Here is a 72089-nt window from a genome sequence, read left to right on the forward strand (position 1 = left end):
TAGCTCTAGCATGATCGATGAAGGCTCAGTATGGATATATATGTTCACCTTACGTAACAGGCAGCTTGTATGTGTGTGTGTGCGAGCGCGCGCGCGTGTATGACCAAACACTTAATTCAGTCCTAGTTCAATTGTCTGTGGAAAAGTTTGACACATATATAAGGGAAAGTGCGGGAGTTGGAGATGGCGAGACACTTCCATATTTCCTCATATATATATATATATAATTTAATCTTGAGAGTAAGGAGATGGAGATATCAGACCTTTCCTTATATAGCTTTATTTTGGGGGCGGGTTTCCAGGCCTTATCCATCAATTTTGGTGGACCGTTCCGTTGAGCCTAATTGGTGACCAAAGTTTAAGCCTTGTCAATGTACATTTGTGCGCGTATGCAAACATGGACATGGACATGGTTCGACCTTCAATCCGCAAGTTAATGACCGAATTTGACGATAAATATATCGAAGATCATGTAGAACCTAACACTAGCTACCTAAAAGAAAGGAATGTACATAAATTTATATGCACTAAAATAAACTAGCAGTAGTCACTAATTATCTGCACTAAAACAAACTAGCAGTAGTCACTAATATTAGTTGTACATAATAAGGTGGGTTAGAAGACGATCAGTAGCCATTGATATGTCTTTGAATTACTCGATTAGCTATTGATATGTCTTTTATACCCACCTCATTTTGTGAATTGTAGTGGTTATAATCTGTTTTTCTTGTAGTAATGGAAATTTATTTCAAACTAGCTAGAATAAATATATATATATATATATTGGAAGCTACCAGGTATTTTTGAAAGAGAATTTCGTTCTTGTTTGAATTTAGTTATATACATTTTGATGCCAAAGGAGAAGTAATAAATTAATTAGGAAAGGATATAGAATCTGAGCCAAGTTTGTAATATAACTACCAAAACAATTAAGACTGAAAAAGACTGCCGTACAGCTTAATGATATAGGATGGACATCCATCCATGCATGAAGTACACTGTATCCATCGATCCGCGACTTTGCGGGTTTGTAGAGCCCTAGCCGCCTTAGCTAGCTACTTGGAAAATTTTAAGAAGTCAGTTCCGCACCCAAGGTATTGAAATGGGAATCTCTGCTGCGTTGATGATGAAGTACCCACATGATCATGATCATGAGAGTTACTAAGTTGTTGAGTCGATGAAGAAGGGTTGCATTTGGTTTGCGACGTTGAGTGATTAATATCGAGGTTCTGATGAGATGCAAGGAGCTTGTCCAAGAATGACCAATCACCACCACTGATGAAGGACCTCTCCTGCTGTTGCACGAGTCCACAACTACCAGATGCTGCTGCAGCTGCCGCGGCGGCGGTGGATGTTAGCCTTAACAGGTTTTGGGAACACTCAATGTCCATCGTGTTCAAGTTGATATTGTGCGGTGATACAAAGGATGAAGCAGCGACAGCCGACTCTGGACTGAACAGCTGTGGGAGGTGCATGGATCCAGCGTGATCAAAGCTACTAGGATAATCATATAGTCCTTCCAGACGATGGTGATTTTGTTTTTGCTGATGATGATCGTGATGATCTAGTAGTATCGGGGCATGAGAACCACTTGCCTTCATGTTCGTGAAGTGTTCGTGCTCTTGATGATCTTGATGATGAGCAAATTCTGGTTGATAACCTTTGTTGTGATTCTTCTTCTTGAAAACCCTACATACCACCCATCCATCTTCCTGCTGAATCAAATTAAAGTATAACATATTAGTTATTTCGAACATCGACACGAGTAAACCGCATTATTTGATGTGACATGCAATCAGATCCACTTGTTGCATCAAATTAAAATGACATTCGATAAATTGACACATCATGTATCAATTAAGGGAAATGGATTTTCACACTTTTTTAGACGCACACCTTCTTCCTTTTCAACATTTGAACTGAAAAACTGTGCAGAAATTATTTTCCATCTCATATATAATGTGATTCAGTCAAGCAATCTAATAACAAATGTGGTGTTTAAACATTAATTGTACTTCAATATTTTACCTGAACTTGATCAGCAGTAATGTTATCATCTTCGAGGCGATACTCGTGCATGATCCAGTCGGTCTTTTGGCCATGGGGAGCGCGGCCAGTGTAAAAGACTAGGGTTTTCCTCATGCCAATTCTCTTGGAGCTGGTGAGGTGGATCGCTTTGTCTCTCCCAGTTGCCTTCCAAAACCCAGCTGTGGTTGCGCGGTTTGTACGAGTTCCTGTTGGATATTTCTTATCCTTGTGGCTGAAGAAGTACCACTCATTCTGAGGCCCTGACCCTATTCTGCATTTCTCTGCATGCACAAAATTAACAATTATTACCAAAATTTACAGTCATATATGTCTGTGTAATGAGCTCAGGATATGTAGAAATATAAGAAGGAAATTGCATTTGGACATATGAAGGAGTGCGCAACGACTTTTTTGAAGTGTTAAGAACAGCTTTTGTGAAAACCCTAAATATAATCTCACCTTTGAGGTCCCAGGGTTCGAGTTTGTTGAGATCCACCTCCCCAATAACATCAAGGTCGATGGCTTCATAAGACACTTTCTTCCTGAGGTAATAGTAGAGAAGCTCCTCATCTGTCGGATGGAATCGGAACCCTGGAGGAACCGTCAATTGTCCATTTCCTGCAGCCATCATCCTCCTCCTCCTCGTTTATATATGCAGATTTATATCTAAATTTGCACCCTGAAAAAGAAAGGCATGCATGACATTATTTGTAGAATTTAAAAGGAACTAATTAATTGCACTCGTTCAAACAAATTTGTTCAGATTCCATGGATTTTTATCCCCTAAAGTTAACAAAATCCCTAAAAACCTTTATAATTAACCCTTACATCATATTCTATGGAGTTTCATCCCCCGAAGTAAAGATGTTGAGAATTAAGCTGCATACTAAGCTTAAATCAACTTGCAGATGACAATCCTGCAGGTTGAAAGTGAAGAGAATGAAGAATTCGAAAAGATGAAGAACTGCTATTTTTAGAAATAGCCATTAGCTTTTTAAACTTGTAACGGCTAGTTTTAATTCTTGTTTTAGAAACCTTACAGCTGTTATTCTTATCTGTTTTGGGATGTACTGTGTTACCCGATCCTTCTCCAAGTGGAAGGATCGTGGCCTCCGATGGTATGTATGGCTGGAGATGAGTCCTTGCTACCTGAAAAATAGGATCTTAGCATTTGACTGATTAGTGGAATATAAGATTGTATTCTCTGCTTTTTTTTCTGAGATATAGAAAAATATACAGAAACATTCTCTTACTCTCTGTGCTCTTCCTTCTTAGATTTTCTGGTTTTTAAAGCTTCAATCTTTGTGTATTAATCAACCTAAAGTATAAAGCCCGATACCATTTCAACATGGTATCAGAGCACTAGGTCTGATTCCAGAGAGGGGCGTGAAACTGTGAGAGAGGTTCTTCCTGAAAAATTCCCAAAAGGGGATAAAGGTGGTTCCTTTATTGTTGGTTCACTGGTATTCACCAAGAAAATGGTGGGATCAGGTTCTTCAGGTGGAGATTTACGAACTCCACAGTTTGATGGTGCAAACTATGATTTTTGGGCAGTCAAGATGGAGACTATCCTCATAGCGCATGACCTATGGGATGTAGTAGAGATTGGAGTACAACCACAGCCGATTCTCGAGGAGGAAGAAGATTCTGGAGATGAAGGTAGTGAGGCTGAGCAAGTTCCAGTGGAAGCACCTACCATCTCCAGAGAAGACAGAATAAAGAATGCCAAGGCGCTGAGTCTTATACAAGGAGCCATAACCGATGAGCTTTTCCCTCGCATCAGAAATGAGAAGACTGCAAAAGGGGCATGGGACATTCTGAGAAGAGAGTTCAGAGGAGATAAAAAGGTAAGAGCTGTAAAACTTCAAGCAGTTAGGGCTGATTTTGAGTATATGAGAATGATAGATAGTGAAAACCTAGATGACTATTTGGGTAGGTTTTTTGGAATTGTGAACAATCTGAAATCCCTTGGTGAAGATGTGACTGAACAAAGAATTGTGCAGAAATTGTTAATGAGTCTAAGTAGGTGGTATAAATCCATTGTGTCCATTATCGAGGAAACTCGAGACCTTGATGCTATTAGAGTTGAAGAAGTCATTGCATCTGTCAAAGTTTATGATAAAAGGGAAGATCTGCATGATGAAAGGGATAAATTGATAGGAACTGAGAGAGCCTTTAGTAGCCTAAGAGTTGGAAATAACCAAGCTTCGGGTACCTACAAGGGGTCACAGAGTAGACCAAATCAAAAGTGGCAGGGACAATACAAAAAGGGATCAAATTGGTCTCAAAGTGGAAACTTGAGCAACAATAATGGCTCAAACTGGAACAACAATTCTGGAGGAAATTGGAACAATAGATTCAACTCTCAGAACAAGCAAGGAAGTAGTAGTCAAAGTTGTGTGAAACCACAGTGTCAAGTTTGTCAGAAATACCATTTCGGTGTGTGCAGATACAAAGGAAAAGCCAAGTGTGGAAAATGCAACCGATTTGGACATATTGCAAAAGACTGTGATAGTCACAAGCAAGTAGCTAACTGTGCAAAAGAAGAAGAGGTAACCATAGGAACCATGTTCTATGCTTGTCACTCTTCAATTATGCAAGATAGAAGTGTATGGTTTGTGGACAGTGCCTGCAGTAATCACATGACATCTCAAGAGTCTGTGTTAATCAACATTGACAGATCTGTATCTTGTAAAGTCAAAATGGGCACTGGAGACCTTGTACAAGCAACTGGAAAAGGCACTCTGGTGGTTGAAACACAGCATGGGAAAAGATACATAAATGAAGTATTGCTGGTTCCAGGTTTGGATGAGAATTTACTAAGTGTAGGCCAGATGATGGAGCATGGATACTATGTTCTATTTGGAGGTAATATGGCAGTTATCTTTGATGATAGGAGCCTCAACAATGTTGTAGCAAAGGTGATCATGACAGGAAATCGATGTTTCCCTCTGTCACTAGAATCTATGACACCTGCAGCAAGAAAAGCATCAGTAATTGAAGACTCTTGGACCTGGCACAGAAGGTTTGGACACTTGAACTTTGCTAGCATGAAGAAGATGCAACAGAAGGAAATGGTACTTGGATTACCTGCTTTGACAGAAATGGAAGATGTGTGTGAAGGTTGTGTTTCAGGGAAACATCACAAAGAGTCATTTGACAAAGGAAAAGTGTGGAGAGCAAGCTATCCACTTGAGTTGGTACACACAGATTTGTGTGGACCAATGCAAAATGAGTCCATTGGAGGGAATAGGTATTTCATCACATTCATTGATGATTTCTCAAGAATGTGTTGGGTTTACTTTCTCAGAAATAAATCTGATACCTTCAATGTGTTCAAAAAATTCAAAGCTTTTGTTGAACTGCAAAGTGGCTTTAGTTTGAAGAAATTAAGGAGTGATAGAGGTGGTGAATACACCTCACATGAGTTCCTGGATTACTGTACAAGCATGGGAATGGAGAGACAACTAACCATTGCCTATTCTCCTCAGCAAAATGGAGTTGCTGAGAGAAGGAACAGAACAATTTGTGAGATGGCAAGATCTATGATGACTGAGAAAGGAGTCCCTGTGATTTTCTGGGCAGAAGCTGTGAGTACAGCTGTATATCTCCAAAATAGATGCTTCACAACATCTGTGATAGATAAAACACCTTTCGAAGCTTTCACAGGTAGGAAGCCTGGAATTAAGCATCTGAAAGTATTTGGTTGTATCTGTTATACTCATGTCCCATCACCCTTGAGGCAGAAATTTGATGACAAAACCAGAAAGGGGATCTTCATGGGATATGGAAGCTGTGAAAAGGGATATAGAGTGTATGATCTGCAATCTAAGAAAATTGTACTCTCAAGGAGTGTGATTTTCAGTGAAGACAAATCATGGAAGTGGGAAAGTAACCAAGGGGAGTCTATCTCAATACCTTTCAATCTTGAAGGGAATTGAGCAGAAAATGAAGTTAGTGAAGAACAAACTGATGTAAATCAGTTTAATAATGCTGGAGATACTCATTCAAACACCACTGTTAATGAATCAGTTGAGGAGATGAGTGGAAGTCACAGCCAAGGCTCAACACCTAGCTCCACTCCAGTAAAGATCAGAACTCTGGAAGATATATATGCAAGATGTCACATGTGTATTATAGAACCAGAGAACTACCAAGAAGCAGTAGGTGATAAAGCCTGGCAAGAAGCTATGAATGCAGAGTTGGAGATGATTGAAAAGAACAATACTTGGGAACTTGTTGAGAGACCAGTTGATAAACCAGTTATAGGTGTGAAATGGGTGTTTAAAACTAAGCTTAACTTGGATGGAACGGTTCAAAAACACAAGGCTAGGCTTGTAGCAAAAGGGTATGCACAGAAACCTGGGATTGACTACAATGAAACCTTTGCACCAGTGGCAAGGCTAGACACAATTCGAACTCTCATTGCTCTTGCAGCACAAAAAGGTTGGAAGCTATTTCAGTTGGATGTTAAGTCAGCATTTTTAAATGGTGTACTTGAGGAAGAAGTGTATGTTGAGCAGCCTGAGGGCTTTGAGTTGGCAAATGCAGGTCACAAGGTCTATAAGTTAAGGAAGGCCCTATATGGACTTAAACAGGCACCTAGAGCCTGGTACAGTGAGATTGATGCATATCTCTCACTGTGCAAGTTCAAAAGGAGCACAAGTGAAGCCACACTATATACAAGATCTGATGATGAAGGAGGATTGATAATTGTGTCAATCTATGTTGATGACATTATATATACTGGAAGTAGTGACAAGATGCTCAGTGAATTCAAAAAGGAAATGATGGAAAGATATGAAATGTCTGATCTCGGCCTTCTACATCACTTCTTAGGCATGGGAATATTGCAAACTGATCAAGGTGTGTTCATACACCAAAGTAAGTATGCTAAGTCCTTACTTGTGAAATTTGGGCTCGAAGATTGCAAACCAGTGTCTATTCCTTTGCCTACTGGTGAAAAGCTAAAGAAAGTGGATGGGAGTGAATTAGCTGATGAAGGACTTTACAGGAAAATAGTGGGAAGTCTATTGTATTTGACAGCAACTAGACCTGACCTGATGTATGCTGCAAGTTTGTTATCAAGGTTCATGAATAGTCCCACCAAGAAGCATTTGGGAACTGCACGAAGAGTACTAAGATACGTGCAAGGAACCCTTAACTATGACATTGAGTATGTGAAGGACAAATCTGCAATTCTCATTGGATTTTGTGATGCAGATTGGGCAGGAAGTGAAGATGATAGCAGAAGCACCTCTGGTTATGCATTTAGTTTTGGCAGTGGAGTGTTTTCTTGGGCATCTGTAAAACAAAACACAGTTGCTCTATCAACTGCTGAAGCTGAGTATGTCTCAGCATCTGAGGCAACAACACAGTCCATTTGGTTAAGGTTTGTTCTTGATGATTTTGGAGAGATGCAAACTGAGGCAACACCTTTGTTCTGTGATAATATGTCGGCTATATCTATGGCAAAGAACCCTGTTTTTCATCAGAGGACTAGACATATCAACAGAAGGTATCACTTCATAAGAGAAACCCTGCAAGAAGGTGTGATTGATTTGAAATTCTGCAGAAGTGAAGAACAACTTGCAGATATTTTTACAAAGGCTTTGCCAAAAGACAGGTTTAATCATTTGAGATTGAGGCTTGGAGTTAAGCCAGTAAGCAGCTTAGGAGAGGCTGTTGAGAATTAAGCTGCATACTAAGCTTAAATCAACTTGCAGATGACAATCCTGCAGGTTGAAAGTGAAGAGAATGAAGAATTCGAAAAGATGAAGAACTGCTATTTTTAGAAATAGCCATTAGCTTTTTAAACTTGTAACGGCTAGTTTTAATTCTTGTTTTAGAAACCTTACAGCTGTTATTCTTATCTGTTTTGGGATGTACTGTGTTACCCGATCCTTCTCCAAGTGGAAGGATCGTGGCCTCCGATGGTATGTATGGCTGGAGATGAGTCCTTGCTACCTGAAAAATAGGATCTTAGCATTTGACTGATTAGTGGAATATAAGATTGTATTCTCTGCTTTTTTTTCTGAGATATAGAAAAATATACAGAAACATTCTCTTACTCTCTGTGCTCTTCCTTCTTAGATTTTCTGGTTTTTAAAGCTTCAATCTTTGTGTATTAATCAACCTAAAGTATAAAGCCTGATACCATTTCAACAAGATATAGGTCGAAATAAAGTTGGGAAAAAAGAAAGAAAAGATGAAGGGAAACATATAAAGTGTAAAGATGCATGAAGACAGAAAACAAAAGGCAGGTAGCATACCTTTTTGCGGTAGCTAGAAAGGCTTCCCAAATTCCCTCAGAAACAAAGAAATGAAGACAACCGGTAACGCAGGAAAAAGGCAGACAGCTGAGAGAGCAAGCAATACTGCTGATTTCTACGCTTCAAGGGCACGATGTCATAGCTAGGTTTAGAGAGAGAGAGAGAGAGAGAGAGAGAGAGAGAGAGAGAGAGAGAGAGAGAGAGAGAGAGAGAGAGAGAGAGAGAGAGAGAGAGATGGAGAAGGAGACAGAGAGAGAGAGAGAGAGATGAGTTTAAAGCCTTCCTTCTGACAGAAGAAGGCGGGCACAGAAATAAAGAAACAAACAATAAACAATATAAAAACAATTATGTCATAGCACTCTAAAAATCTTATTTTGCACTCTAAATTTTCAATAATTAAAAAGAAAAATACACTTGTTAGGAGTGCAAAATGAATTTTTAGAATGCTAATAACAGTTCCTTAAATTATTTGCATACACAAAATTGATATAGTTGTTGACACACTAGCAATACATGTGAGTCTTCCACCTGTATTAGAAGACGTGTTAGTAAATTTGTCAATTTTGTGTGTCAAAATGTGTTAGCCCGTCTATTTACAACTAGTGTTACTGTTATGAAATATGGAAAAGAAGAAAATGAAAGTAGAAAATAATTAAGTTAATGATTAGTAATGTCAAGGAGATAACTTTTTTATACTACATGATGGGATTAATGATGCACAACATCTAGTAAGATAAATATATCGATTAACATGATTTGTAGACATAACTTATCACAATGGAATATCTATGTGGTACCAAAACATGATCTCCATGTCATTTCCTTTAACTTAGGAAATACTAGGGAGGTTGCATTTTTGTATCACATTAGTGTATAAGCCAAGTGATGTATATATGTCATGTTAATTAATAAATTTATCTGATTGAATGTTAGTTGTATTAATTATTTGCCACATCATTTAGTACACTAGTGTGATATAGTTATGTGGTCTTTTCTAACGTTACTATTTAACTTGACGTATGAAATAAAAAAAGGGTGTAAATTTTAGTAGGTTAATAACGTAAGAGGGGGGCGGTGTCTTGTTTTCTCGTGAGGGTATGATGTGAAGGGGATTTGGTAAGTGTCCGTTGAACGGGAGACCTTAATCCTCAATATCGCCTCATTCAGATGAAGAAAATCTGCAAAACTGTCAATTTATTCCATTTAGTACAATCAATTTTTCCTTCTTTCTCAATTTTAAATAATATGTTTCGTCTTTTTCTATCCAGAGTTATCTATTTGTCTTCAGTTACGCATGCTCATGTACAGTACTTGGTCAGAGTCAAAGAGGAATTACAGAATTCTTTCTTTCATTCCTTTACATTCCAAACCTTGTTCATATCAGATCTTTTTTAAAACCATGTGACCCTTTTGCACAAATATTATTCATAAAAATACCTTATTTATAATTATATGGCTACATTGAACTAGTTCCTTTCACGCTTCATTTAATTATTAGTTTAACTTATAGAAGCTAGAATTTTTTTTTAAAAGCTGCGGTCAAACTCAATGGATGTACGTGGGTCATCGACTGAGTGCCCTGAAACGCGTTCATCAAGTGACAAAATTTGCATCAAATTCAGTGCAAGTGAGAAACTTGAGAGGTTCCTAATTTAGTTGTTCAAAACGTGCATACATGCCATATTACTTATTTATCCACCCCCATTGCCATATTGGCATTGTTTTAGGGTAATGGGATGCCGTGCTGCATGCAATCGACGACCGTGATCCAGGACTTCGAAGCATATAATGATTCCGGATCCTAGGTAGAACTATAAACTATTAAGTGTTGATCTGCAAAAGAAACCATAAAAACCACCCGAAATTGATGAAAACATATGGTGTGTCCTACCGATTGCAGCCAAAGCCAAGGCTAGCTACATTTATCTCCGGTGATCCACTTGACCTGATCGTGATAATGTACCACATCACCTAAATCCTAATAGTGCATGTAATCCATAGTTTAACGTCGGTTTTTTATTCTGTTACAACTTCCACGGAGAATGGAACTTCTCCTTAAAGAGTATGAACTCTATATATATACACTGCTTATATCTTCTATATCACATTGTGATCAACAATCTAACTATGTCGGTTTCTAATTTTGTTTAATATCTCAGTTTCTATTAATAACCTATTAGACTATTGACTCTTCCATTCATCTAACTATCAAGTTAACTGCTATATATATATATATATATAACACTCGTTGAGTTTATTCTTTGGTCATATTATTCTATTTAAAAGTCCTTGCATAATTGAATGAATAAATAAAGGCTCTATTACTAGCTAGACTCACTTTACGAGACAATATCTATATTGTTAGATTATAAATTTAAATCACACATTCAAATAAGAGAGGTGAAATTGATTAATAATTTAATCAATTACCAATTCATAATCTAACAACACAAGAATATGGGCAAGAAAATATTTATCTAGTACGTATTCAATAAGAATGGAAAAAGTTCCCCCAATGGACCTGGTTCCTGGCCTTGTGGGGTGAGGAGGTAATAAAGTTTCAAAAAACTATAACATATAGGGTTATTATACAAAATAGTCCATGAGATTTGTATGATCAATAGAAATGGTCATTGAGATTGAAAATTAATAGAAATAGTCACTGAGATTGTCCACCATCCATGATTTTGGTCATTCTGTTAAAAACTCTTTGGGCAATTTTCAAAACTTTAATAACTTAATCGATTTTTAACCAAATTCGACTCGTAATATATAAAAAATGAAGATAAGAAAGTGTAGAACAAGATTATACCTCTTTGGAAGCCCAATGATTGTCGGAGATGGCCGGAAAATAGCCTGAAAGGTGACTGGTACGCGTGAAAACTGGAAAACTCGCCAGAAACTGGGTAAATTTTAAACGTTCATAACTTCTTCAATACTCAACGAAATCGAGTGATTCAAAAATGAAAATCATACTTCTCGATGCAACAAAGAGAATGGCATCTTTTTTTATTACTAACTCGCCTTTGTTTGGCCTGAAAATTGCTCGAAAGTGGCTAACTCGAAAATAGTTAGCCACTTTCGAGCGTTGTCCGACCAAACCACGGTGATTTAGCCTTCGAAAAAGGTATCATTATCTTCGTCTCATTAAAAAGTATGATTTTCATTTTTGAATCACTCGATTTCATTGAGTATTGAAGAAGTTATGAACATTTAGAGTTTACCCAGTTTCCAGTGAGTTTTTAAGTTTTCCTGCGGACTAATCACCTTTCAAGCTATTTTCCGGCTATCTCCGGCAACCATTGGGCTTCCAAATAGGTATAATCTTATTCTAAACTTTCCTATCTTCATTTTGATATATTATGGATCGAATTTGGTTAAGAAACGATTGAGTTACAAAGCTTTGAAAATTACCCAAAGAGTTTTTAACAGAATGACCAAAATCATGGATGGTGGACAATGTTAGAGACTATTTTTATTGAATTTCAATCTTAGGAACCATTTCTATTGATCATGCAAATCTCAAAAATTATTTTGTATAATAACCAAACATATATAACAAAAAGAAATGAAGGAATACCATATTTAGTTATATATGAATACGGACGATAAGAAAGCAGAATCCTTAAAGTCCGTGGCATTTACACGTGCTTGTTCAACACATAATACACGATTCAAGGCCTCGATTAGCTTAATTTAATACCAAATGCAATACAGGGAGCCGGGATTCGGATGGCTTTGTTTCAATACCATTCAGACCCAAAGGGATTCCCACGCAATCTTCCATATGCATATATTTCCTGGTCAAACACGCTGAATGGACGGAGATATTTTTCAGTATTTTCAAAATACAATCATATACTCTATATGTTATTATATAAGTGAAAGAATACTTGGAAAAAAAAATGTCTCCACTTATATAATGACATATGCCGTACAATGTCGTATTTCAAGCACATTAAAAATCTCTTAAATGAGTGTTCCTCTATTATATACATACTCATATTACTTTATGCAGTAGAGGAGTACCACTGGTTTTGTGTATACCAATCTTGTATGTATGTATATGTGTGTATATATAATGTATAATTATATATTGTTTATGAGTAATGTTATTCATACCATGTTTTTGTACCACATTTTCATACCATCTTATGTGGCATTTCATGTGGACATCCACATCATTTGAATTAATTAGATTTTTAAATTTAGTTCACTATTTAATAAACTAATAATTAAGAAAAATTAGTTAATTAAATGATGATTGTAGTATACGAGGAGTCTTTCTCCTTCATCTCTTTGGATTTTGCAAATTTTTCAAATAATGTGACTGTCCACATCAGATGCCACCTAAGATGATATAAAAATATGGTATAAAAACATAATATGAATACCATTACTCATTGTTTACATGCAACAACACAGCTGGTGCCGTTGCCTTTACGAACACTTTTATAAACTTCACTCGCAGCATTAAATTCATCAAATATAGAATGGAATCCTATGGAGCATGGGAGCTTCTATTCTCCTCGCATCATGAACCCTAAACGCTCATTTCCATGATGCTTGTTGGACCTCCAACAATCATTAATTCATAACTCTGGAGATCTGGTCAGCACTCAATTAATTTCCATGGTCTAACCCTATATGCACGCAAGTATGCGTAATGTTAGGGAGTTTTAAATCAAATTGCAAAATAAATGATGTGTCACAACTAAGAAATAAGCATGTTAATCGACACTTAATTAATAATCCAATCATCTGTAACTACATCATTTAATTTACAAATTTAATTTAAAAAATTTGTTCTCTCTAATATTAATTTGCAAGCGTATATATTTTTGAGAAGTTCTGTGTTGGTCCAAATAAACCACAAAGTTATTCTCCACTCTCAACATGTACATTTGGATATGGCTTTTAGAAATTGGGTTAATTATGAAATTTCCTGCTGAACTTTAGGTGTTGTACCACTTTGGTCCTTGAAAACAAATTTTGGTTCCGAGTTGATCCCTTAAATTCTTTAAAGTGTTTCTAATGAGGACAACAATACAAAGCTAAGGAGACTCTCTCAACTATATGACTTTTCCTAGACTCTGTCATATTCAGTTTTTTACATAATATTTTAGAATGTTGGTACGACAATTAACGTTAAACTATTAGGTGAATGAGAGTTCATAAAGAGTCAGACTTTAAAAGACCATTCTTAGCATTTCTCTTGAAGAATTATTGTAATTACGATTTACATGCAACAACGTACTGGTGCCGTTGCCTTTACGAACACTACTACTGTTATTAGTGTTGCATTAATTTCATCAATAAACATGTTATAATATGGGAATCCTATGGAGTATGGGAGCTTCTATTCTTCCTCGCATCATTTCCATGATGCTTGTTGTAGCTCCAACTCCAATACTCATTAACCACTCCACTCTCTCTGCTCTGCTCTAAATTAATTTGCATGGCGACCTAGATGCATGCAAAGTGAACACTCTTATGGCGCGTTTTGTGCTCGTCCCATTAAACCACAAAATCAATCCTCCACTCTTTGACTTTTCTCTCTTTGGATATAACTTTTGAATTTAACATAATAAAATATACTCGTTATTAGCATTACAGTCTAATAATATATGTCGTATATATTTTTCTTCACTTATAAGTGATCAAAAATCTAAAATTTGACTAAATGAATAACGCATTTAGTATCTAATTATTAGGGGTGTGATATCCACACACCTCATTTTACTTCTCACACACCTTTTTAATTTTCGACCGTCGGATTGGATGAATTGAAGAAGATCAACGGACATAAATTATTAAGGGGTGTGTGAGAAGTAAAATGAGGTGTGTGGATAGCACACCCCAATTATTATTGCTTACTTTTGTTTGTCTTAGTCTTAATCTTCTTAAGTAAAAATATCGTTGTATAAACAAATTAATAAAAACTTAACTTCAAAAAACCAATAGGGTTACATGTCATGATACATTTGAGATTCCGAATGTCAGACATAGCTGTACTCCAATGACAAGCATGTAATCAAAATATGGTTTTGCATATGAAAACTTGGAAAGGGACAGGAGCAACATGATTTTCTCTTCGCCATGTGTAGCTACCGTATCTTTGGTTTCCAATCATACTGAAGAATCTTAATATTGTGCAAAATTCAGGGGAAAAAAAAGAAGGTGTAACACTAACACTTTATCTCATCTTATATATTTGGGATGCATGCAGCAAAAACTGATACACTGGAGCAAATCTTCAATTGACCAAGTTACTACAATCAAACAAGTTGTAAGCATAAGATACAGATAATGTATACATCTTAGTATAGGCTGTTTCAACCCTTGCTTGTCGGATCAAACCTCAGCGGATGCAACGTTCTTTGTGATCGTGCAATTTTTGGGGATGCACCGTGGTTATCTTCAAGAACAAGGTTCTCATGGTCTCCATTGTTTCACACTCTGCCAATGGTCCTGTCACCGCAGCAGACCATGAAGTCACCTATGGCAAAGGTCCCGTAAGTGCAAGATAATTTTCACCAAAAGTTTGTGGCATTTTCTTCCAGCTAACCTGTTCAAACATCAAACTCCGAGTTTTCTTCATTATAAGAGGCATTAACATATTAAATGAAACAAAAATATGATTTACTCAGAGCAGAACGAAGACAATGAGAACCATGTAAGGCTTGGAGAATGCATGCACAGAAAAGCCAAGAAGCGCAAATTAACGATTAACAAATTGGCACCCAAAATTACCATAAACATTTGCAGAATTGAGTGTAAGGAAGAAGCTGAAGTTGATCATATTAGTGTAAATACTAGCTTTTTTTTCTCTGTTTCATGTTTAGATATTTAGCAGCAGAGAACACTTCGGATGTTCAGTGGAAAGTACCTGTTCTAGTTAAGTGTTACTCAAAACTTAATTCCTTAAACCAAGGAAATGACCAACCACAACGAGATTCAAACACAAGCACTAATCAGACAGACAATCAGAGATTCATTACCAAGCTAAGTAACTGTTGACTTAAAAAAGCATTTAAATTTGATCTCAAAGTTAACTGAACAACACAAGCTCAATCGTTATTATAATTTATAACAACGCGACACTCTAACAAGTTCATTGAGCTTTGTGCTTATGCAGACATGCAAATACGGAGACAGGTGCATGAACACCTAACTTGTTAGTTCCAGCCATGATTGCAAATAACAGTTGAAAACTTTGAAAGAAGGTGCTTAAGAATTAAATTAGGATTGCAGCCGTTCTAGTTTCACTGAACAGAAAAACATGCCCATTATATTTTCAGACTTCAAAATTTTCAATAAACAAGAAAAATAGCTCATCTTTCTCAAAGGCATTTGCATTGTAACAGTAGTTTTGTATGCTCGTATGTTATAATTAGTATCTAAAATTCTTACTTTCAGTTTGTAAATATGATAAAATAAATAAATTAGTGCAATCCTGATAAGTAATTAGATGTTGCAAGCTGTAAATACTTAATCAAAAGATTATCAACCTAACAAGCCCTACTTGTCCAGGGAATGCTTTAGATAATGCCTTGATAGTAGAATTTTGTAGCCAACTGTCATCAGTGGATATATGTTTTGGATGAGCTGCTTCCTTTCTGACATCAGATGCTTCATTTATGCCGCCACAATTCACCATTAGGCGGCCATTCGGCATCAATTTATTCTTTATTTCCAACCAAGTTGTAACCTTTCATATAAAATACAAAACAAACATAACTTAAAGCACAAGGTAACGTGTGATGCGGTCATAATGGATGACAACGAAAATATCAAGGCATATAGGCAGTTGGATACAGCATAGCTTACTGTGGAAGAAATGACAGCTGTACGAATAATAGCCAAAATATAATTAGCAAGTATGAAGGTACATAGTAGTCATTCCTAGCAAACTTATGAGGTAGAATAAATTCTAGGATCTATATTCTTACTTACCAAGCTCCTACCTTAACATGTAACTTGAACGTACATAACAGCTGGACATTTTGTTGGTTTCAATCGTCATTAGCTGTATTAAACCCTAAAGTCAAACTTCTGCAAAACGTCCTTAACTGTGTGAGCCTGTTGATTTTTGTAAAACTTACAATTTAATCGATCTTAAAACTTCGATGCCTTGTAACTGAGCTTTCAACTCATTTTGATCCTAAATTAAACAACATTTAACATCACTTTCCTATGGGTCCTTCAAGGCTTCCCTTTTCAACCTCACATCCATGTTTACAAGAGTTGTTTTCTCTGGCCAAGTCAAAGCAGTATTCTGAATGACACTTGAGGCTGGCCAAGTCAAGGCAGTATTCTGAATGCCATTTGAGGATTTCTTCTGCACATTCAAGATGACTAGGAGACTCCTTTGAGTCTAAATCCATAGGTGTTTCTCTCTCCTTATTTGCTTGCTCCTCCCGCTATTCCTTGATTAAATAACTGCATTCTCTGCATACATTCTCACTGAAATTTCACTACACCCTTTCAAAAACTACTTCTAGGTCTTTCTAATGAAACTCAGAATAAGGTTGTTCAAGTGGATAGCATTCTCTATGTGTTTCCAGAATCCAGATAGCTATGCGTAAAAAGTGTAGGGAATTGCAAGAACAAGTTAGCAATACACTAGGGACGGAACTGTAGGGAATTGCAAAAAATGAGGCATAAACAATGTATGTACTTGGGAAGTATGCACGAGTACAAAAATTACAAACAAACCCTTGAATCTGTGCACAACATCCAAAGAAACAGAAGAATGTGCTCCGGGTAATACAACGAGCCATGTAGACAAGAATCTCACCAGCATATCCTCCAGGAATATTAACTGAAGGAGAAAGGGCATTGCCAATATGAACGTTAAGTATGCCACCAGCTTGAGTTTGCTTCTCAAGATCAGACAGCCCAAGATATTCTCTTGCTTTATCAATGAACTAAAATTTTTGAAATATTGAGTAAGGAAGCATTCACCATGAACAGATCCTAGCATATAGCAGATGAAAATATGATTTTACCAAGATTAAACATATGGAAAAACAGAAAATTATAACCTTGATGAATCCCACATATTAGTTTAATCATGCTAATCACACGTCCAAGTACATATTCAGTAAACTGCTGCGTAGTGACTTTATCCGTCAGAGCTAAACAGATGAGATAGTACAACTTCGGAAGGTAAGATTTTCAAGAAATTATTGCAGACCAAGCAATTTTTTTTAAGTGATATTTTTCTTGTCAGTGGCCTTTACACTGTTAATCTAAATGTTGTTGACCTTGTGTTCTTAACTTCTTGAGTAGTTTGGCATATTTTTCAGCTATTTGAGAATAGAGTTATTTCCATAACTTATCAAATTTCAAAAGGAATTTTCTTACAGCTAAATAATTTTCAGCACATGATACTCTGTTTCTGTATTTCTTCCAGAAAGAATTTGTTACGATTACTGTTCTTATAAGGTGCCGCTAAGGGCTAAGACCTTAGATCTTGGTGCCACTTGTTTAGTTTTCCACGAATATAAGATTTTCAAGCACCAGTTAGGGAAACAAGGGTGAACAATGAGCTGCCTTACATGTTCTCTCCTAAACCATGGACAGAAAACTTTCCATTAGCAGGCCCACACCTTCAACATGATTTCATTCTGGTGTACATGATTTGAAGATTGCCACAACCTAGTCTTATGATTCCCATGACCTATAATTACGCTAAAAATGCCATACAAGATAATATAAGGCCAACACTAAAGCATCTTGGCATTGCTGCAATAGAATTGCAGCCACCAGACAAATTACATCAGAAAGCACATAGAACTGCTTAGTAGTAGAGATGTCTTGGTAGATAACGCTTTAAACCGAAAGGAAGCGATTTTGAGTCCTTTGGTCAATAGTCCCAATGTGTTCTTTAAGTTACCATACCCACATGATATTAATTCAATGTCATGAATAAGCTTTCATTTACATATGTATAGTTCATGTAGTGCAATTATAAAAGATAGTTCAAACCTATGAAGTCAAGTCAAATACTTTTCAAAAACACTCACAATTTGATCAATTTCCCAACCTTCAAGCTGCAATGATGGCCCCAAGATGAGCATCAAATGAGCAGCTGTTCCACCATCCTGACTTGAACAATTCAACAAAACTTGTAGTCAGGAAATCACTCTTTACAATACTAAAGGTATTTCACAAGATACCCAACATTTGTTCAAACTGAAATGAATTACCAAGCCAAGGATGGCAATAGGACCTTTCGGAACAATAGCAGGCAAGCTAGCAAACTCATCCTGCACAATGCAACACAATACAGAGACTTTCTTTCACATATTTGAGCGATACTCTAATCAAATCTAAACTACGTGAAGGAAGATTCGAACTTGGGTGCTTCAGCACATTTAAATACACATATCCAGTAGGAGGCAGTCCACTTCTGGTCCTTGTAAACAATGCTATGCACATTATCTGCACGAACCCAAAACAAAAACAACATAAAAATGCAGAACAAAAAAATGGGTAATAATTGGATTGAGGAAAAATATGTAAACAAACACATACGAGAAGAATCGAGGAGCAGCATTCTCGATTTCGGAGTGTCGACGATTACAATGTCGTTGAAACCGCTTTCATGGCCGTCAGCACCTGAAATTCTTCTTCTTCTTCCTCCTCCTCAATTTTCTCTTCCAATTTCACTCCTTGGTTTATCTGCGTTGGAGGCTTTGGTCTTGACTTTTCGGTTCCCATGACAGAACCGAAGCGAGACGGAGGATGTTGCTCTACAGCGATGTGAATCGTTGAGATAACTCGTAGCAGCAGGGGAGTGAGTTCGACTCAGACCGAGTTGTTGCGTGTTAGGACCTGCCAGTTGGGCCTCACACCTCTTTCAGCACCGGCCCTTTTTGTGAATAAATGCCTGGTCCCATCTTTCAAGCCCATGATCCTTAGCTAGGGTTTTACTCTTTTGTCGGGGTATAAATGTGTAATGATCAGCCCTTTAGGGTTAGAAGATGAATGCATGGAATCTCTTTTCCCTTTCGCCTCAAATTCTTCCCTTATTCTCCTCAACTTTCCTGCACTGTTTACAATTCTTTCTATTTTCAGCTTTTGATCCGATTGGGTGTACCAATTGGCATCAGAGCCTAGCGACCTATGGGCAAAAACACCCCTTCCCCGAGCTCTGACCCCGACGCCATAGCTGCTGCAGTTGATGTTCGTCATGAACATCTTCACAACCAGGTAGAAGATGTTTGTGACTCCATTTCCTCCCTGGAAACTCAGCAAGCTTCATTCCAAAAAACCCTAGATCAGATCACCACTTCTAATACATCCTTCCAAAACACCATGACTACGCAGTTTGCAGCTTTCCAATCCTTGATGCTTGATGAGTTGTGTCTCCTCAAATCAACTCACCTTCTTCCCCAACCTTTTACCTTCGTTTCCCCAGTTAATCCTACTCCTACACGCCCTGCTACATCCAACATGCAACCATCCTTCTATTCCCTATTCGACCCGACCACCACATTCTCAGGCCTCGGCTTATCTAACACCCCCAACTCCCAATCTCGCCCCAATCCCCACCTCCATTCATTCTACCCGAACCCACCCATCCCCATCTACCATCACAAGTCGAACCTCCTACTCCCAGCAGCCACAACCTTCTTCCTCTATATTCTCACCCCACTCCTACACCTCTTTTTCACCTATTTCTCCTACATTCCATGTTATCCCATCCATAACCCTTGTTTCTGCACCCCACACACTTACAACCCTACCTCCTTACACAAACATATCTCATCCCGTTAAAAACATCAAAATGGAACTCCCTCATTTTAATGGGAATGACCTTTATGGCTGGTTAGCTATGGCCGAACGTTACCTCGACTATTACGAGGTCCCTCCCCATCAATGGGTACTTGTGGCAACATGTAATTTTGGTGCTGATGCATCTATTTGGATGCACAGTTTGGAACAGTGATATGGCCGAGATAATTGGAGTTTATTTGTTGACCTGTTGCTCCAACGTTTTGGTGGAGGTGATACAGCCAATATTGAATCCCAACTCATCCACATTCAACAAATAGGCATTATGCATGAGTATATTGCTGATTTTACTAAGCTATCGTGTTGGGTCATTGATTGGACTGAGAATCAGTTGAAACATGTCTTTTTGGATGGCCTCAAGGAGGATATTCACCATGATGTCTTAGCACTGGAACCAGATTCCTTACACCAAGCTAAAAAATTAGCAAAATTTTTTGAAACCAAGAATCAGACCAAACAAATTTCCCATCCGGCATACTCTCGGCCATAGCCTTCCTCTACCTTTTTGAAACCACATAACCCTACACCCACACCCGCTCTTCCCACCCCTAAATCACCACAGCCCCTCTTAGTCCATTTAAGAGGTTAACTCCCGCTGAGGTCCAAGAAAAGATACGAAAAAGGGAATGGTTCAATCGCCCAGAACCTCACGTTCCAGGACATAAATGCAAAGCTCTCATGTTTGTATTACTTGATGCAACCAGCCCAGAAGACGACACCACAAAGTTTCATGACTGCCAATCGGAGGAACACCCACTTCCGGATACTGCTTGTCACATGCTGGAGTTTTTTTTGATACCTGGTCTACCATGGGTCAACCTATGCGATTAAAAGGCTCTATTCAATCCCACCCTATTTATATTCTTATTAATTTAGGCTTTGCTTACAATCTGCTCTACCTTGATATTGCCCATCAATTAGACTTGCAAACTGAACAAGTTGACCCTGTTCATTTCACCACAACCGCCCATGAACAAGTTACAGTGACCCGGAGAGCTCTTAATGTCTCAGTTACACTACAAGGTTACACCATTACGGGTTCATTCCTACTTCTGGACATCCATGGCTATGACTTTATTCTGGGCTCAGCGTGGTTAGAAATCACTTGGGTTTATAGGGTGGCATTTCAAAAACAAAACCATGATCTTCAATGTGCAGGGCATGATCCATACACTTTAAGGCTTGATCACTGCCCACCCACCCTTTCCAACTTATCACTCGTTACAACCACATTTCCACAGTACCCTTCCAGCCACCCACCACACCCCACCCACCAAACCATCACTTTCCCCACCTCCTAATACCCACCTCGCCATTGTATCCCTCCTTACACAATATCAACACATATGTTTCATCCCCACGGGTCTCTCTCCCCAACGGCTTATTGACCATAAAATCCCTCTATTACCAAACACTACCCCCATTAATGTACGTCCATATCGTTATCCCTATTCCCAAAAAGCTGAAATAGAACGGCAGGTGCAGGACCTTCTTCATTCAGGAGTTATCCGAAATAGTAATATCCTTTTTTCCTCTCCAGTTCTCCTAGTGAAAAAAAAAGGATGATTCTTGGCATCTTTGCATTGATTATAGAGCATTAAACGCAGCCACTGTTAAGGACCGTTTTCCAATTCCTGTGGTAGACAAGTTACTTGACGACATGGTGCTGCTATATTCTCCAAGCTAGACCTTCGGTCCGGCTACCACCAAATTCGGATGTGTTCAGAAGACATTCCCAAAACAGGTTTTTGCACACATGACAGTTACTTCGAATTCTTGGTCATGCCCTTTGGTTTGTCCAATGCTCTATCCATCTTTCAAGCCTTGATGAATTCGATATTTCAGCCTTACTTATGTAAGTTTGTATTAGTTTTTTTTTTTATGATATCCTTGTGTATAGTTCTTCGTTGGTTACTCACCTCTCCCATTTAGAGACTGTTTTTCAAATTTTGTCTTCTAACAGCATGAGAGTCAAGCTTACCAAATGTTCTTTTGGGAAAGCCACTGTTGATTATTTGGGACACTCCATTTCGGCACAGGGGGTGGCAGTTGACAATTCCAAAATAAAGACCATTGTTGATTGGCCAAAACCTCAGTCCATCAAAGGTCTCTGTTGCTTCTTGGGTTTAACGGGCAATTATCGAAAGTTCGTCCGTCATTATGGCTTTATTGCTAAGCCCTTGACCAACATGCTACAGTAGGGCAATTTCTCTTGGATAATTGAATCCATTGCTACCTTTGATAAGCTTAAACATGCACTTGCTACTACACCAGTTCTTGCACTTCTTGACTTCAATAAACAGTTCGTAATCGAAACAGATGCGTCGGGTGTCGATATAGGTGTTGTTCTATGTCAAGAAGGTCACCCCATAGCTTACCTCAGTAAAGCTTTGTCTGGTCGTAATCTCGGCCTCCCTACCTATGACAACGAGATGTTTACCATCGTCTTCACTGTGCAAAATTGGAGACATTATTTACTGGGTCAACACTTTCGTATCGTGACCGATCATAAACCCATAAAACACTTCTTAGAACAGCGTATTTCAACACCTCAACAACAGAAATGGCTGGTGAAACTGCTCGAATATAATTACACGGTGGATTATAGACCGGGTTCACAAATCGTGCCCTGGATGCCTTCTCCCACCGGCTTGAACTGCTCCCTCTTATGGGTTTATCCTTCCCTGTTTTTTATTGCATTCCTACACTCCAGCAATCGTATGCGACAGACCAATAAGTCCAACATCTATGGCTTTCCTTAATACGGACACCAAACTCAAGTGTTCGAGGTTTCTCACTGGTTAATGGTATCCTTCATTACAAGCAGCGTGTCTTTGTCCCTATTTCATCACAGTGGCGTACAAAAATATTGGATGGATTTCACTTTTCATTGCAAGGGGGTCACTCAGGTTTCCTTCTAACCTACCACCATGTCTCCCGCAACTTTCTTTGGCCAGGTATATGTAAGGACATCAAGCACTTCGTGTCCACTTGCCAAGAGTGCCAAAGGTAGAACAATGAGACGATTAAACTGCCGGGTTTCCTGCAACATCTTCCCATTCCTAATGGCATTTGGCAGGACATCGCACTTGACTTTGTAGAAGGGTTGCCACCATCTAATGGCTAAACAGTTATTTTGGATGTTGTCAATCGTTTAACTAAGTATGGTCACTTCATCCCAATCAAGCACCCATATACAACTGCCTCAATTGCGGACACCTTCATCAAAGAGATTTTTCGCCTCCACGGCATGCCCAAATCAATTGTATTTGACCGTGATCCCACATTCCTTAGTCACTTTTGGAAAGAATTTTTCAAAAACCAAGGCACCAAACTTTGTCGCAGCTCAGCCCACCACCCTCAATATGATGGCCAATCCGAGGTCCTCAACCGTAGATTGGAGCATTTTCTTCACTGTTTTTTGGCTGATCGTCCTCACAAGTGGGCTACCCTCCTTCCATGGGCTGAATGGTGGTACAACACTACATTTCAGTTGGCCATTAAGATGTCGCCATTTTAGGCATTATACGGTGTGCCACCCCCTTTAATTCAGGCCTACATGCCTGGGACTACAATTGTTCACTCAGTTGATGAAGCTTTACAGGATCGCGACAATGTGCTACACCTCTTGCGTGCAAACTTGCACCTTGCTCAGAATTGGATGAAGCAAATTCATGATAATGGACGCACAGACCGTGAATTCAATGTTGGTGATTAGGTTTATCTCAAACTTCAGCCTTACAGTCAGCAGTCTGTAGCAACAAGAACATTCAACAAACTTGCTTCAAAATTTTATGGACCATTCCAAGTGAAGGCTCACATCTGTGCCATGGCATACCACTTGAATTTGCCCCGAGACTCCAAGATCCACCCCGTTTTCCATGTCTCCTTGTTGAAGAAGAAGATTGGTGATGCTATCACACCAACCCAGAATCTGCCTCCCATTGATTCCACAGGACTCTTGCATTGGCAACCAGAGAAGGTTTTAGATAGGGGAATGTTCAAGAAGAAGAACGCTGCAATTACTAAATGGCTCATCCAGTGGACCGGCCTTCCACCTGAGGACACCACATGGGAGGAGGCTGACGAAATCATCACTCTCTACTAAGCCTTGATGATAGGCCCCGTCTCATGGGAGAAGGGTTGTTAGGACCTACCAGTTAGGCCTCACACCTCTCATTCAGCACCGGGCCTTTTTGTGAATAAATGCATGGTCCCGTCTTTCGAGCCCATGATCTTTAGCTAGGGTATTACTCTTTTGTCGGGGTATAAATGTGTAATGATCAGCCATTTAGGGTTAGAAGATGAATGAATGAAATCTCTTTTCCCTTTTGCCTCAAATTCTTCCCTTATTCTCCTTAACTTTTCTGCACTGTTTACAATATTTCTATTTTCAGCTTTTGATCCAATTGGGTGTACCATTGTGCGGGTAGGACTAGCAGGCTATTTATTAACAGAGCCATTGCTGTCTTCAATCTTCCATCCCCAGCAGCTTCACTTCGTTGTTTCTTATCCGTTTGTCTATTGGGTTTTTGGTATTTTTTAGGGAAGCTATGTACTGTTCATTTTAACGAAAAACTATATTTTTACACTAAAAAATCAATCATGGCACTATTCACTTTATCCTTTATTTTGTCTTTATGGTTAAAACTCTAAGTTTTTAAGTTTTTTTCATTATTTTTCCTTATTTTTAATGGATGTGGTCACTCAGAAAACTGCAGGGCCACCTGCCGAACTTTTGTAAGGAAATTGTTCGGCTGTATACCATCGAACAGATTTTTATTTAGATATTTTTTCTATGTTCGGCAAGGGGCAACCGTGACTATGGTAATTATTCGGGTGCCTTTTTACTGAACATTTCAGCGAACCCAGAACTAAAATGTAGCAAGCAGTTGGATTTGAGCACTTAAAACATTTAGTTTTATTCTGGTAATGTCATTTAGTGAATAAATTCAAGCAACTTAACACCATTGTAATTTGAACATGCTTTTTTGGAGTTAGGACCATGAGTTTTTTTTTTTGGACATATGTTTTATTTATTTATTTATTAAATGACGTATTATTGATAATATATCAATAACATAACGTACTAACATGTTATCAATATATTATCTTCAATATTAATATAAAATCCGTCACCTATCAAAGGACGAACATCGTGTACAAAATAATCCAAGGTATTTTCTTCTGATTTAGGGTGTTGCAAGCCATGGTTGATTACAAAACGCACTGATCCAGAGAAAATAGTGGGCAATGGGAATGCTAATTTGGGTAGAACATCTAACCATATAGAGTTCGAGAAATTTTTAGGGTTACCCGAAACTTGTATCAGGTGGTGTTCTCACTAGTGGAAATTTGACACTTAGATATTCTTTTCTTTCGTTTTAATTAACTAAATTTAGGTGTTGAATTCTCACAAGTGGGGAACACCACCTGACACAAGAACACTTAAAATACTTTGTGTGCAATGCATATATATAAATATATTTATTACTGCATTAAAATCAAGACAAAAACAAACGATAGGGAGCTGCATGGGTTGGGGAGGGGGGGGGGGTTTGAACTTTGAAGAAGGGGCGACCCCCTGGACAATACTAAGTGCAGTACATAGATTTTGACAAGCTGAAGCCTGTTTTCCAAAAAAAACACCACAGGATTCAGCAGCTCTCTCCTCCATTCTTTCTAAAGTTTGTCTTTGGATGGCTATATATATCTAACCATGTCCCAAAAGACTGTACAAACCAACACCATCATAATTATATCACCTAAAATCCTCTGTTAATTAGTAATAATAATCATCCCCTAAACCACACCACAAACAAAAGATTATCTCCTACTAATTAATATTATATATAGAGGCATCAACTGCCTTCACAAGTGCATTCCTTTGAAAATGCTGTATGCACCGTCTTGTGCTCGATTGGCAAACTTCGTTACAGCTCCGTTTTGGTATGCTTTTGCTGCTCCTTTTGGGATATTCCTCCCGCATGCTGCTTGGAACACATGATTGCTTGCTGCGTTTGGAACAGTGGTCCTTTGGGACAACATGTCATTGCTTGCTCCATTTGGGACAATATTCCTTTGGGACAACATGTCATTGGCAGCTACATTTGGGACGTTTCTTTTGCTCTCGGAGCCCTGAAAGAGATTGTCCAACTGCCCACATGCTGCAGCTATAAGCCCTGCATGATATTACAAAATCGATGGTTATTTACAAGCCTTTGTGTTACTTCTGCAATCTGATGCACAGTTCATGAGTAGAGAAGAGTTTTGAATTCGGGTTCTCAAAAACAGCATAAAGTAAGATTCGAATGATCAGACTGCTAAAGTAAGATTTGAGTGATCAAACTGCGGCAATGAGGTACACAACCTAAGGGCCCATCTTCTAGCTCAAATATGTGGCGACACTTTTAGCTGTAAATTGGGTCAGGCTGGTCAACTTCAGAATTTTTCACCTTATCATGTTGAGAGTGTGAATCCCACATCGAGGAACTAAAGTCTCGTATAGCGGTTTAAATGATCTTGGGCCTCTCCACCTATAGATTCTTAAAGGAACAATTGAACTATATTGCAAATTAGTTAAGCTTGGCCTAATTTTTAGAGGAACAATATGGAGCACTCTTTGTTTCAAGCTAAGTACCAAGTTACGAACTACTATGAATAATCAGTTTTGGTTTCTCTCTCTATTTTTAGAATCTGAAGTGTAGAGATTTGATCCAACGGTTGGAAGTTTAGCGATGATCACAACTTTCAACCATAAACTAGTAGTACACGCGGTGTAAGTCTCAGGTTTATGTAACGTAGTATAACTGAAACACAAAGCTGAGTGTACAAATTTAAGGATAAATGAAGCATATACCTAAGAATAGAGCAGAAGGTTTTCCAGGTCTTGATTTAAATTCAGGATGGAACTGGACACCGATGAAATATGGATGATTACGCAGCTCAACAATCTGTAATGTCGATATACCAAATGTTACCTCAGAATTACCACAATATACCAATCCATTTGATTCTAAAGTTACAAAGACAAAGAATGAAAGTTTATACCTCCATGCGTTGGCCAGTTTCATCCTTGCCAGTAAAAGAGAGGCCGGAATTTTCAAGGCGTGCTACCATTTCAGGATTCACCTGGACATCCAACAGAATTAGTCCTCCTGATAAAAATAGCTTCATAGAATATACAACTGTTTGCCTTGGGATGTTATGTACCTCATATCTGTGCCGATGTCTCTCATCAATGAAGCGTTTGTTTCCATAACTAACAAAACGGAAATTGCAAAGATTAGCCAATATAAGCATCCCATCAACATGCTGGTATGTGTATCAAATCAAGTTACTGATTTATCCTTGCAGATCAATAAATTTTCTCAGAAGCTTTGATTCTTATGGAAAAATATGAGTGAAGATACAAATAAATGTGATCTGTGAAAATCAAGTGCGTGTATTTCGTTCAATACTCACAGTTTAGCTGATTTGCAGTCTGTAGACTGAAAATAGGTTCTCCTCGATCCAACACGCATCGTGCCTCCCATATGTGTTTTCGAGCCCTGCTTACATGGTACGGAGATCAGATAATGGGAAAAACAAGATAAAGTTCCATTCGCTGTCAAATTCAAGGAATACAGACCTCAGGCATGAATATAACACAGGGGTTTTTAGTGTCAGGAACAAATTCTGTGCTATGAGCATCTTTCAGACCAAGAACAGATCGCGCAACCTCAATCACAGCAATCTGCATTCCCAGACAAATGCCAAGGAATGGAATTCTCTTTTCCCGGGCATATTTTGCAGCAAGAATTTTCCCTTCCACTCCTCTGTCACCAAACCCTCCGGGAACAAGCATACCATCTGCATCCTGAAGATATAGGCCAGTCAGAGGGGTAACAAAGAAAGCAACTACAACTTAAGAAGGCTATTAAACATCAGTTAAAACCTTCAATAACTTCCATGCAGCTTTATAGGCATCAGGTTTCTGCAATATGCACATTTTTTTGTCAAGTTTTTATCTAAGGTAAGATGTACATAAATTTTACGAATGAATATAAGATATAAATAAATTTTACGAATAAATATAAGATATAATAACCTCTTTTGCGGTTGCTTCTTCAAGGTCTTCAGCCGAAACCCAATCCACGAAAAGTTTTTTGCCACGAGCAACAGAAGCATGCACAAGAGCCTGCAGAAAGTAGTACAGATTTATATCCAGCACCATCACCAATTTGCAAACGATCCATATTATTTCAAAAGTAAAGTGTCAGAATGAAAGCAAAACAATTAACACTTGCTAACAGAATTAAGTGGTAGCTAGGTGCACCTTTTGTACTGAAAGGTAGGCATCCGTAAGGCTTGTATACTTTCCGACCATGGCAATTCGAACCTGTTACACAAATGACATTGGAACTTCAAGTTTCCGCCAACAGACAAAACTAAAAGTATGACATTAGGAATTGCTTTGGATTTGTAACCTACCGGGTCATGCAACTTGTCACAAGTTTCAGCCCTAGAAGTCCACTCTTCCAATTCAGGTTCCTTCGTTAATCTGCAAATTATGGATGAATGTTACAAAACTAAATGCGGCAGCAACTGATCCATAGGATTACATCCCAAAATTACATGGCAAAAGAAAAAATAGAGAAGAGTTCATGAGACAAACCCTTGAAGGTTGAGCACTTTGAAGATTGCTTCATGAGCTTTCTGATCCTATTTGAGAAGAAGCATGTGACAATTAGAGATTCAAAATGATTTAAGAAAGTTGATACATTTCAGAATTTGTTGATAACAACTTACTCTTAAAAGTAATGGAACGTGCCAGATGTTGGGAACGTCGTAGAGAGTGATGACGTTCTCTTTCTACAAAATATTTGTTATTGCATCTTCAGTAAAGTAAGCATCTTGCAGCATCTTTCCAAGAAAGATAAAATTTCTAGTAAAATGCTTGAACTAAAGTTTTTCTAACATTTACCTGTACATGGCAAAAGTGACTGATTTTCGTCTTCACGTTCTCTTCTAGGGCCTGTAATTCAGAATCTTAGGCCAACATGGCAAAGAAAAAAGTCTGTATGTTTGATAGAGAGTGAGTGATATAGACAGACCGTTGTACTGCGACAAGCTATGATATGCGGTGTCAAACCCAGACATCTCAGTCCACGAACGCTGTGTTGTGTTGGTTTTGTTTTCTGAACATGATTTGATACATCAATTAGAGCAATTAAAGTAGTTTTTTTTTTCATGACAGAGAAATTTAACAGAGGTTAGATCATATTTCTATACGAAAAAACTTGTGAACACAGAGTTATAAAAGAAGCTTTACCTGCTCACCAACAACATTCAAAACAGGCACAAGGCTCACATGAATCAAGCAAAAGTTGTCACCACCTGAAATGGAAAAAAGAAAAAATCAACCAAGTTTTCAGAAAGAATGTTACATAATTGTGCCATATGAAGTTTGCTATTCAATTTGCTTACCGACGCGGTATGAGAACTGTCCTAGTGCCTCAATGAAGGGCATGGATTCAATATCACCTACAACCATGAAATTTTTCAGTTACTTGAAACAGCTTATGCTGCAAGGCATCAAGAACCCTATTGTGAATATATATATAATGTATGTATGTATACCTATAGTTCCACCCAATTCGATGACACAAACATCAGCTGCACCTGACTGTCCATCCACCGGAATTTTTGCTACACGCTCGATCCACTCTTGGATTGCATCTGTGATGTGAGGGACAACCTGCAGAAAAGCGAACAAAGAAACAATTATTAAAAAAAAGAGGGACTAAATAAATATAGTACAAGGGAGTCAGAGGTCAGAGGTAGACAAAAACCTGGACAGTTTTTCCCAGATAATCTCCCCTTCTCTCTCTGTCAATAACATCCTGTGACACAAGAAAAGAAAAATCAAATTTTTGCTAATTGGTCATCAAGATTATGCAGAGATTTTTGGAATATGGACTAGTAGGTATTATATAAATATAAAATACACACACACACACAAATATACATACATAAATACATACATATATATATATATATATATGTGTGTGTGTGTTTTTATATTGACTTGCCTGGTAAATCTTTCCAGTAGTAATATTATTATCACGGGTCAGCTTGATATCTAGAAATCGTTCATAGTTTCCAAGGTCCAAGTCCACCTGTGACATTGAAAAAAAAAAACAAATTAGCAAATAGAAAGTCTGTGAATCGCTCACGTTTGTTCCAGATTTTGACACTCGAGTCCAAATTTCATATTGATAACTTTATTACTTTTGAGTGTCATAGATAGCACAGATGTGAGTTTCTAATAATTAGATTGATAAACAACAAATATTTCTCAATAATAAAGTTTCCGCCTTATGCAGACGTATGTTAGGTCGGTTGGATAAGATGGTGTGCCTACCCTTTTGTACTCAAGTTTGAATTAATCCCCTCCCAGTAAATTAGAGTAATTTACAATATCCCCTAGTTAAAAACAAGTTTTCTGCCTTTTGATATCCAAAAATAGATTCATCAGCTTTTCTCCAGAAGATCCAAAGCTCCTTACAAATCACAGTTCCTCTCACAAACTGTCCCTAAAAGGAAGGGGGAAAAATTATCGAGAAACGAGAAGGAGAGTAAGCTTATGTACCTCACCACCATCATCCAACACAAACACTTCACCATGCTCAACTGGGGACATAGTTCCGGCATCGGTGTTTAGGTAAGGATCTGAATGACAAAAGAAACAGAGAAACCATGAAATGAAAAAAGAAAAATAAATTCCCACAAAAGACAAACAAATCCATATGAAAATTGATTAGAGAATTGCTGCAGGCATTCAGTTTTTATCACTGAAATTAAACTAACTGAAATTTAAAATTTTTCATACTCCTATTAAAAAAGAAGAATGTTTAATTAGCAGAAAAAGCTAAATCTGATACATCTTTTTTCCCCATAAAAAAAAAAAAAAAAAGAAGAAAGAAAAAAGTGGATGTGCTTTCCAACAAAAAGGGCATAATGGGTTGCCTCAAAAATTAAAACAGCAGGGATTAGCAACAGAAGATTAATAAATAAAATGAAACCAAAATAACAAGAACAAAAAGAACAACAAAAAAAAGAAGAAGAAGAGAAAAAGAGACCAATTTTAATGGAAGTGACTCGAAGTCCACAAGCTTTGAGAAGAAGGCCAATACTGCTAGCAGTCACTCCTTTCCCAAGTCCACTTACTACTCCTCCTGTCACCAAAATATACTTCATGCTTCTTCTCCCCTTGTTCTTTCAAAACACCAACTTTTTCTGTGTAATTATTCCTACACAAAAACAAACAAATCCCATCACCCCAATAAGCATTTTAATCTCCACCATTGATCCTGTAAACCAAATGAAGAAGAAGAAGAAGAAGAAGAAGAAGAAGAAGAAGACGAAAGAAAAAGTTGGATTTATTTATTTCTTTTCTTTACTATGAACTTTCAACTCTGTAACAGAAATCCACCAGCCACCAGCACAGTAGTGTTTGCTAAATCTTTACTTTAAATTCTCCAGTTATTTCTTGGTGACTTTCAAACGTTATCTGATTTCTCTCTCCTTAAATCCAACAAAGAAGTTCAAAGAGGATGTGTTGTATCATACAAAATCCAAAGCAAGAAAAGACCAGTCACCAGCTTGTTAACAGCAACAGACAGGGAAAAAAAAGGGAGAAGAGAATAATGTGGTAGTTAATTCAATGGGGAATTGGTTAGGCATATGACTGCCTTTTATAGACAAAGTGGCAATCCAACATAAAATAAAATAAAGAAAACCATGTTCTTTTTCCCCTCTAAAAAATGACTAATTATTTATGCTCTTCCATTTTATCAATTTTTATTTATCACGTCACTACTGCAACTGAGCACCCAAGGTATTCCCCATCCCACCAATAACTTGTAAATGAACTATAAATAAAATCACGACCAGTTATCTCCTTATTTTCATCAAATTAATTGTAATTTATAAGAAATTAAAATAAATTAGAAAACTGGTCGGTTGTGGATAAATATTCTTGATACTTTAATGACTTAGTAAAAATTGACCAACTTTGCATTTTATGCTACATAATTTTTTTTATTAATTTAACAAATTTAATAGAAGGGTTTCTAAACAATTCAGGGTCCTCAGTGTATGCACTTTTCTCCGGCCAACAAAATGTTTACTCTTTTCTGCCAACTAGGACAAATTTGAAGGCACTAATAACTATAATTAATAAACATATCCTCTTTTTATAACCACTTCTTTCCATTTGTATGTGTCAATCTCAACCTTCCATCTTGCAACCTCCTCAAATTGTTACCAAATATATGCATAGTTACATGACCAAATAAGCAGTGGCGGAGCCAGAAATTCATGCCAGGAGGGGCCTTTAAACTAATGAAAGAAATTAGAAAAAAAATTAGTAATATCATGGAAAATTTGAATCAAACAAGAGTGATGGAGCTTTAAAATTTGTATGAAAAAATTAGTATTGAGAGATATCATAGTAAATAGAACTTGTGTTGACATCGAACGCAACATTGATAATAACGTTATAACTAGCTCAAACTATTATTACGTTATTTTTCTTTTAATATTATTGAATCTTCCTCTCGAATATATATACCTTGTTTTATATGAACTAACAAAAAAATAAGCTATTATTACGATACTTTTTTTTAATATCCTTCAATCTTCCTCCCGAATATATATACCTTGTTTTATATGAACTAACAAAAAAAATTGGTTTAAAAGAAATCAAAATGTTAGCAGAAGGGTAGTTATATATGGTAATTGGTAAAAAAAATACCAAAAAGTAGCTTTCCGTCAGCAAGCGTCGACCCAGGATGTAATGAAACCTTTAAAACCTAACATACCAACACACCACATGCACATTATTGCAAAAATTACTACATAATCAATATAAATTTATTTTCAGGATGGGTCATGGACTACCATAATCTCCATGTGGCTCCGCCACTGCAAATAAGAGTTCTCCCGTCCCATCCACCTTCAAATTTAGTTATGTATATATACAGTTACATGTACGTATGTATAAACGCACACCCACCGCGAGTACTTTTTGTTTACTTCTTCTAAAAGACATAAAACAACATAATTACAATTAAACTCTAACACGAATTTGTGATTAAATTCTCTATAATCGTAACATATGCATCTTTTCCATCTCTCCCAAAAAAAACAAAAACCTAACTATATCCGATGTTCTTAATTACAAACTAAACCTAACTAATTCTCTCCCCTAAATAAAAAAAACCAAAACCTCCCAACTATATCCGATGTTCTTTCATATTAAACCTAACTAATTCTCCACTTCATCCATATCGAAGGTCTATTCTGCGTATAGTACAATAACATTAACATATAACTAATACTGTAAAAGGGAAGACGTAATCTTAGTTACAAGAGGATAATATTGTTTTACTACCAGTAAAATTACATTATCCTTGTAACTTAGATTGGTTATGCATTTATTTTATAGATACATATATATATATATATATATATATATATATATAAAATGTTATCATCTGTAATATTGTATTAGGTTTTCCTTTTTAGTTTGTCTTTGGTAATTTGCCTTCTTCTATTTTCTTGGGAGAGGCCTGAACTTATTTCTGTTGTCAAAATCAAATATGCTGATACTATATAATAACAGTTGAACAAGACAGAATAGGTTCCGGCGAAAATGGAGATGGCCAGCATTTTTTTTGTCGTGTTAGGAACTTGGAGCTAGGGTTAGTTTATTCAGAAGTTATCGAGTGGAGAGGATAACCTCAAAGTAAAATATTTTAGAATTATTGATAATTTTTTTTATTGTTTTAATATACTCTTTAACATGAAATGAGGCTCTATTATATATACAACTCATGTGAGGGAACATGGGATTATATTCAGATCAAGTTAGGTACTTTCATATAGTGCAAAATGTTGTATACAGTTAAAGTAATGTTTTTTTGGAGTATGTAAGATAATTGGGCCAACTATGAAGGTGTGTATGTAATGTCATCGCACAGGATCTTTAATTTTTTTTCTTTCCACGTGTATAATAATATACCATATTAATACATGTCATTCTTCACATATTTAGCGCCCGACGCAAATGATATAGTGCTTCCTGATTGTCGCATGAGCTATGGGATCGATTCTTGCCTTATGCACAAAATCTCAAGACTTTTTAAAGGCTTCTAATGTAATATTGCACATAACTCTTAAAATCTTAGAGCCGATTCTGCCTTTTAAAAGCTCCCAATTTATTTTCGCACATGACTCCTAAAATTTCATAACTGACCACGTATCATAATATTACATGTCACATCCTGGTCCGGGCCCCCACCACATCCTAGGCTCCACTCCATCGTAGCACGATATTGTCCGTTTTGGGCCCCAACCACGCCCTCACGGTTTTATTTATGGGAATTCACACGAAAACTTCTCGGTGGGTCACCCATTATGGAATTGCTCTCGCGCGAACTCGCTTAACTTCGAAGTTCCGATGGAACCCGAAGCCAGTGAGCTCCCAAAAGGTCTCGTGCTAGGTAGAGATGAGAATATACATAAGGCTTACATGATCTACTCCCCTGGGCGATGTGGGATGTTACAATTCACCCCTCTTAGGGGCCTGACGTCCTCGTCGGCACACATCCGGCCAGAGATTGGCTCTGATACCAAATTGTCACATCCTGGCTCGGGCCCCCACCACATCCTGGGCTAGACTCCGCCATAGCACAATATTGTCCGCTTTAGGCCCCGACCACGCCCTCACGGTTTTGTTTCTGGGAACTCACATGAGAACTTTCTAGTGAGCTCCCAAAAGGCCTCGTGCTAGGTAGAGATGGGAATATACATATAAGGCTTACATGATCCACTCCTCTGGACAATGTGGAATGTTACATAACATGTCAAATATATGCTAGGAAACACTAGTGTTTAAATATAGCATCTTTCTATCTTTTATGATCTAAAGATGACCGGTTTGCCATGCTTGAATTTGATGTTACAAAGGATGCAAATAAGATAAAAAGAGGTGGCAAAATTGGATGGCGGTGATACTGCTTTAGCCTTTAGTCTTTTAGCCACGCGAGGTGTTACTTCCTTTTTTTGTTCCTTTCCTTTTTTGTTCCAATAAATAATGCTTTCACTTTTGCAACATCAAGTTCAATCTTTGAGGAGAAAGAATATTTCCCTTAATCATGTATCTTCCATAATTGGATAACAAGATTAAGAAACCAAATATAATTAACCCACTGCAAACCGACCCCAAATCAAATTATCAAAATATAATTTGATAAAAAGACCTATTCCTTTTTCTTTTATATTTTTTTTTCAAATATAGTAACCATGAATAAACAAGAGGTCCCGACCACCCACTAGCTAATTCCTTTCCAATTAATTAGAATGTCACCCCACCACGTAAGCCCTAAGGTATCTCCAGTGTAACATATCTGTCATATGACAACAAGGGCTCCACCTTATAATTTCTTTATTTTTATAATTTTGTGACGAAAAATACTTATTTATTTAGATGAATAATTAAAAAGAAAGAAAAATGCTAATTTATTTAGATGAGAAGTTAAAGGAAAAATAACTCTGAGTTCAGCATGGAAGAAAATGATATTTTTCATGCATTCACATTCACTTTCCGAAAGTGCTAAAAAGATGATATAATAAAGAAAAACAAAGAACAAGAAATGGGGTCAAAATTCTTAAAGGATAAAAAGAACTTTGTGGAAAACTCAAAGGATAAAATAGCAGTCCAAAAAGGAAATAGAAAATCAAACAAGCATCCTTATATCCCAAGAAAACTACCTGCCAACTAACCAACCAACGGCCAACTAACCAGTCTACCACTCTCATCTTTTTTTAAGGTATATTCAGATTTTAGGATGAAAAATGCTTTGAAGATTAAATTTTTAGATCATCTTTTGTAGCTTATATGATATGGTGCGTAATGGTTGGGCTCATTTTTTAATGATTTATTATTTTTTCTTTTTGTATAAGAAAGAAACATTTTTAATGATTTAAAGAATGAGTTTTTTGACATAAATAATAAAAAGAATTTTAACCATCGACCGTCACATCATGTGGTCTACAAAAAATTATTTAAAAATTTGGTCATTTCAGCATCACCCCTTTAGGATAATTTCCAAGTCATGCTAGGTAGACCAATTTTTTAAATCATATTTGCAAACCATGTGATGTGTCACCAATAGGAAATAACTATGTTAATCAATAATCCAATCATCAACAACCACGTCATATTTACAATATATAGTTTAAATAATTGGTCTCTCTAACATTGCCCATTATTTATTGTCCCATATCTAAATACATGAAGTGATTACAGTAAAAAGTCAAAATAATTGTTTGTTAAGGCACTAAATTTATGATTAGTGAGCTAACTAACTTGTATAAGCAAGTAAGGTACTGATAATTAGCATGGCATAAAAAGGAGATTAGAAATGATTACTTGCAACTATATTGAAATAAACAACCCACGCCTAATTAGTGCACCCAACTATTAATTAAGGAGACTAAATTTGTAAACTAAGTAAAATGAAAGTTAATGATTGAATTATTACTTAAGTGTTGATAAACGTGCTCATTCTTGTTTGTGTCACATCATTTAGTTTGCAAATTTCATCTACAAATTTTGTCTCTTTAGCATTACCCTTTGAACAAGAAATCCACTCTCTAATACAAATGAATTAAGCTATAATTTTAATTTTTTTTCCTCATACATGACGATCAAGCTTCAACATGCTCCACTCAGAAAGCTTCAACATACAAGCTTCAACAAAAGAAAATTCAAAGAACTTAGCGAAGAAGGCTTTGGTGTATTTAACACAATACGTTGAAATGAAGGAAAGCTTATTTATTGATATCCCCGATAAGCTACAAATATGTACATATACATGAGTCAAAATAAACACACAAGAGGGAGCCTTCACAAAGGTTGCTTAGGAGAAGTCTCAGCAGTCGGTAGAGCCCCAGAAAGAGAAGGCACCGGAGGGGGATCATTTGGAGCCTCAGTACTGGACAGAACCCTAGAAGGAGGAGGCATCAGAGGTTGATCATTTGGAGCTTCATTACGCAGTACAGCCCCAGAAGACGAAGGCAATAAATGCCTTTGGAACAAACCCACAAATCTCTGATGATCAAGTAAAACCTGACCATCAGTTTCCTTCATCTGGTCAAGCTTCCTCTTCATGTTTGTAGCATAGTCATGTGCGAGCCGGTGCAACTGTTTATTCTCATGCTTGAGCCCTCTAATCTCCTGTTTGAGACTCATCACTTCAGCCGCCAATGATTCAACTTGGCGGGTTCGAGCAAATAGGCGTTGGGCCATATTAGACACAGAACCTGCACACTGAACACTGAGAGCCAGCGAATCCTTAACAGCTAACTCATCAGACCGTTTGGAAAGTAGTCTGTTATCTTTGGGAGTGAGAAGGTTCCTGGCCACCACCGCAGCGGTCATATCATTCTTCATCACGGAATCCCCAACGGTAAGAGGACCAGTAGGGGAGACGAAGGATGGGCGCCATATGTTGTCTGGAGAAGGCGGGGTTGCCTCTTCAACAAGGTTCAAGTCAAAACGACGGTCGGAGGGGCCAGACATTTTCAAAGGTGTTGAAGAGAGAAGAGGTCGGACAAATCAAGATCTTAGAAGTGCAAGAATGAAGCTTCTACTGGTGGAGATTCAAGTGTGCTTTAGAACTTAATGCCAGCCCCTATAAAAATCTGCACTCGACGGAGCTTCAGAAATCGAAGAGGCGCCTGCTCAGAAATCGAAGAGGCGTTTGCTTTCTCAAAAGCTGAGCTGCTTAGAGATCACGAGGGTTGATCTCAGAAATCGAAGAGGCTTTTGCTTTCTCAAAAGTTGGGCTGCTCAAAGACCACGAAGGCCGATCTCAGAAATCGAAGAGGCGCTCGCTTTCTCAAAAGCTGGGCTCCCCAGAGACCACGAGGGCCGATCTCAGAAATCGAAGAGGCACCTATTTTTCCAGCCTTGTCAGCACCTGTCACACGCACACTCAGCTTTGCGGAAATTATGGGCATTCTGTCGAAGACTTCTGGGGAAGTAGAAAACACATGAATCTTACTGTTCAATCACCCACTTCCCACACGCAACAATAGCTCATGGGTACCACAGATAACTTTGCCAAAGTTCTCTGCCAAAGTTGAGCACGTGAAGCTTGCAGCTCCCACTACATCGCTCTGACCAAGAAGGGTAAAAGAATAGCAAAGAAACAGCACTAACAAAGTTTAGACCCATAAATTTTGAAGGTCTAGCTACCATATTATTACCCACAAGGGTAAAGGAACAGTACCACTGCTGGATAATTGGAAAGTCCCTGTGTGTCAACCTCTGTGCTTCGTGGCAAGGTAGACTAGCAAACATGCCCAACCTTTACTCACATTCGAGAAAACACTCCCAACAAGATTGCTTGCTCCAAAATCGAAGAGGCACCGCCTTCCGAATCTCGAGAGCCAGACTCCCAACATGATTACTTTCTCAAAAATCGAAGAGACACTGCTCCCCGAATCTTCGAGAGCCAAACCCCCAGCATGATTGTTTTCTCAAAAATCGATGAGGCATCGTTCTCCGAATCAATCGAAGAGGCGCTCGCTTTCTCAAAAGCTGGGCTGCTCAGAGACCACGAGGGCCGATCTCAGAAATCGAAGAGGCACCTACTTTTCTAGCCTTGTCAGCACCTGTCACACGCACACTCAGCTTTGCAGAAATTATGGGCATTCTGTCGAAGATTTCTAGTGAAGTAGAAAGCATATGAATCTTACTGTTCAATTACCCACTTCCCACACGCAACAATAGCTCATGGGTACCACATATAACTTTGTCAAAGTTCTCTGCCAAAGTTGAGCACGTGAAGCTTGCAGCTCCCACTACATCGCTCTGACCAAGAAAGGTAAAAGAATAGCAAAGAAACAGCACTAACAAAGTTTAGACACATAAATTTTGAAGGTCTAGCTACCATAATATTACCCACAAGGGTAAAGGAACAGTACCACTGCTGGATAATTGGAAAGTCCCTGTGTGTCAACCTCTGTGCTTCGTGGCAAGGTAGACTAGCAAACATGCCCAACCTTTACTCACATTCGAGAAAACACTCCCAACAAGATTGCTTGCTCCAAAATCGAAGAGGCACCGTCCTCCGAATCTCGAGAGCCAGACTCCCAACATGACTACTTTCTCAAAATCGAAGAGAGGGTAAAGGAACAGTACCATTGCTGGATAATTGGAAAGTCCCTGTGTGTCAACCTTTGTGCTTCGTGGCAAGGTAGACTAGCAAACATGCCCAACCTTTACTCAAATTCGAGACAACACTCCCAACAAGATTGCTTGCTCCAAAATCGAAGAGGCACCGCCCTCCGAATCTCGAGAGCCAGACTCCCAACATGATTACTTACTCAAAAATCGAAGAGACACTGCCCTCCGAATCTCGAGAGCCAGACCCCCAGCATGATTGCTTTCTCAAAAATCGAAGAGGCATCGTTCTCCGAATCTCGAGAGCCAGATACCACAGACCACTTTTTCAAAGTGCTCTGACAGAGTTAAAACATGTGAAACTGACAGCTCCCACTACCGTGCTATGACCAAGCAGGGTAAAGGAATAGCATTACTACTTGTTGTTAGGGAGACGCCTATATATGTCAACCTCCATCCCCAACGGACAGGCAGACCTGCAAAAATGCTCAACCCTTCATCATATCTGAGAGGGCACTCCCAACGAAGCCTTTCGAAATATTCAGCTTTCTTTCCCCCCGATAATACCTCTGCAAACAAGCTATACTAGAGCAAGAATATCTCATATCATCAGGGTTAAAAGCAAGAGTATCCCATATCATGCTTTTTCCCTATCTTTTCCTTTGGCCTTGTTTTTACCTGCAAGACAAGGAGAAAGAGAGCAATCAGTCAGCACTTGGAATCAAGCTTCCAGCCAGGAACTGACTGCCTGGAACCCCTTACCTGATTACTTACCTGGCATTGCTCTCGAGTACTCATCTTCAACATCTTATGTTTCCAAGGAAGATTCCGCATCTGCTTGAGGAACAGATAGGGCAAGTGCGAAGGATACAAGGAAGCATGTGGAGACAAGCGTAACAGCACACGTGCCGATACATCCATTACTCTGTCAAAAGCAAAAGTATCCCATATCAGCAGGGTGGAACGTACTCTAGATTTGATGGACTTGTTTTGACCCTCAAATTCTTCAGTCGGCCTTATACTCTGGAGGAAACCAGAAAACCCTCCAGCTCAGTTCAAGAATAAGCCTGTGGAAAGTTACTTCTTCAAAAGCAAAAGTATCTCATATCATCTCTTCTCATTTTTCTTCTCTTTATCCTTCATGCTGTTGCAAGATGGGGAGAAGGTGAACAATCAGTCGGAGCTCTGATTGCTTACCTTGTCTGTCACCTCTTTCAGCAGACCCCCTAGCTCGGCGACTTGGGGGACTCCTACTACATGGTTTGTATCGCGCTTGACCAAGCCTGAAACTACAAGTAAGCTTCAAGTGAAATTGATACATTACCTTGTGCATCTCCACCAGTTAAAGATACCACCCCTGGATGGAGGAAAAGTACTTCCAGAGAAGATGCCACATCTACCTATGAGACAGATAAGGCAAGTCAAGACGACACCACACTCCGATACTTAGAAGTTTCGTGATTACGAGATCATTCTCCCACAATATTTCCTAATGTCATTTGTACTAAATCATTCACTTGTACTCACTAAAGGAGAGCTTGAACCTATGTACTTGTGTAAACCCTTCACAATTAATGAGAACTCTTCTATTCCGTGGACGTAGCCAATCTGGGTGAACCACGTACATCTTGTGTTTGCTTTCCTATCTCTATCCATTTATATACTTATCCACACTAATGACCGGAGCAATCTAGCGAAGATCACAAAAAGCGACCGTTTTCGCTACCTAGGATCTATCTTGCAAGAGAACGGAGAATTAGATGGAAATCTCAACCATAGAATACGAGCTGGATGGATGAAGTGTAAGAGCGCATCCGGCGTGTTGTGTGACCGTCGTAGGCCACTGAAGCTCAAGGGAAAATTTTATAGGATGGCAATAAGGCCAGCGATGTTGTATGGCACAGAATGTTGGGCGGTGAAGCATCAACACGTACACAAAATGGGTGTAGCGGAGATGAGGATGCTTCGTGGGATGTGTGGGCACACGAGAAAGGATAAGATTGGGAATGAGGATATCCGAGGTAAAGTAGGAGTAGCCGAAATTGTAGGAAAGATGAGAGAAAATCGGCTCCGGTGATTTGGACATGTGCAAAGAAGGCCGACTGACACTCCGGTTCGAAGATGTGACTACGGGACAGAGGTTCAGGGCCGAAGGGGTAGAGGAAGACCTAGGAAAACTTTGGAAGAGACTCTAAGAAAAGACTTAGAGTACTTGGATCTAACGGATGACATGACACAAAACCGAGCGCAATGGCGTTCTAGGATTCATATAGCCGACCCCACTTAGTGGGAAAAGGCTTTGTTGTTGTTGTTGTTGTTGTTGTTGTATACATGACGATCAATACCTCCAAATCATATGCACTGTTCATAGAAGTATGCCTAAGCACCTTTTGTTCATGGTTTATTAATCTGCATTGTCCCGTTCCATCTGTCCTAAATCTCTATAGTCAATTTATGCTGTTGGGATGAAGCAGGGAAACATCCGAATGATATATCCTATCTTGTTTTCTTGTTTTTCTTTCTTTAATCCCCCTTGCTAATTTGTTTTGAAAAAAAAAAATATTTGCACAAGAATGTCAACAAACTACTCAAATATATGTACAAATCGGAATTTAAAACAAATCGTCTCAGTATGGTCAGGTTTTGCAAGCTTAGTAGTACCAAGAGTTTACCAGACTCATCATCTCATAGTTCAAATCCTTCATTTTCGAATCAGCATTCATATATTGAGATGTAGGCATTAATATTATTTATTTATACAAAATAAGATTGAGGCAATACAATGAGCATAGATTGAGGCATTCATATATTGAGGCATTCATACAAAATAAGATTGAGGCATTCATATATTGAGATTGCATGAACTATAGGGGTATGAAGCTAATGAGTCATACAATGAAGCTCTGGGGGAGAGTCATTGAGCATAGATTGAGACAAGAGACACGGGTTTCGGACAACCAATTTGGGTTCATGCCAGGGCGCTCAATCATGGAGGCAATCTATCTCTTACGAAGATTGATGGAAAGATATAGAGATGGGAAAAAGGATTTACACATGGTCTTTATAGATTTGGAAAAAGCGTATGATAGGATCCCAAGAGACATTCTTTGGAGGATTTTAGAGAATAAGGGAGTACGAGTAGCATATATCCAAGCTATAAAGGATATGTATGATGGAGCAAAGACTGCTGTAAGAACTCATGAAGGACAAACCAAAAGCTTCCCCATAACTGTAGGGTTACATCAAGGCTCATCCTTAAGTCCTTACCTTTTTGCATTGGTAATGGATGAGTTAACAGGACATATTCAAAATGATATTCCTTGGTGTATGCTTTTCGCAGACAATATAGTGTTGATAGATGAAACTCAGGAAGGGGTAAATGCGAAGCTTAACCTTTGGAGAGAAGTGTTGGAATCTAAAGGTCTTCGCCTAAGCCGATCAAAGACAGAATATATGGAGTGCAATTTCAGTGCAAATGGAGGCCAAAATGAGTTAGGGGTGAGGATCGGAGATCAGGAAATACCAAAGAGCAATCGCTTTCGCTACCTATGATCTATCTTGCAAAAGAACGGAGAATTAGATGGAGACCTCAACCATAGAATACAAGCTGGATAGATGAAGTGGAAGAGCGCATCCGGCGTGTTGTGTGACCGCCGTATGCCACTGAAGCTCAAGGGAAAATTTTATAGGACGACAATAAGGCCGAAGATGCTGTATGGCACAAAATGTTAGACGGTGAAGCATCAACACGTACATAAAATAGGTGTAGCGGAGATGAGGATGCTTCGTTGGATGTGTAGGCACATGAGAAAGGATAAGATTAGGAATGAGGATATCCGAGGTAAAGCAAGAGTAGCCGAAATTGAAGGAAAGATGAGAGAAAACCGATTACGGTGATTTAGACATGTGCAAAGAAGGTCTACTGACGCTCCGGTTCAAAGATGTGACTACGGGACAGAGGTTCAGGGCCGAAGGGGTAGAGCAAGACCTAGGAAAACTTTGGAAGAGACCCTAAGAAAAGACTTAGAGTACTTGAATCTAACGGAGGACATGACACAGAACCGAGGGCAATGACATTTTAGGATTCATATAACTGACCCCACTTAGTGGGAAAATGCTTTGTTGTTGTTGTTGTATACAAAATAAGATACTTATAACAATAATGTTAGGACAAGAAAGCAAATTAGACAACAAAGATATACACCACCACAATGAGACCATTCACAATTAGCATTAAACTCATCACAAATTTATGTAGTCATCGCATCCATGTGACTTGAACCTAAAATCATTAGCAACCAAGTGAAAACAACTTTCATATACCAAAGCTAATTATTAAACAAGCAAATTAGAGTACTTATTATTAATGGAAGATTTTAGTCATAATTCTAAAGATTACCAGTCTCATCAACAGCCACATCATATGGTTTATAAAAGATGGTCTATAATTTAGTTTCTTTACCTTTTTCCTTCATCTTATGTCACTCAACTTAGAACTTATTTATCATGCATTAAACTTGTGGGTGCTACTTGTTGGATAATACTTAAGTACTCACTAGCAAGTACTCTATATACTCACCTTTTGATTTTGGCCCAATGATATTTTAATACATGTTTCATTGTTTTATAAAATAATAGACATGCTAATTAATTTTTCTTGAGTTTTAAAAAGCAAAGAACACGCGACATTTTTTTATTGGACCAAATCAGAAAGTGACTATGTAATGCCAGGGAGACCAACTGTTTAGACTAAATTTCGTAAACCGTCTGACGTAGTTGTTGATGATAGGATTATTACTTAAGTGTTGATTAATGTGTTTATTCACTATTAGTGGCATCATATGATATACAAATTTGATCTAAAAAGTTGATTTACCTAACATTACTCATATATATAAAGTACTCACTAATGAGTACTTAAGTATTCTTTCTACTTGTCTAATAAGTATCGAAATATACACACTAGGGAATAGGACCATTAAGGTGATTGATCAGTTGCACATGTATATCCACTACATTGATCCGCAAATTAAGTAATAAGTAAAGAGAGTAAATGGGGGATTAGGATTGAGGGGTGACTTTGAAGAAAGTTGAGGTTCCACCATAAAACTAATTGGCAATATGGGGAGTAGCCAACCTCTTATAACCCATGCAAGATCCCTCCTTCCATCAATGTGGGACTCATTCTCATCAGACTTGACCTGAGCAGGAAAGAGGACGAGGGCCATAGAGAAGAGGCTGTCGGAGGCCGGTGACGTAAAAGGAGGCAGATCCAGTGGGGTTGAAGCTGGCGTTTGTTTGCATGCATGCATAGATATTAACTAGCTTTTCTGCACACTCTTTTACGTGCTCAAAAAGTCTTTATTTTTATAACACACGTGTGAGTTACAGTTTTTGAGTGCATTAATCTATGCCGTCATTTATATGCACAAATATTAACTGATTGAAATTACGGTAGTTTTAGATTCAGTCTTAACTATCTTATTTTAAACAATGGTTTGAGAAAAATTCCAACTTATATGTATACAATACACAATGCACGACATGTAATACTAGAGGAATGTCTTTCTCATTTTTTTCTCAACGGTTACTTAACTAAAATCCAATCCAAAAATAAAAAATAAAAACCTACAATCCAAGAGGAACCGTATAAACAATGAAAAAAAAAAAAAAATTGAAGAAACTCAGTCGGTTCTTGTTTCCTCACTTGCTCCAAAACTTCCAACTGGAATGCATGCAGGCCAAACAACAAGAACGAGACTCGTCGTTATTATATTGTTACTTGGAACTCATGCATGCAGATGTTTGTTCCAAGTTGTTTATATTGTGAGGGAAGCCGGATGTTAGACTGTATTTCCCAAAGATTCATTAGAACTTGTCGAGAATAAATTCTACGTTATGGAAAAAATGATCTTGCATAGGTTTATAAGTTAGTAGAATATTTTTTATATTGCCAATTAGTTTTATAGTGGAACCTCAACTTTTCCCGTGGTATCAAAGCAAGTTGTTCCACGTGTGAAACCTAACAACTACATTGCTAGCTCCACGTCATCCCATTATCTTGTCTGCGTGTTAGGATTGAGAATTTGTCTCATGTGAGAGGGTGTGCTGAGAATGAATCTCATATTGATGAGAGAAGGAATATTACATGAACTTATAAATAAGTTAGATCCATATTACCAATTAATTTTATAGTCCAACCTCATGGGAAAATCAAACCTTTTTACGTATGATCAAACCATGTGGAACATTCTTAACAAAGAAATAAAAAAACATGACATGTGATATTAAAACAATGCTGCCACAACTTTACGTGTAATAACCAGCAACACATTAACGTCCCAAAACAAACAAATGAAACACTGTTATATCAGTTAGAATTTATTTTAATTTTTGTGAAATAAAATTCTTTATTAAACGTAATACGATAACATATAGAATAACACCTATCAATAAAGTTTTATTCTAGAAAAGAATAAACTTATATAGCCAATAAACATCCGAATTTTTTTTTATCAGTTTAGGGTTTTAAATTCAAACTAAAATCGTAACAGGTTGGTAACATAATCTAGAATGACGAAAGATTTGTATAACACGAGTACACTTCCACAGTATTATCTCATGCTAGTGAATTATAGACGTGTAAGATTTTGTCCAAATTCATTAACACAGGACGTCAAGTGATAGTATACATGTTAAGTATTTTTTCCCCTCTATTTGTCATAATAAATAGGTACTCGTGGTGCTGACTAAGCTGATCCTTCGTTCTAGACCATGTCATACTCAACTTGGGTGGAATTGTGAAAATCGTATATCTATTTGGGTAGGTACGGAAAGGGATCCTCTCCGGATCCCTTCCTTCTAATCCACCAAGTTTGGAGATTTGGACTGTTGAAATTTGATCAAACGGCTACAAACAGAGATCCACTTTAAAGTTATAATAACTTTAACCGTTATATCAAATTTTAACGACCTAGATCCTCGAACTTGGTGAATTATGAGGAAGGGATTCGGAGAAGATCATTTTCCGGTACATACATATATATGGTATGGTACTTTATTGTTGGACCCATGAAGAATTGGACACCTCACATTTACATGTCACCACGTCAGCGTTGACATTAATACGTGACCGACTTCATCTCCTCCTTGGAAGGCACGCCCTCCACCATGCGTGCCCTGTAATCCATTGGCCTCCCTATGCACAACATAAAAACCATCACTTCTCATGCCGGCCAAAATTGCAGATAAAGTGTCTGTAGAAAGGCGTTAATGAGAATCTCTCATTGGCACCAACCATTTGGTCAATGTCTTTATTTTTGTGTCTCCATTGTATCTTAATTTTTCGACACTTATCTATGACTTAACTGCTAGATAATTCTGTTAACTTTTTTATTTGTTATTTAAAAATTAAAATAAAAAAATTAAAAGTACAGTGAAATATGCGAGCGTATTCTTAATCGGAGTCAATCTCCTTCTCGATTCTCATCTCTCAAACCTTATCTAAGCTAGAGAAAGAATATTATGACGGGGTGAAGGATCGGACTAGCCGCAACTTGTACAATTGCAATCGGCGGAACCGTAGCGGTTGCGTCGGGACCGCCAATATTTTCGGCGAAGCACGTGCGGAGGTCGTCATCAGACTACATGGCAGGGTTGATGACTACATGGCAGGGTTCATAAGAGTTTCATATTTGTACAATCAATATGGAGCGTACGGGATTGTCTACTCTACTGGGTGAGCGGTTGAGTACGAAAATGGAAGCTTACGCCTTCTCAATTGTTGGAATCAACTTTTTCACGATGAAATCGTTGTTCCAGGAGAATCCTAGAGGATATCTAGAAGTAGATATTGCATCCTTTTTAGGAAGGTGATTAATTGCGGCACACGCAATCCCTAGATTGTAGGAACTCCAAGACATATCAAGATCTTACTTATTCCATACCAAATTAGATCTCATGTCTTGCAGAACAAGCATGCTCATTTTAGTGAAGTCGCTCAGACTTCGCCCATAGCCCTAGAATAGGATGATAGTGGCACCACTGCTCCGTTAATCCAGCTCTGCTCGGAGCTGTTGAGTCCATGACCAAACTTTTGAGGTAACCATATTCCGATCAAACTTACTCCGGCTCTAGAAAATCATGGTCCCACATCAATCAATCAATGTAATGGTTCATGAAGACAATAATTTTTATCTGACCTTTTATGGTTTTTTTAGTTTTTATTTTTTAAACATTATTGAATACTTGGAAGTCTTGAAGATATTAGGAAAACTCCCAGACAATTGAGATTTTAATAATTACTATAAAGAAAATAGCAGTGCATCCATGGAGAACAAATTGGGGCAGAGTTTTGCTTAATGTCACCTTTTAACCAATAGACTGGGAGAAAAAAGGGAAGATGGGCTTTGAGAAAGCAAAAGACAAATTATACAAGATTAATGGTGTTGTTGTTGCAGTTTTTAGGAGGGCAGAGATTCTGATTCAGAAGGTTGAGTTTTGCTAAGGTTTTGAGGGATAGCGTCGAGAAGAAGATTGAAATACGCTCGCGTATTTTATTGTATTTTTGAGTTTTATTAGAAAATGTTACACGTCAAATAAAAGTGTTAACAAAGTATATATCTATAAATTAAGACTATTAAATCATGGAACATGTGTCTAAATATTAGCAAAGAGCTGCAATGTAGACACAAAAATGAGGCAAGCAGAACCGTGATCCAACCATTTGGGCATTTGAATTTTGACTTGTTCTCATTAGTTAGCTAGGATGAATTTTCCCACCGTTCGTGCGAACTTTTTTTTCATTACCAAATAGTAATTGCATTAGGCAGCCTTTATTTGCTTTTATTTGTTTTTTCTTCGGGTCTATTAGAATTTCTATCCACCTGACTATATATATTATGGTATTCTCAAGTAAAAAAAATGTAAAATTAGTCAAAGCTTACCATTTGGGGCATGGGTTTTTGGTAGAGACGTAGAGGCATACTAATCAAATTCCGTGACTTTAAGGAAGAGGGAGTCAAACCCACCAATGGTGAGTGGTACATTATGGCCCAAACGAGGAAAAGAAACCCTATGGTTTTCTGTTTAAATATATATATATGTGTGTGTGTGTGTGTGTGTGTGTGTGTGTAATTGTATGTATGTATGTATGTGTGTGTGTATATTGTGGATGCAAATTTTCTCCTCTTCGATCTTGGACGATTTTGCACCTATAAAACAACTAGCACCTTAGGTTAAGGCCAAAAGCCTCACGCGCCCACGATGAATGGGGGGGCTTTGGCCGAAGAACCTCCGATGCCAAAGTTAGAATTTTAGAGAGAAAAAGTGTTTAGAGTGTTTAGGATTTTTTGTAAGAGAATTGGAATTGGCTTTTTGGTGAGAAATGACAGTATATTTATAGGGATAGGAGGTGGCTAGGGTTTTTTGGGTTTGATTTAGGTTTAATTAGCCAATTTATTTGGCTATTAAACATAAAATGAATGTTTTGGTGGTTTTTTGTATAATTGACTAATCAATGTCACAAAAAAGGAAAACTATGGTGAAAAAAGAAGGAAATGGCCGGCTCCCTTTGGAGAAGGGATAACCGGCCTTTAGGGTGATTTTTGGGCTTAATTTGGTGATGTAATTAGCCTTTAATATATTGATTATATTAATTGGTTGAGGATGTTATGGAATGTTTGAAATAAATGGCTAATTGAATAAGGAAAAAATGAGGTAAAAACATATATGGAATGAAATAGGTTTTGAATTGTTACCCATTTTGGGTACTCCTGACTTGGTTGATGGATGATTCTCCACTGCTTGCGTGTAGGAAACCCGGTATGCCTCGAGGGTATTTTTGTCCTCTTTTGTCCAAAAGTCCACGTGTCGCCTAGTGAATATTTTTGGCTCCACAAATGCCCCCACACCTGTTGGGCTGCTCGCAGAAAATGGCAGCAGGTGTAGAGATCTTCTTGCTTTAGGAAACTTAAGACTGCTTCCTATTTTGATGTATATTATCTCTTTAATAGGAAATTAGATCCTTCTAGGAAAGGGAAATAAATTTCTCTCAAAGCCTATTTAAATCCACCTTAAGTGGGTTATTAAATCAACTTTGGAGAGCGATTTATTCTACCCTACAAGAGAGAGATGGCTTAGAGGATATTTGTTCCCCATCCTCTAGCAATCTTCTACATCTTACCCGTGCAAAGGACCGTCTTTCGTTGATTTCTTCATCTTCTTCGTGGATGGTGCTACCGCGGGGCAGCCGTCGGGGTGGTGCGGCACGTCGGCTGGTATGGGCCAGGAGTCGACTCGGCATGGGCCGATGAGGTATTGTGGCAGGGACCACTGCTTTAAGCTGCTCGACTTGGCTAGAACCAAGGGCAGCTTGTGTGGCTGGGGCCTCGGATTGTGGCACTGGGGCGCAATGCTAGGCAAGTCACATGGCTTATGTCCTTTTAGGATTTTGGACATGACGCGAGCTAGACCGGTGATTGAGAGAAATGAAGAGGTTGCGATCCTCATGAGTTGCTAGAATGTTGGGTTGAACTTCCCTGCTAGGTACCACGAATGACATTGGCTACTTTAACTCTTTTCGTCAGGAGAAACGTGGGCTGCTCCAAAAAGATGAGGTGAATAGGATCAAAGTGGATGCACTGGCTCGTCCAATCACCGTTGTGGATCCCGCTGCAACTGAAGGTGGGAAAATGGATATTCTCTGCTTGCTCAAGAGATGCCGGCTGAGAAAAAACCAAAGACTTATTTCTCTGCTCGAGCTGGTTCGCCGACCACCTCTAGGCTTGTGATTGACTTGACTTTTTCCAAGGGGACGAAAAATGAGGCTGCTAGATCTGAGCATGTGGCGCCTGCCATGTCAAGAATGGCTAGTACGATTGCTGATAGGATTGTTCGGCATAAAGGTCTTGTCATGCCCTTAGTGTCGAATTTTGTACCAAGACGTCTGTTGGGAGCTAAGTCCAGTTCACCTTTGGAGAGGCTTGCTATTATGAAAAGCAATAAGGTGGACTCTACTGCTAAAGTGGCGCCAAGGCCCATTCCTTAGCTGCTGAGACTGATTCGCCTGTTTATGCTAAGAAGGGAGTGGATGAGCTGCAGCGCGTCCGTGTTAGTTTGCTTAAGAAGAATGAGCAGCTGAAGGGTGAGAAGGATGGGCTTGAGGTTTTAAGACATTCTCTATTTCTCCGGAAGACTAGCTTGTTTTTACTTTTAAGGCTTCCATTGGTGAAGTAGTTGGAGAAGTTAATGCCCAGGCTGGGGCAGCCGGGGGTGAAGCGCCGGATGATGCCGCTGCTAAGAGTGTTACGGCTGTTGAAGATGTGGCGATCGAGTAGTCGTGGGATGTCCAAGCTGCTGTAGTGTAGTATTCTAGGTAGCCTTTAGGATTTTCTTTGTTTTTCCTTGTAGCTATTGTTTTGCTTGAACTCCTTCGGCCTTTGCTAGTTATTTATAAACATGTTTTCCTTCGTTTTTCTTCATCTTCGCTTCTTTTGTTCATGCCCTAACCTTTAGACTTGATAGACCAGTGGCAGGCATGCTACTTTTTTATAAGCAGACAAGCTCGCGTAGCCTATGCAGCCGTAGGTGTTGGTGTAGAACTTTGCAAAGTTGTTAGCCATAGGGTTGGCAGCCGGATACCTTACTTACAGAAGCAGACAAGTCCGCGTAACCACTAGGCTGTTAACCTTGACTTTCTTCAATTCCGTAGGTTGCGTAGCAAGTATCACAACACTTTAGGACTTGGTGTAGGTTGTTCCGCACTTGGCAGAGGTGAAGCTTATCAACTACGTAGCATGTCGGCAGTGGATAAAACTTCATATATGTGCGCTAGCTTGTTTAACCTTTCACAAGAACATGCGGTTGTATAAGTCTAGCGCTGCTTTACTGCTCGAAGGGCAAGCCGTAGGCAGTTTTCCGGAATCCGTAGACTACCTTAGTGCACTCGGTAGCAGCTTTAGGGTTCCAGGGCAGCCGTCTATAGGGCGTACTGCGTAATGTGCCCCCTCCGTCTCTAGGGCCCGGTTCCCCGCGGATTAGGCCAAGAGACCCAAAATCCTTCAGTTAGCTAAGCCTTGAAAAAGACCATTGTGGCTACTTCTAGGAATCCCGGCGCAAGCCGTCGTGCATCTAGTTACACTAGGGCAGCCAGGCTCATCCACGTCTGGATATTCGGAGTGTAAAGTTTATCTTCCCGTCTTGGAGAGCTAACCCATATGGGTGTCGGGGAATTGGTTTACCCTCTCGCACTGGAGAGCATGGTTGGTCCCTCGGGGGGCGCAATTCCTACGATGAGTCCCTAAGAAGGGCGCAGTCTTCTTTTGAAGTGCATGAGTGATTAGTTGTTGTAAGCATGCAGCCGAGCCAAGTTGTGATTACTTCTAAATTCCTCATTGAAAAACGAGTGAAACGAACGAGAACTTAGCTGTAAGGTAGGAATTGCATAACAACTGGATAGTCCTCAGCTTGTGAGGTGGTGCCCGTCGAGCTTTTTGAGTCTTCGGGCTTTGATGTAGTGGGAGGTCACACACGGTACTTCTTCAGATTGTAGGTGCTCCACTACTTTTCGATCATTTTATCGTTTCATGGTGGCGAGGGTGTAATTACTCTTGCCGCCTACTCTGCTGATTTTGTACAGACCTTCTCTATGGGCAATGATGAAGGCTTTTCTTAGGACTAAATCTCTGGGCTGGAATTGCTGCTGGTAAGCTGTGATGCGAGTGAAGTCTACTCGCACTTCTCCTCTACCAGATTTAAGGTTGCGGCCATCTCATTTCGGTTGCTCGTCTTTTGGTGGTGCGATATGCCCATAGACATCTAGGGAGTTCATCTGGTCATTTTCTTTTCTTACTGGTGGGGGATTTCTTGTGACAGTCGAGGATCATCTTGGTGGATACTTTGGCCCGCCTATTGCCTTGAGAATATCTTGGCGTAGACATGTGCTGCTTGATGCCATATTTTTTGAAGAACTTCGCCAAATCTTTGCCTATGAATTGCGGGCCGTTGTCGGTGACGATGGATTAAAGGATGCCATATTGACAAATGATGTTCCTCCATATAAAACGCTTTATGTCCGTCTGAATCGTGGTCATCATGAGCTTTGCTTCTACCTATTTTGTGAAGTAGTCGGTTGCCACGATCGTCATGCCTTTGCCCCCAGTAGTCTGGCTGGTGATTAGCTGGGAATCGGAATAAATTGAAAGTTTTTCATCGCCAAGTCTTTTGTCATTCGAAGGCCTGCTAGTAGGGCTTCGTACTCTGCTTCGTTGTTAGATGCTTTGAAGCTTAGAGTGATCGCCTGCTTAAGCATTGAAATGTCTGGGGTGGCAAGAACCACGGCTGCTCACGAGCTTTTGTAGTTGGATGTGCCATCGATATGCAAACGCCAGAAATCTCCATTGAGGGAGCAGGTGTGGCTAAAGTGTGCTCAGCTGCCTTCGAGGCGCCGTTGGGCCGTTCTGTTGCGTTGTCAAGGCTAGGCTTGAAGGTGCGGTAGGGAGCCGTGGAGCTGGGGCCATGTTACATGTAGCAGGAGATGCTCAACTTCCGGTATTAGGCCACTCTAGAGTTGAATCTTCTGGGGCGACGAGGACAAAATTTGCTTCTGAGTGTTCCTTCTAGTGTTCGTCTGCCATTGGCGTGTCTTTTGGGCCGAGTTGTTGTGTTCGTCAGAAAACTTTGCATCTGCCAGGGTCTATGCCTTTATCGTCGCAGGTTTGGATTTGGCGGAATAATGCGTCATGATGATGACTGCGTGCGTTTGAAGGTAAAACTTAAGCTTTTGGGTTACAACAACTATCGCCAAAGTTAGCTTTTGAATTTTTAATAGCATCGAGAAGAGCTTTTGAACTGTAGAATACAGGTAGTCGGGCCCCCAGCTCTTCTCGCATGATGGTAGAGCTTATTGCTACTTTAGATACCGTCAACATGCGAATAAGTCCTTCGTTGCTACTATGGAGGTGATGTCGGTTACTTCTTCAAGTCCTTGAATGTGCATTGGCGAGCCTCATCCCAGAGTGCATGCTTCTCTGCCAAAGCAAAAGAGTCTGCCAGAGTTAGATCTTCTTTCATGATCAATTTTCCGAATAGCTGGTGGTCTGCTGGAAGTCCTTTTTGGAAGGCTGCTCTAGCTATCGAGTCGTTGCATCCGACTATTTTTGCCTTCTCTACTTTGAACCTCCTCACATAGTCGCGAAACGACTCATTTGGGTTCTTCTTGACGTCGAACAAATGGTCAGACTTCTTTTTGATCGAGCGATATGATGAATATTCTTTGGTGAAAACCAAAGAAAGTTCGTAAAAATTTCGGATGGATTGTGGCGGCAGGGTGTAGAACCAATCTTGCGCCTCACCATGTAGAGTGGTGGCGAATATCTTGCACATGAGATCATCGTTGTTTCGATAAAGGATCATTGCGCTTCGGTAGCGCTTTAAGTGTCTATTCGAGTCTTCATCCACTTTGAAAGATGTGAAATATGGCATGCTAAAATCGCGTGGAGACTCTGCCTGCTCGATCTCGTCCGTGAAGGGTGACCTGCTTATGTTGGTCATGTTCCGTCGTAGTGCCTCGTCGGTGACCTCGTTGCGTTGGAAATCATGTAATCGCTTGGTCAAAAGTCTCTCTACTTCTTCCTGAATTTGCCTTTGTTGGGGTAGCGGAGCTCTCGGCTGCCTCCAGCCATGACTTGCTGGTCTAGGCTGCTCTTCCATGTGTTTGGCTCGTCTATGCCGCGGATGCAGTGCATATGGTGCGTTCCTAGCAGGCAAACGAGTTCTTCGCAGGCTGCTGGTTGAACTTGAGCTGGATTGAGTGACTGCTTCTCTCCGTCCGTCGGGCTGCCTACTCTGATGTGAGGTGGATGATGCTCCTTGCGGGCTTAGCCGCAAATGAACACTTTGCCTGGAAGGCTGCTCATGTTGACTATCGGAGTGTGACCCTAACCGTGAATGTATGCTCGTTTGTGGGCCTAGTCGAGAGTGCACGCTCCTCCACGCTCTAAGACGGGAGTATACGCTATCTCGGGGGCCCAATCGGGAGTGTATACTGCCTGAACGCTCCGTTCGTGGCTGGTCGAGTGGCTGCTTACCGGGACACTGTTGGAGAGGTTCTTTGTCTGCCCTTGTCCTACTTCGGAACATCTCGTCTGGGGCACGTTGCATCTCGGTGCGTTGCAAGAGCCGGTTCACCAAGGTCGTCTGCTGTGCGAGGACGCTTGTCAACTCTATGACCTGTCGTGACAAGTGTTGTTCTCCATTTGGGTTGGAAAAGCTTGGAAGGAATGTGCCTCCTTGGGCAATGGAAGAGTGGTAGACTCCGGGCACGAGATTTGAGTTGGGAAATGTCAAATTCGTGAAAAAATGTGGTGAGAATGTCCCCGGCTCGATGGTAGGTCCAGATGGTTGAGATAGTCTTGGGCCGACTTTGGCTACTTGGAAAACCACTGGAGCAGGATGGGCTGTGAGAGTGGGCTGCTAGACGGAAGCAGGCTGGACCACGGGAGTGGGCTACTCGTCGGGAGGAGGCTGGGTCACGAGAGCAGGCTGCTTGGCAGGAGCAGGCTGGGCCACGGGAATGGGCTGCTCGACGGAAACAGGCTGGGCCACGGGAGTGGGCTGCTCGACGGAAGCAGGCTGGACCACGGGAGTGGGCTGCTCGTCGGGAGCAGGTTGGGTCACGAGAGCAGGCTGCTTGGCAGGAGCAGGCTGGGCTACGGGAGTGGGTTGCTCGACGAAAGCAAGCTGGGCTACGGGAGTGGGTTGCTCGACGGAAGCAGGCTGCTCGTCGGGAGCAGGTTGGGTCACGAGAGCAGGCTGTTTGGCGGGAGCAGGCTGGGCTGCGAGAACAGGTTGCTTGGCGGGAACAGGCTGCTTAGTATGTGATGCATGCGAATGCGAGGCTTGGGCCCAGGCCCGTGCAAACTTGGATGGCACGACTTGGGTCGTGGCCTTGGTGCCATAAGCCTTGGATGACACTGCTCGAGCCGTGGTGAAGGCTCCATGGACCTCTCCACGGGTGGCTACCGAGGTAGCCACCGTGGTGGTTCCCATGGTGGAAACTCGTGGTGGTGGTGCTGCTCCACTTATTGTCGCATTTAGCCTCACGGATCTCCGCAATCCCATTTCTTGAACATTAGAATTTTCACTTGTGGAAATTTCTAAATTTCTAGCCATTATATTTTGCTTATACGTTTTATCAAAGAACCTTTGCAAGTAAAAAATTCTAATAATAAGAATGTATGAAAAATATTCAAATGGACTAGAAAATAAAGAAAAAACCTTTTTGTGCGAGAGTCTTCTACGAGTATGGATTTCAACTCTCAATGAAAGCACCAATTTGTGGATGCAAATTTTCTCCTCTTCGATCTTGGACGATTTTGCACCTACAAAACAACTAGCACCTTAGGTTAAGGCCAAAAGTCTCACTCGCCCACGATGAATGGGGGGGGCTTTGGCTGAAGAACCTCCGATGCCAAAGTTAGAATTTTAGAGAGAAAAAGTGTTTAGAGTGTTTAGGATTTTTTGTAAGAGAATTGGAATTGGCTTTTTGGTGAGAAATGAGAGTATATTTATAGGGATAGGAGGTGGCTAGGGTTTTTTGGGTTTGATTTAGGTTTAATTAGCCAATTTATTTGGCTATTAAACATAAAATGAATGTTTTGGTGGGTTTTTGTATAATTGGCTAATCATGTCACAAAAAAAGGAAAATTATGGTGAAAAAAGAAGGAAATGGCCGGCTCCCTTTGGAGAAGGGATAACCGGCCTTTAGGGTGATTTTTGGGCTTAATTTGGTGATGTAATTAGCCTTTAATATATTGATTATATTAATTGGTTGAGGATGTTATGGAATGTTTGAAATAAATGGCTAATTGAATAAGGAAAAAAATGAGGTAAAAACATATATGGAATGAAATAGGTTTTGAATTGTTACCCATTTTGGGTACTCCTGACTTGGTTGATGGATGATTCTCCACTGCTCGCGTGTAGGAAACCCGGTATGCCTCGAGGGTATTTTTGTCCTCTTTTGTCCAAAAGTCCACGTGTCACCTAGTGAATATTTTTGGCTCCACATATATATCTTTCTCTCTCTCTCTCTCTCTTTGAAGAGACTCCATCAGGTGCTGACAGTGAAAGGTTTCCACATGGTTACGTCTGCGAAAGGTGGTTAGAAACATAAAGCAACCAACTTGAAACTACGTACGTACAGTTGTTTTACCCTAACGTCGTTAGGGCAACCTTAATTTTTGGAGAACTGCTCCACAAAACACGCAGACGTAGTCTGTGACATATAGCTTCTTATCATGTTTATTGCTTAACTACTGCACCTGAAAACCAACTAATCATACGGTCCCACAGTGTACGTAGAGAGGCAAACATGATAAGTGACAAGTGACAAGTGACAGGTGACAGATAGGGTCTGGACTTTGGATGTTTGTAACCGATCACCTCATGTAATTAATCAGAGCTGTTTGATACCATCTAATTGGACATAAATCCCAAAAACTTTAAGCTATCAGCATCCATCGCTAACGGGAATATGTTCATATATCAAATAACAGCAAACCATGATCAGATCTTCAGTTACAAATACCTGTACCACAAAAGCAATTTGAATTGCGGAAACAGGTCATTTCCCGCGATGATAAAATGCTAAGATTGAAGAAACGGGAGAGAAAGAAGATTCAATTTCATTGACCAAGTTCTCTGAATACCAAGAATATTGTGTCGAGTAAGTCGCTTGTATTGCTACAGTACTCAAAACTCTTAACAATTTAACAGCCTTGCTTAACTAACTCTATGAGATAATGACAGTACCTGTCATAATCTCAGCAGTACATTTGTCATAACAAAATAGACAGGCACAAGCTCAATTAGTGATCTGGGAACCTGAAACAAAATTTCTTCGATCTGATCATCTTACATGTATTTAATAAACAATTAGAACTTGTACCATTAATTATAAAGAAAACTAATGAAAATGATTAAAAAACTTTAAGTTTTAACGAAAATGACAAAAATGTGTTGTAAGTGAATAGTACCATGATTGAATTTTTAGAGTAAAAATATGAATTTTCGTTAAAGTGAACAGTACCGAAAGTTTTTCGTTAAAACTTCCTTAATTATATGATCTATGATTTTGTAGTTCTCCTTAAATCGGCACAAAAATCATGACACATGACTCAAAATAATAACTAATAGCATGCATTTCAAAGCTACATATACCATACAACAAACTAACTAGCCAATGAACTAATGGTAGCTAGTTGTCTGTTAATTTGATTGGACAAGATCAAATTCGATTAACTTGAATGTAATGACAATCAATATTTGCCAGTCCCAAAGAGAATATGTTACACAACATGAATGAAACATAATATTATGATTTTGGAGATTGGCATAACTCATCTATTTGAATTTGTGGTTTTTTTAATTTAACAAAAAAATTTCACATAATATCAAAAATTATTGATGGTGGACATCTCAGAGAAATTATTTATATCGATTTTAAATTTTAAAAATCAAAGTTATAACAATTCTAAAAACCGTTTTGATTAAAAAGTCATTCTATAATTGCTCACCCTATGGCATCAAATGTAATTTCAAGGTAATTTTGAAGGCTGTTGTCGGCAAGCCCTTCACTCAACGTGATTTATACGTAACAAATGTATCGAACGTGAAAGAAACTTGATGTCTTTAAAGTCGTGACGTCACTTCTCATGAAACTAATTTCCCATTTCAAGAGTCCAATCAATCACATCGATAACAAACTCTTTATCTTTCCTCCCCACGTCAACAAGTGATGTTATTCCACAGCTCCTAATAAACCTAGTACAAAAATTAATTTCGGCTTGTGTTATCTTTTGGAATTCATACCCACAAGTAGCATTTGAAAAGTTGACTTGAGCTAGAGAGTGTTTTTGCAAGCACCAACCTTTGTTTTCTTCAGAATTTTGGAATGGAGACTGGTAGTTGTAATATATTAGAATATATGATAAATGAGCAATACTTATTATTCAAATAATGTATATATTAGAATAATACTATTTGTATCACATTTACTGATAACTTCTCTAATAAAAGTGGATTCTACTTATATACCAAGAAACCACTTGTACTATATATTAAAATGATAAGGACGGATTCATGGCACCACTTTCTTTACACATCTTTTGACACAAGTTTTTGTAAAGATCACTACGTAATGTATTTCAACGATCTAAACTGTCTATATTTTAGAACATCATTCATAAATTATTATTGCAAAAAAATTACAAAAATTCTTAAACCATTAAGGCCATCTCCAATCGAAGGAGGGCCATAGAGCTCGTTTTAGCCCTCTGGCCCTCCAAGAAATTAATATTTTAATGAACAGTGCAAGGGCCATATTTTTTACCATCTCCAACCGAGGGGCCAGAGGGTCATAGGCCAAATATAGCCCCGTGACAAAAAACATCTCCAACCGAGGGGCCAGAAGGTCATAGGCCAAATATAGTCATGTGACATAAAACATCTCCAACCGAGGGGCCAAAGGGCCATAGGGCCAAACATAATTTATTATTTAAATTTAAAACTACAACAACTTAAATTTAAAAACTACAACAATTTAAATTTAAAATCTAAAATCATCATCATCTTCATCATCCGCCATTGTAGGAGTATAGTCGGAGGTAAACAACTGCCGTCGGGCCATAATTTCCTTATTTTTCCTATCAAAATAGGACTTACTCATTGGAGTGTAATCCGAAGGGTTCCTTAGCATATTCCTATCGTCCATCTCTTCTTTTATTTGTTTGGCCCGTTCTTCATGCCTACGGTTCCTTTCTTCCGCGGCAATGGCATTTTGCTCCACCATGAATCGCAAAGAGACCGTCATTTCCTATTGAAAGGCGATATCATCCTTTGCCTTGCCGTTTTCCTTCAATTTTCGGGCTTTGTTTTGTCCCATAGCCATAGGTATGGAACCTTCACCCGAAGACGAATTTTCTACCCTTGTTTCTTGAATGGTAGGAGATCCATCTTCATTCCCATCTATAACTAAGGATAAAGTTCCGAACACCAGCACAAGACCTACTCTATGTTGAGGTGGATCTTCAAATGACACCCACCTTTTATAAATTTCCCAACAACCGTGATGCTGAAAGGGTTTCAAGTTGCCCTCCATATACAATTCCTCCACTTGGCGTACCTAGAAAATATAATTACAAAAATGAAAGGAAATTAATTTATGAAATTAAATGTAATATAATTAAATATTTAAAATAAAGTGTGAAAATACTTACTTCATTGTAGTAATTGGCGCCACTTTCATGTTTACTTGCGGCTGTTAACAGTGCTTGATGCCATTTATTCAAACTTGGATGAAGATGTTTCTTCCATCTTGAAGAATAACTCTCGTGGTTTCGGGTATTCAGTTGAGTGGTGCCTTCGTAGAACTCCAAGTATTTTTTGGACACACGAGTCCAAACACCTTCACTTGTTTGAGAAGTCTCCCTCCCTCTATCTTCTGAGACCCATCTATAATTCTTGCAAAGAGCTTCATCTTCTTTTCGGGTCCAAGCCCTACCTTTCATTGCAATGCGGCCATTTGAAAATTATTGAAAAAAATTGAAGGAAAGATTATTGGAAGAGTTAAGAAAACAGAATGTGAAGAATTGAAATAGAATGAAGTGAGATAGTATGGAATGGTGAAAATTATGTGAGAAATTGTGTAGGAATGGCTTAGGTATTTATAGGAAAAAAGGGTAAACTGTCGGTTTACCCCCTGAACTTTCAGCTCACTTTCGATTTCCCCCCTGAACTTTTCTATTGGAAAATTAAGGACTCAAACTAATTTTTTTAGCCAATTTGCCCCCTACCGTTAGTTTTTCATATATTCCATCCATATTTCCGTTAAGTGAGACCATGTGCATAACATGTGAGGATAGTTAAGTCATTTCAATTTAAAAATGATTAAAAACTGAAAATAAATAATAATAATTTTCCCTCTATTTTTTCCCGCTAATTCCTATCCTCAATTTTAATTTTCCCTCTCATTCCTCCTATGCATGAGAAATAACATATGGTGTTATTGTCTTCATAAGTAGCTAAGTTAATCTTTTTTTTGAAGCATGTACTACCATTTTTATTTTCTCTAACAAATTAATAATTTGACAAATGCTTATGGTGTTATTGTCTCCAAAGCAGTGCATTAATATAAGAAACATGTCCATAAAAAAGACTAGGGTTTCTTATATTAATGCACTGTTTTGGAGACAATAGCACCATTATCATTTGTCAAATTATTAATTTGTTAGAGAAAATAAAAATGGTAGACAATAACACCATATGTCATTTCTCATGCATAGGAATGAGAGGGAAAAATAAAATCGAGGATAGGAATTAGCGGGAAAAAATAGAGGGAAAGTTTTGCTTTTTTTATTATTTTTAGTTTTTTAATCATTTTTAAGAGTGAAATAACTTAACTACCCTCACATGTTGTGCACATGGTCTCACTTAACGGAAATATGGATGGAATATATGAAAAACTAACGGTAGGGGGCAAATTGGCTAAAAAAATTAGTTTGAGTCCTTAATTTTCCAATGGAAAAGTTCAGGGGGGAAATCGAAAGTGAGGTGAAAGTTCAGGGGGTAAACCGACAGTTTACTCTAGGAAAAAAAGGGGATTTTTATTTAATTTTTTAAATTTGGCCCAAAAAAAAAAAAGAATTCAACGGTAACTAACGTCAGCTACCTTCGGATTCAAAATTTCTGGCCAACCCCAGGTCGGCCGGTTGGCCATTTTCTCCTTTTTTTTAGCCCGGTGTAGCTCACGAGCCCTTTGGCCTAGCCCTCAGTTGGAGACAATTTTCGTGTCATTTCAGGCTATTTTCAACCCTCTGGCTGGATTGGTTAGAGATGGCCTAAGACATTCATTTGTTGTGAAGAAAATAGTTAAATACGTTTCTACAAAAAATCCTAAACCCTTAATCAAATGGTCATATATCTTCAGATTTGGATGATAATTGGTAGACATGATCTTTTAGTGAAGATCTAAAAGATAGACGGCTCTGATTGTTGAAATACTTTACGAAGTGGGCCCACAAAAACTTGTGTAAAAAATTCTGTAAAACAAAAAGTGATGCCATGAATCCGCTCCCAAATAATTTTATTTGTATCATATTTACTGATTAACTTTCTATATATTATCACATTCTTGTTCTAAAAGTATCTCACGTATTTTTGAATTAGTAACTTTGTGCATGTGATAGCACTCTATACATGGCAAATGTCGTCCTATTAGTTGAATGGAGCAAGAAAACCGAAGTACTCATGAAATAGAATAATTTTGAATCTTAGTCAAAGAATTTATCGTCAACATTTGTGGTTAGGAGGGTTAACAGACGAACGAATAATTAGGGATGGATTTCCCTTGTGTTTTTTTCTCTCTCTCTTCTACTTATGTAGGAGTAAAACAATAAATGGTAGGGAAGAAGAAGGGTGTGGATAAATTTGTTCTTCGTCTCATTTTTTAATGTAAAAAATGTTACAACATTTATACTATTTCTTTAATAAAAGTAGCCACCCCCTCCCCAATACAATACACCTTCATTAAAAAGTGGTACAAATGTGAGAGAAAATGTTCATTACTAGCATTCATGCACGTGCTGAATCACGGCGTGCTACGCGCAACTTACACTTTTTAAATGTATTTACATGCGTAAAATGACAAAAAGAAAGTCAAATATTTGAAGTAAATGAATAATTTTAGATCATGCTAGAAGAAACCCCTCATAAACCAATTAAAGCAGCTGAATTCACATAATAAAATCGGTCTCTATAAAATTTACATTAAGAATAGAAAAAATAATATTTAATAAGCAATTGATTGAATCACATTATTACTAGCTCATTGTGAGGCTAAGCTCATCCCCTCCCATTTAGTGTAGATAATATCGTTCGTTAAAAAAAACACAATCATTTGACAATTAATTTAATCACATTATTATCCGCGTGTGAAAGACATTTTTTATAACCGGTATTACATCCCTCTTAAGATGTTTTGAACGTATTCAAAATTAGAGAAATTGAATCATATTATTGCTAGTCTATTGTGAGGTAATAATTATGTTTGTACCATACTTGACCAATCTCGAAACTACTGAGCACCAGTCAACGTTATACCATCAAGGACCCAGAAGAATTTCTCTCCAACCTGGAGGCCAATTACAGTGCGACACATGTTGACATCAGAAGCCAATCACAGCGCGACACGTGTCAACATCAGTAGCCAATCACAACACGACATATGTTTATGTCAGAACAAAACTAGAAACTCTCTTCTATAAAAGGAGATCATTCTCCCACAATATTTCCTAATGTCATTTGTACTAAATCATTCACTAGTACTCACAAAATGAGAGCTTGAACCTATGTATTTGTGTAAGCCTTTCACAATTAATGAGAACTCCTCTACTCCATAGACGTAGCCAATCTGGATGAACCACGTACATCTTGTGTTTGCTTCCCTGTCTCTCTCCATTTACATACTTATCCACACTAGTGACCGGAGCAATCTAGCGAAGGTCACAAACTTGACACTTTCTGTTGTACCAAAGTCCTCACTGATTTTGTGCATCAACAAATTATAATATAAAAAAAAAACTGTACCAAAAATTTAATTATTAAAAAAAGTACTGTTAAAATGATGAAAATGCCCATGCCTTATTTGATGCATTAGTTTGGGATACCTTTGAAGTTTTTTGTCTTGGGGGGGCATTTTTGTCCAAATTTTTTGTTGAAGCTTGGTGACACCAAAATCACTATTCACATTTTCCATTGGCTTTATATATAGATGTTTGGGACACGAGTTGTACACCACATGCCATTATATAAGTGAAGATAAATTTTAATTTTTAAGTTATTTATTTTTTAACACAAGTATCTCACTATTTATATAATGACACGTAATGTAACATTTTGTATTTTGAGCATACAATTTATTTTTCCTAATGGTGCATGAACGTTGCTTCACTTTTTATGCTTTAGTCTTTATATGTAAGCCTAAAATATTAAAGCAAAAAATCAACAAAGTAACGCTACGAGATATTACCTATTTAAATTATATTGACATGCAAAATAATATATTAAACTAAATATATAAATTTATATTAAATAACATAAATTTATTAATTAACATGATATATATACTTATCACGATCGGTAATACATTAAAACCTTTACCAATCAACTATCTCTCCCACCGAATTTCTTTATGGCCCTTTTGTTTAGTCGTCATTTATCTTTTTCTACTTTCCGTCCTGGAGTCGGCCAAGCGTTGAAAATTTTATGTAATTAAATTCTTTTTAATATCTAGTTCTTTTGCTCTTTTTCTCTGTTTTTTTTTTTTCCTTTTTCAAAGCTCTTTTTCTCGTTGAAAATAAAAGCTTTTGACTGAAAAAGAAAGCTCGTTGAATGTGGTTGGCAGAGCTACACGTGAGCCGAAGCAGAGGGCGAAGTCACGGTTATTGTCCGTTACGGCAGTTGCCACGTCAGGGACACGTGCTATTATATTCTGGTGTTGGTTAGGTGGTCCCCCGTGCTTGACGGTTGACCGTTCCACTGTACGGCATCTTGGCCGACTCATTCCAACCGCTGCCGACAAGATTTCTTTAATCATATCTCTCGGAACTTGTCAGATATAGTTGTATTTTCTATACATTGTTTAGTACAGCAGGGTATCCCATTTGATTCTCGTATAATTTATCAAGGGATATTTTGATATGGGCGTCTCAGTTTAAATTTTTTTTAATTAAATATTCATGTATTTTAATGATTTGATTAAACTATTTTTTTTTGTCAATAGTTTGGTGCTATATGCATATTATATTGTAATAAAATTTCCATAATCTAGCATTTTGATTGCAGTCTCCCTGTTAGAGATAATTGTAAAAAAAAAAGAAAGTTGGTTGGATTCAATTTATTTTCACAATAATGCTACAATTTAGTAATAATTATCTACGATTTAGGATATTTTTTTTCCAAAATAGTTTAAAATATTTTTAAATTCCACAAAATTAAACGTAGCAAAATAAGTTTTTCTTTTAGTACGTTAAGAGAAAATAGGATTGAGAATAATATAAACGTACCAATACATAATGTATACAAAATAAAATGTACCAAAATAAAAATAAACATACCAATTAATGATTTTTGTAAATTCAAACGTACCCGCAAATAATATATACGTAATGTATTGTACCTAATAATAAAAATAATGTACCGATATTAACAATATGTATCAAATCAAACGTACCAAAATTGCAAATAAACGTACCAATTAATGATTTTTGTAAATTCAAACATACCCGCAGATAATATATACGTAATGTATTGTACCTAATAATAATTCGTCAACAACTATACTTAAAAAATAGCTAAAAAATATAATTTCACAAAAACATTGAAAAAATTACACAGATCTTTTATGTTGATCACCAGCTATTTGAAGAAAAATAAAACTGTGATCGAAAAAACATATCTGGAAGAAGAGAAAATATAGTTTAGTTACTAATATCTCCACTAAATAAGGAAAAATGCATCATGCAGATAAAAGGATAAATTCAAAAATTATTTTAATTTAAAGAAATATAATAATGACATGTAATTTAGTTTGAGGTGGTTATTGGTCAAAGCACTTTAATCAAATTTTAAAAAGGCACAAATGTTTAATCTACATAATATAGAAAAACTACAGGGGATTCTAATTTTCCCTTTATTAATTTGGATAACAATAATCTATTAACAGCATGTTATTATGCTAAAATTATCAGTGTTTTGTCATGGACTGGGGCCACGAGGATTCAAGAATTGTTAGATTTTTTATAGAAGCAGAAAGTGAAACGCATAATTTTTTTTTTGAATTTATTCACTGAAGTATTTGTCGAATGTTTAGTAAGTTTGTTGTCAACTGTCAAATTATGTTGTTCATATGTCAAGAGAAATTGAAATATGCTAAAGCATCTAATGAGTGTTATCGAGTGTTATCGACACAACCTGTTGAGTGCTGCCGATATACGCTAACACACATTACATTGAGAGGAAATGTAGCAATAGTCTCTCAATTTTAAACTAATTGGAGAAGTGGTCCCTTAACTTTAACCCAATTGTAGCAATGGTCATTCCAACATGACTCATTTTGATGAAGTTGATGAAAAGGACCATAGCCCCACATTTTGAAGAGTTTAGGGACCAATAGTCATATATTTTTAGTTGAGGATTAAATTAATCCAATTTAGTTAAAGTTCAGGGATTGTTGCTACAATTTTCTCTTACGTTAAACACTTGTTAACATAAAAAAGAGCCATGATAAACATTTGGTAGGCCTTCTGTAGACATTAACATATATATTTGTTGACTCCAACCACTTTAGTCCCAACAATGGTGGAGCTACTAAGAAACCAGAATGGTCCCTTGCCCATCCTGCCTTTTTTTTTCTTCTTACTACTATAACAGCTGATGTTGTTGCATATCAATCCAATACCCATGAAATTGAAGTGTGTTCTCCATCCAAACTTTTTTACGTTCCAGGCCAGACCATATTTTTCTTTTTATTCCTCTTATTGCGGTGTTGTCTTCACTTCCCTTCCTTATTATATCATCTTTTCTTTGGTTATTTTTTTTTTTAAATTCCTACTAACTCTTTACCTCATATTCGAGTTTTTGGGTTTGTGCAATGTGTTGATGCACAAAATCAGTGGGGATTTTGGTACAACAGAAAGTGTTAAGTTTGTGACATTCGCTGGATTGCTCCGGTCACTAATGTGGACAAGTATGTAAATGGATAGAGACAGGGAAGCAAACACAAGATGTACGTGGTTCACCTAGATTGGCTACGTCCACGGAGTATAGGAGTTCTCATTTATTGTGAAGGGCTTACACAAGTAAATAGGTTCAAGCTCTCCTTTAGTGAGTACTATTGAATGATTTAGTACAAATGACATTAGGCCATATTGTGAGAGAATGATCTCCTTTTATAGAAGAGTTTCTAGTTTCATTCTAACATTGACACGTGTTGTGTTGTGATTGGCTTTTGATGTCGACACGTGTCGCGCTATGATTGGCCTCCTAGTTGGAGGGAAACTCTTCTGGGTCCTTGACAGTATAACGTTGACCGGTGCTCAGTAGTTTCAGGATTGGTCAAGTATGGTACAAACACAATGTTTATAGTTCTCTCTATTGAATTTAGAATCTTTCAATTTTTATGCAAATTACTCCAATCTCTCATGTTTTGATGAGTTCAAATTATCTATGTATGTGCAGGCCCTTCCACACATAAAAGTATGGCTCCACCACTGAGTCCCAATATGTATCCACCACTGCCACAACTAGTTGCCTTTCTTAATGTTTTAAGATATTTTATCGAGCAAAAGATATTCGTAACTGAAGTTATTAAAAGTATAATCTGACAAGAAAAAAATTGTGTTTAGATTCTTTTTCCTACTATTGTTTATAAATACAAAAAAAAAAAAAACAAGGTATTTTATTGATCACCTTAACCTTCTAACTCAAAGTAAATATTAATACAATAGTATGTTAAATATTTCTTTACTTGGGGCCAACAAGATACTTTTGTTTCTTTTAATCGGTGCAATTACTTTATTTTTTGTCACAATTAAAGGAAGTTAAGAGTTCACTTTAAAACTAATTACCAATTGGTTGAGTGCTCCAAGTCTCCTTAAACCCATAGAAAGTTTGTTTGTTTGTTTTGTTTTCAATGTAGGAGGTGTCCCATTACCATTTGATTATTGTATAAAATTGAATAACATTTATTTCATGATCCCATTTTTTTTACGCGAAACTTGTGGACAATTTTAACTTGGTGAAGGCTTCATCACTGGACAAATCTACTATGACATCTTGAAGAAAGATGAAGCTTCATTCAAAAACTGATTGACGATGATCGTCGTAAACCATTTACCTGAAGAAGATATTAATCAATCACAAACATTGAATTAGTCAATACATCGATGTTAATAAAAATAAAAGTTTGTTAAGATGTGCATTTTGTAAGAGCTTTGATATGGTGCATCTTTTGTTTACATGTAACTAAGTTAGTTGAATTAGATAAGTTTTCTTTGTCGTTAATTTGTTCTTATATATGTCTAACCTTATGAATTCATGGAAAAAAATTAGTTCTGAAGACTTTAACTTCACAACAATAATGTTCTATGCAGTAGTGAAGATAGGATTTCACGTGTGAAAGGGTCTCTCACATACATAGGTAATTTAAATCAAACATGAGAGTTTTGAGTAATTTGCATAAAAATTGAAAGACATTCAAGAGAGAACTAAAAACATTGCACAAACCCAGAAACTCGAACATGTGGTAAATAGTAAGAAATAATTTTTTTTTAAATATATGTTCAAGCCAAAGAAAAGTGGATGGAATAAGGAGAGAAAGTGAAGATTGCACCACAATAAAAGGGATGAAGAGAAAATAAGGTCTGACCTGGAACAGGAAAGAGTTGGATTGAGAACGTAGTTGAATATTGTACTATACTGATATGCACCAACAATATCTATTAGAGTAGCAAGAAGACAAAAAGGCAGTTAGAGACTATTCTAGTCTCATAGTGGCTTCGCCACTGGTTCTATGTTAGGTCACAACTTGTATTAACTTTATCTTTTCATATAAAATTACATTGACTTTTCAACTAATACTAAAACCTTTTTCCAAAAATTTTGTTTATTAAAACCTTAATTTAAAAAAGTTAAGTATTTAAAATGAAGTAAGTGTTGAGTTTTTGTCATTACGTTGCATACGCATCACATGACATATGCACGACATCTAGTTGATATTATAAATAATATCATCTAGTTAATATTTTAATGATAAATGAGTATGGTTTTATATTTTTTTCATAAAATGGATAACATTCATTTTTAGCTAAATTGGTTGTTTAATTTATACAATATCATACGTCACATATATACACACACACACACACACACTATTATTAAGAGAGCCCTCTTTGTCAAATTTTTGCCATTTTTTCTTCCTATTTTGCCCTCACTTTTGATACACAATACTTACATAAGGAGGGCAAAATACTAATTTTGTATCTTTTGAGAAAATGGCAATCCTATCCCCATTTTCCTATTTTACCCTCACTTTTGATACACAATATATACATAAGGAAGACAAAATAGTAATTATGTAATATTAAGATAAAATATGCATTTATTAAGAGAAATTGTCTCACCATCATTATTTCATAATATTTTTAAAATTTTAAAAACTAATCACTCCTTAATAAAAAAACAAAAAACAAAATGAAATTGTTCATACACACAGAATGTGTGCTCATCTACTAGTATATATAGAAAAGGACATGATTTTGGTAAAGCTTACAGAAATGGGTTGACGATATAATTAAAAAATTTTGTCTTTATAAAGTATATTAATAACAAATTAATATATACACATTATAATTTAAGTAAAAATATAATATGACAATATTTCATGTAGACCTAAAAATCTCTATCGTGGTCTCCATCCTCTATTCTCTCCATGCAATTTGCAGTCAATTAATCCAAAAGAGGTGGGATTAACTAATTGGTTTGGCTCAAGGCTCGATCAGTGCTCATCTCTAAACATGACCTTATATATAATATGTTTTTGTTTCGTTTGTTTTGTTGGTTTCTTACCAACCTCAATTAGTCACAAAGAAATTAAACCACCCTCACATAACTCCTTTGGTCAACTGAGAATTTTGTATGCCAATACGTATGTATAGATGTAAAAATTACAATAAATCAATAGAAGTGTTATTGGCACTCCAAAAATCTTATTCTACACTCCTCACAAGTGTATTTTTCTTTCCAAATATAGAAAGTTTGGAGTATAGAATGAGATTTTTGGAATACCAATAACAATTCCCTAAATCAATCCACATAAGATAATATATAAAGAGGCAAGTGTCTCTTTACCACAGTGCTGAAAAGGAGTGTTGCTCTTGCACTATGGTGTGGGTTCAAACTATGTCAACCCTTTAATCTAACATCTAATCGAATAAATTTATCGTTTGACAAAAAAAAAAGATAATATATAAAGAGATAAAGAGATTAGACTTTAAAAGAGAAAAGATGACACTTAGTACTACGGTCTGGTGATATTCCTCTTCACTTGTAAGTGAGAGGTCTTAGGTTTAAATCTCGTAAATGGTGAATTTGATATTTGTGTGGCTTAGCCGAACTCTCCCTCCCCTTAGTGTAAAATATGAGATCGTTCAAACATGCTTTTAAAATTACTGAAAGCTCTTTTGGTAAAAATATTTTTGGGTTTCAAAAGCACTTGAAATGTTTTCTATAAGAAACATCAGTTATGTGCTTCTTCTAGGAAGCACTTTAAGTGTTTTTTTTTTTATGATTTACTAGCATTTTTTTTTAAATTATGTGATATCTTACGAGTGAAGAGGAATATTAAATTAGGTTGATATCTTTTCCCCTTTATTTTTTTTTTAAAGAAAGAAACACATCTTATGCGCATATAATTTTTGCTAAGGATATCTTTTTGGCGAATTCGTTGTACTAAAAAATAGAGAAAGGATATGCACATAATTTAATTGCAAAGGGTAATATCTTTTGTTGGAAATCATTTTTACCTTTTACCGCCCAAAAAAAAAAAAAAAAAAGCCATCGAGTACTTTTTTTAAGGTAATAATTAAAGATGTATTAGTCTATTAGAAAAATATCATGAACGTATATAAGACATGCATGTTAAATGTAGCTAAAGGGTCACACATGTCAACAAGCATCACAATTTTACAATTACAAACTCATAAAATACAATACCATTCTTTAACCGCTCTTGACTTGTATCTAATTATGTATAAGTCATACATGCTATAAAGACTTTCCTCAATAGAATAAGAGAGTAACCACAGCAAAGAAAAAAAAAAAAAAAAAAAAAAAAAAAAAAAAAAACCCTCTTCCATCTAAAGTACAACAAAGACCGCAACTAGAGAATAAAAATGATTTGAAGATCGAAAAAACAAAGAGGCAAGAGACCAATAAAGATTGTTAGGTTTTTCTTTTTTTTTTTTTAAAAAAAAAATTCCCAAAAATTCGACATTGAGCACCTATTTTCAAAGATTACTTATAGTAAAAATCAAATATTAAAATTGTTGATGCACAAAACCGGAGGGATCTTGGAACAACGTAAATCCAACCGTGAATCTGCAAGAAAGTAAAGAACACAAGATGTATCGTGGTTCACCCCAATGTTTGGGCTATGTCCACACTGATGTTGATATTGTTTCACTATGAATAGTGAATATACAAGAAGGCTAGAGGCAGTGTGCTCTCTAGCCTATTTTTTGTGTGCTCTCTTCCTATGGCCTAAACTTGGCATCCCCTAATGAGGAGAGTGATGAGTCCTTTCATATAATAAGGGCTTCTCACTTATTACATATTTTCCCCTTCATTTATTACATAATTACATTTGAGTCCCCCGAGTATTTATACGAGGTCTAAATACGGAGGCCCTAAATATGGTACAAACAGTAGTCCCTCAAGTCTTCAGTCAAAAGAGTCTTTTGGCTGGAGATTTGAAATTCAGTCCATGTGTGGGCCGAAGTAACTAGATGTCGTCTAGAACTGAATACTCGATATGAGGCGGTGCTCAATATGAAATGATGCTCAACTAGAAGTAGCACATGTTGCGAGGCTGCTCGGCTTGTGGCTTATGTTGCCTTGGTTGGCTCGGCTTGTGGCGTTGAAGGTGAAGGAGTCCCTTTTATAGAGTAAGGGCTCGCTCCTCAATACATAAGTGATGGGCTAGAGTTGAAGCTCGCGGCGAGGCGGTTGTTCAGCAAGCAATGATGCTCTCTAATAATGGTGAGGGAGTCATTTTTATAGAATAAGGGATCGCTCCTCAATACATAAGTGATGGGTTAGGAGTCTCTCTCTAATGAAGGCGAGGAAGTCCCTTTTATAAAATAAGGGTTCGCTCCTCAATATATGAATAATGGGTGCTCTCTAATGAAAGTAAGGGAATCCCTTTTATAGAATAAGGGTTCGCTCCTCAGTACATAAATAATGGGCTAAGTCCCCCAAGTATTTTTCATGAGGCCCAGTTAGTGTGTGGTACATAGTGTAGTCCCCCAAGTCTTCAGTCAATAGAGTCTGTTGGCTAGAGACTTCAAATTCAATCCATGTATGGGCAGAAGTGGCGGTTGTTCGGATGCGATCTTTGTATACTATGCATTGAAGCTTTGTAGGTGAAGCTTTGAAAGCTGGAGCTTTGTAAATGAAGCTTTCGAAGCTAGAGCTCTGTAAATGAAGCTTTTGAAGCTGATTGACATGAGTGATGCTCATGAATGTTTATGTTGATTGACATGAGTGATGCTCATGGATGTTGACATGAATGATGGTCATGAATGTTTATGTATGGTTTACATGAGTGATGCTCATGAATGTTTATGTACGATTGACATGAGATGCTAATGAATGTTTATGTATGATTGACATGAGTGATGCTCATGTATAATTTTAGAGTACTGGACGTACTTTTGATCACCTAGTTGGTGATAATAGCGGTAGGCTGCCGAATATTTTTGGAGTACTGGATGTACTTTTGATCACCTGGTTGGTGATAATAGCGACAGACTGCCAAATAATTTTGGAGTACCAGACATACTTTTGATCACCTGGTTGGTGATAATAGCGGTAGGCTGACGAATAATTTTGGAGTACTGGACGTACTTTTG

General features: G+C 37.9%; 2 protein-coding genes and 1 pseudogene across 12 annotated transcripts; all 3 read right to left on the bottom strand.

Moving 5' to 3' along the window:
• Positions 1–798: 798 nt before the first annotated feature.
• On the bottom strand, positions 799–8600 carry LOC103445951 (protein SOMBRERO-like). 9 transcript variants are annotated; one of them, XM_070807067.1, is made up of 9 exons: positions 8301–8514; positions 8100–8178; positions 7887–7995; positions 3282–7763; positions 3069–3177; positions 2857–2945; positions 2488–2707; positions 2029–2309; positions 799–1715 (listed from the first exon to the last, which is right to left on the bottom strand). In XM_070807067.1, exons 7-9 carry the CDS (start codon positions 2657–2659, stop codon positions 1056–1058), a joined length of 1113 nt encoding a protein of 370 aa, XP_070663168.1. In that variant the 5' UTR covers positions 2660–2707; positions 2857–2945; positions 3069–3177; positions 3282–7763; positions 7887–7995; positions 8100–8178; positions 8301–8514; the 3' UTR covers positions 799–1055. The 9 variants fall into 9 exon arrangements, with proteins under 9 accessions (XP_070663168.1, XP_070663174.1, XP_070663170.1 ...); XM_070807073.1 differs by lacking the exon at positions 3282–7763 and having other exon boundaries at positions 799–1712; positions 8301–8516; XM_070807069.1 differs by lacking the exon at positions 3282–7763 and having other exon boundaries at positions 8100–8164.
• Positions 8601–14483: 5883 nt separating this feature from the next.
• On the bottom strand, positions 14484–19149 carry LOC103446024 (uncharacterized; annotated as a pseudogene).
• Positions 19150–25695: 6546 nt separating this feature from the next.
• LOC103445952 (uncharacterized) lies at positions 25696–31895 on the bottom strand. 3 transcript variants are annotated; one of them, XM_008385006.4, is made up of 22 exons: positions 31550–31895; positions 31229–31399; positions 30739–30818; positions 30179–30265; positions 29939–29989; positions 29727–29844; positions 29574–29630; positions 29419–29483; positions 29201–29284; positions 29071–29121; positions 28896–28958; positions 28762–28808; positions 28578–28647; positions 28423–28485; positions 28195–28284; positions 28042–28080; positions 27736–27963; positions 27570–27655; positions 27318–27366; positions 27156–27236; positions 26965–27058; positions 25696–26287 (listed from the first exon to the last, which is right to left on the bottom strand). In XM_008385006.4, exons 2-22 carry the CDS (start codon positions 31344–31346, stop codon positions 25977–25979), a joined length of 1932 nt encoding a protein of 643 aa, XP_008383228.3. In that variant the 5' UTR covers positions 31347–31399; positions 31550–31895; the 3' UTR covers positions 25696–25976. The 3 variants fall into 3 exon arrangements, with proteins under 3 accessions (XP_008383228.3, XP_008383230.2, XP_008383229.3); XM_008385008.4 differs by having other exon boundaries at positions 31719–31855; XM_008385007.4 differs by having other exon boundaries at positions 31582–31814.
• Positions 31896–72089: the final 40194 nt, after the last annotated feature.

This window comes from Malus domestica, chromosome 10, assembly GCF_042453785.1.
Source record: "Malus domestica chromosome 10, GDT2T_hap1".
In the NCBI taxonomy this organism is placed as follows: Eukaryota; Viridiplantae; Streptophyta; class Magnoliopsida; order Rosales; family Rosaceae; genus Malus; species Malus domestica.

Bases quoted from the DNA above. Each gene is read 5' to 3' on its own strand.
- LOC103445951 (XM_070807074.1), bottom strand. From the start codon at position 2,659: ATGATGGCTGCAGGAAATGGACAATTGACGGTTCCTCCAGGGTTCCGA. The intron at 2,310-2,487 runs GTGAGATTATAT...TTGTGCATGCAG, and splicing joins CGAACCCTGGGACCTCAAAG to AGAAATGCAGAATAGGGTCA. The intron at 1,716-2,028 runs GTAAAATATTGA...AATTTGATTCAG, and splicing joins TTACTGCTGATCAAGTTCAG to CAGGAAGATGGATGGGTGGT.
- LOC103445952 (XM_008385006.4), bottom strand. From the start codon at position 31,346: ATGAAGTATATTTTGGTGACAGGAGGAGTAGTAAGTGGACTTGGGAAA. The intron at 29,845-29,938 runs GTTTTTGTCTAC...GCTTTTCTGCAG, and splicing joins ATCTGGGAAAAACTGTCCAG to GTTGTCCCTCACATCACAGA. The intron at 29,285-29,418 runs GTAAAGCTTCTT...AATCATGTTCAG, and splicing joins TGAATGTTGTTGGTGAGCAG to AAAACAAAACCAACACAACA.